The following is a 54,830-nucleotide window of genomic DNA, read 5'->3' on the forward strand; positions in this document are numbered from 1 at the left end:
TGAGGCTGGAGTGCAGTGGTGGGATCTCAGCTCACTGCAACCTCTACCACCCAGGTTCAAGCAATTCTCGTGCCTCAGCCTCCAGAGTAGCTGAGACCACAGGTGCGCACCACCACATCTGGCTAATTTTTGTATTTTTTGTAGAGATGAGGTTTTCACCACGTCGCCCAGGCTGGCCTTCCAGGTGCACAGTGCTCCTGGGTTCAAGCGATCCACTCATCTCAGCCTCCCAAAGCGCTGGAATTACAGGTGTGAGCCACCGCACCCAGCCGCTCAGGGAGCTTCTGAGCTGTATCCTCGTGCCAGTAGGCGAAGCTCCTGGAGAGGGCGTGGGTGCCTGTGTGTCCCACTTCCCTGCCTTATGTGGTAAGTCCACATGGCTAGTCCTGAGTGTACCCCTTACATTAAACTCTAATCATAGCTCACAACCCATGAGTTGTCCTGTGATAGCGAATTATCACACTGGATAATGAGTGGGGAGGTCATGGGAAGGCCCATGTTTGTCCTCAGCCAAGTGAAGGCCCCCAGACCCCATCCTGAAGCTATCTAGTATTCTGGGGACCCCTTCTGTGGCTGGCAGCTACAGTGAGGATAGTGTGGGGGGACCAAGTCCTTAACCTGTGGGTTCCACACTAACTCCAAGTAGTGACTCGTAGGACACCAGTTGGTGTTAGCTGTCATAGTTAATTTTATGTCAACTTGACGGGGCTGAGGGATGGCAGACAGATGGCGTAACAGGTTTTTTTTTTTTTTTTTTTGAGATAGGGTCTTGCTATGTTGCCCAGGTTGGAGTGCAGTGGTGCAATCATAGCTCACTGCGGCCTCGACCTCCTGGGCTCAAGCAATCCTTCTGCTTTGGCCTCTTGAGTAGCTGGGACCACAGGCATGCACCACCATGCCCAGCTAATTTTTTGAATACTTTTTTTTTTATTATTGAGATGGAGTCTCACTATATCACCCAGATTGGAGTGCAGTGGCACAATCGTGGCACACTGCAACCTCTGCCTCCCCGGTTCAAGCGATTCTCCTCTCTCAGCCTCCCGAGTAGCTGGGGTTACAGGTGCACGCCACCACGCCAGGCTAATTTTTGTATTCTTTGTATAGTTGGTTTTACCATGTTGGCCAGGCTGGTCTCGAACTCCTGACTTCAAATGATCTGCCTGCGTCAGCCTCCCAAATGCTGGGATTACAGGCGTGAGCCACCGCGCCCGGCCATTTTTTGATACTTTTTTAGAGATGGGGTCTCATTGTGTTGCCCAGCTTGGTCTTGACTTCCCAGGCTCAAGCTCTCCTTCTGCCTCAGCCTCCCAAAGTGCTGGGATTACAGGCATTAGCCACTGCACCCGGCCTAAAACCTTCTTTCTTGGTGTGTCCATGAGGATGTCTCTGGAAGAGATCAACACTAGATCAGTGGACCCAGTGAAGAGGCGCCCCCCGTCCCCAGTGAGAGCAGGTAACATCCGATCCATGGAGGGTCCAACTGGAACAGAAGGTGGAGGAAGGCTGAATTCTCTCTCTCTCCTTCTCCTGCCCTTGGGCATGAGAGCTGCTGGTTCTCAGGCCTCTGGATCTGAGACTTTCCCCGGTTCCCCCTTGGGCCTTCATCCTCAGACTGGGATTTCCACCATCGCCTCCCCTGACTCCCAGGGCTTTGGGCACAGGTGAGTTTCACCAGCAGTGTTCTGGGATCTCCGGGTTGCGGACGGACTGCGTGAAGCGATTCCTCATCATACATCTCCTCACATCCCTCTCTCTACGTCCTCTTGCGTCTGTTTTTCTGGAGACCTCTGACTAATGCAGTTGGTGTTTTGAAAAAACAAACAATTGCCTTTTACAGACCCAACCTTGGACGTCCCGTGACATCCCCTTCATTGTCCCCTGCTGGCCAAGGCTGTCATAAGTCGGCCCAGGTTCACGGGGTGAGGGCCCCACTCGGCCTCTTGCTGGAAGAGTGGTGAGGTCACTGTAACGAGAACATGAGGACGGGAGAGATTGCTACAGCCCTCTCTGGAAAATGCCACGTGTGACATCATGAAAGGTGACGTGGCTGTTGCCCAGGCTGTGGACCGCAAACGTCCGGGAATGAGGCATGTCTCCCGGGTGGTGGACACCTGGGTGGTTTCTGTCTGGGGCGATTATGAACAAGGCTAGGACAAGCCTGATTTCACCTGCACGCACATCTACAGGCCACAGTCCTGGCTCTCTGGTCCTCCTGGGAGACCACAAAGCTGTTGTATTAGTTCATTCTCATGCTGCTGAAAAAGACATACCCTGGTTGGACACAGTGGCTCATGCCTGTAATCCCAGCACTTTGGGAGGCTGAGGCAGGTGGATCACTTGAGGTCAGGAGTTCGAGACCAGCCTGGCCAACATCATGAAACCCTGTCTCTACTACAAATACAAAAATTAGCCAGGCATGGTGGTGCACACCTGTAATCCCAGCTACTCGGGAGGCTGAGGCAGGAGAATCACTTGAACCCGGGAGGTGAGCTGAGATTGTGCCACTGCAGTCCAGCCTGGGCGACAGAGTGAGACTCCATCTCAAAAAAAAAAAAAAGACATATCTGAGTCTGGATAATTTATAAAGAAAAAGAGGTTTAAGAAACTAACAGTTTCACATGTCTGGGGAGGCCTCACAATCATGGCGGTAGGCAAAAGGCACATCTCACGTGGTGGCAGACAAGAGAGAGAATGAGAGTCAGGCACAAGGGGTTTCCCCTGATAAAACCATCAGATCTCATGAGATTTATTCACTACCACGAGAACAGTATGGGGGAACCACCCCCGTGATTCAATTACCTCCCACGGGGTCTCTCCCACAACATGGGGAAATTATGGGAGCTACAATTCAAGACGAGATTTGGGTGAGGACACAGCCGAACCGTATCGGCTGTCTCGCCAGGCCCTTCGGAAGAGTCTAATGGAGGAATGTCGAATACCTGACCCAGTGACTAGCACCCAAAAGCAACTCAACCTCGGCAGCTCTTAACTTGCTTCTTGCTGTTGTCTGAGCTTGAGGGAAAGGCTGTCACAGAGGGACTTGGGCTTCCCCGGAACAGGTGCCCCAACCCCAGCCCGTAGGTGGAAGATTCTTTGCTGTGGGTCTGTCCTGTGCACGCAGGTGTTGACCAGCCTCCCTGGCTCCCATCTACTCCATGCCAGCAGCAACTCCCTGTTAGAGAAAAAGAAAACATCATTCAATGATGCTTGTGGAAAATGGGAAGGCAGCCAGGCGCCATGGCTGATGCCTGTGATCCCAGGCCTTTGGGAGGCTGAGGTGGGAGGATTGCTTGAGCTCAGGAGGTCGAGGCTGCAGTGAGTGATGATCACGCTGCTGCACTTTAGCCTGGGCAATAGAGTGAGACCCTGTCTTTCTCAACACAAAATAAAAAACAAAAAAATTAGGCCAGGCATGGTGGCTCACGCCTGTAATCCCAGCACTTTGGGAGGCCAAGGTGGATAGATCACCTGAGGTCAGGAGTTTGAGACCAGCCTGGCCAACGTGGTGAAACCCAGTCTCTACCAAAAATACAAAAAAATTAGCTGGGTGTGTTGTTGGGCACCTGTAATCCCAGCTACTCAGGAGGCTGAGGCAGGAGTATCGCTTGAACCTGGGAGGCGGAGTTTGCAGTGAGCTGAGATCACGCCATTGCACTCTAGCCTGGGTGACAGAGCGAGACTCTGTCTCAAAAAAAAAAAAAAAAAAGCAAAGAAAGAGCCAGAGAAGCCTGATTGGGGTTTGCTCCGGGAGGGAAACTTGGTCACCTCCCCCACCACCAGCATGACAACCCAGGATGCACGAAGCTGTCCAGGCCGAGGGGCCCCCAGAGGCCAGGTCACCACTGGGTGAGAACTACTGTGTTTTTGTTTGGTTTGAGTGTTTTTTTTGGAAGCAGGGTCTCGTTCCGGCGCCCAGGCTGGAGTGCAATGGCGCCATTGTAGCTCACTGCAGCCTTGACTTCATGTGCTCCCGTGATCCTCCCACCCCAGTCTCCTGAGTAGCTGGGACTACAGGGGCACGCACCACCACGCCCGGCTAATCTTCGTATTTTTAGTAGAGTCGGAGTTTCGCCATGTTGGCCAGGCTGGTCTCGAACTCCTGACCTCACGTGATCTGCTCACCTCGGCCTCCTAAGCTCCCGGGTGTGAGCCATTGCGCCCAGCCGGTCTTTTCATTTGAGAACGCTTTGCAGTTTACAAAGAACTTCCCCATGTCTGGCCCTCAAGTTGATCCTGTTCCTATTTTAGGGATGAGGAGCAGGCTCAAGGGTAGCAGCCGTGCCCTCAGGGCAAGTGGCGAAGCATTGGGAAGTCAGATCCCACCTCCTCTCTCTCCGGGGCCCTTTGTACCTCTTCCAGATTTGACATGCACAGGGACCCCTTTTCCCTCTGCTCCCCACACAGGCAGAGGTCCCCCGCCATCCCGACAGCCCCGGCCCATCACTGCTTCCCGGGAGCAGCCTGAACACTGGGACCCAGCCGGGGGCCCCCACACTCCTGGGAGGGCCTTTGTTCAGGTGGAGCCTTCCAGGGGCACAGCACTGACCCAGCCGCACCCAAGACAGCCCTGAGTGTGCAGGCGGACCAGGTCAAGGTGCGGCCCTGCCTCTGCCGAGAGAGAGCCACATCCCCTCTCCTCCTCACGGGGGCAGGGAGCGCTGGAGATGGACAGGCGCCGCTGAGCCCTGCCGTCCTGCAAAGAAGCATGCATCACGTGTGTGGCGGTCAGCAAGCACCTTTCTGCAGAGGCTGCCCCTTCCCGAGGCGTGGGGTGCAGACACTGGGCCCCCTTCAGCTCCCGGGGAGCCACGCTGAACTTCCCGAGCTGGGGGTGGGATGTGGCCGGGGGTCCTGAAGTCCAGCCTGTTCCAGGTTCCAGTCTCTACTCTTCTGGGACCTGAGTCCCTGGGGGAGAGTCCGTGGGCATCCTGAGGGTAGAACTGCTGGGGCCACCTCCCACAGTCCATGCTCAGGGCTCCTGCCTGTCTTCTCCCTGCAGTAGAATTGATCCTGGTGGTCTCCGTGTCCCTTCCTTTCCCCAACCTCAGCCGGGGCCACCTGAGTCCCCCCGGTTACCCTCCATACCTCCAACTCTCAGGAAGAAGTGAGGGTAGGAGGGACCCCACCCCTCTCGGGGCGCCCCGGGCCCATGGTGCGATTGGACTCATCTCCCTGCAAGAACCAGCCCTGCACCACTGGGGTCCCGGGGCAGGCCCCGCTCTGTACCCCAGTTTCAGAGCCCTGGCTGTCACACAGCTTTTCCCAGGGCAAACAGGGACAGCCTATCTGGGCGTAACTAAGGCTGCCTCTGCCATAAAGCCGTAATAACAGGGACATTCACCAAGGCACGGGGCAAAGGTCTGCACGGCCCCTTAGAACCTGAACCCATACAACCACCCCACGAGGCAGGCATTCCTTCTTCTATCTCACTTTACATTTAATTGTATAGGTTTGAATATGTGGCCTGACGGCAGCCAAAAGAACATAAAACGGGTTTTCCAGAGAAGTCTGGTTTCTCACTCTGCCCCATCCACCCGCCAAAGGCCCCTGTTTCTACTGGCTTTTTTTTTTTTTTTTTTTTTTTACTTTTTAGAGACAGGGTCTCACTCTCTTGCCCAGACTGGAGTGTAATGGCACAATCTTAGCTCGCTGCAGCCTCATACTCCTGGGTTCAGGTGATCCTCCCACCTCAGCCTCTTGAGTAGCTAGGACTACAGGTGCACACCACAAGGCCCTAATTTTTTTTTTTATGTTTTTGAGACCGAGTCTTACTCTATTGCCCAGGCTGGAGTGCAATTGTGCGATCTCAGCTCATTGCAACCTCCTCCTGGGTTCAAGTGATTCTCCTGCCTCAGCGTCCTGATTAGCTGGGATTAGAGGTGCCTGCCACCACGACTGCCTAGTTTTTCATATTTTTAGTAGAGACAGGTTTCACCATGTTGGCCAGGCTGGTCTTGAACACCTGAGCTCAAGTGATCTGCCTGCCTCAGCCTCCCAAAGTGCTGGGATTACAGGCATGAGCCTAGCTATTTCATATTTTGTAGAGACAGGGTCTTGCTCTGTTGCCCAGGCTGGTCTTGAACTCCTGGGCTCAAGCAATCCTCACACCTCAGCCTCCCAAGCAGCTAGGACTACAAGCACGTGCCACTATGTCTGGCTAATTTTAAAATTTTTTATAGATATGGGGTCTTGCCATGTTGCCTAGTCTGGTGTTGAACTCCCAACCCCAGGCAATCCTCCTGCCTTGGCCTCTCAAAGTGCTGGGATTACAGGCATGAGCCACTGTGCCCGGCCTCTATTAGCTTCTTATTTATTTATTTATTGAGACGGAGTGTCGCTGTGTTGCCTAGGCTGGAGTGCAGTGGCGTGATCTTGGCTCACTGCAAGCTCCACCTCCCAGGTTCACGTTATTCTCCTGCCTCAGCCTCCCGAGCAGCTGGGACTACAGGCGCCCACCACCATGCCCGGCCAATTTTTTTGTATTTTTAGTAGAGACGGGGTTTCACCGTGTTAGCCAGGATGGTCTTGATCTCCTGACCTCGTGATCCACCCGCCTCGGCCTCCCAAAGTGCTGGGATTACAGGCGTGAGCCACCGCGCCCGGCCCGGCCTCTGTTAGCTTCTTGTTTACCCTTGTAGTCTTCCTTGTACCGGTGCAAACACGAATCTATGTTTTTCTCTCCTGCCCTTTCTTAACACTCAAGGTAGCATGTTATACACCAGTTCCGCACCTTGCTTTTTCATTAACAATGTACCGCAGAAGACCTTCCAAATCAGCATGCAGAGGGCTTCTGCTTTCTTTTTCACTGCTGCATAGAACTCCACTGTGTGGCTGTGCTAAGTGACTTAGCTAGTCCCTCAACAATGGCAACTTGGCTGTTTTCAGTCAGTCACAATGACCGTCGATGTCATCGCAGTGATCCTTGCACCTGTCCCTTTCACACATGAACAAACAGATCAATGGCACAAGTTTTAGAAGTGGGATTTCTGAGGCTGAGTGTCGTAGCTCACACCTGTAATCCCAGCACTTTGGGAGGCCGAGGCAGGAAGATTGTTTGAGCCCAGGAGTTCAAGACCAGCCTGGGCAACATAGGGAGACCCTGTCTCTATGAAAAAAATATAAAAATTAGCTGGATGTGGTGGCACACACCAGTGGCCCCAGCTACTCAGGAGGCTGAGGCGAGAGGATCACTTGAGCCTGGAAGTTCAAGACTGCAGTGAGCTAGGATTGCACTACTGTACTCCAGCCTGAGCAGAAAAGAGAGACTTTGTCTCAAAAGAAAAAAGAAGGAGGAGGAGGAGAAGGAGAGGGAGGAGGAGTGAGAGGAGAAGGAGAAGAGCGGAGGGGAGGAGGAGGAGAAGAAGAAGGGGGAGGAGAAAGAAGAAAAAGAGGAGGAAGAGGAAGAAGGAGGAGGGGGAGGCGGAGGAGAAAGAAAAAGGAGGAATAGGAAGCAGAAGAAGAAGATGATGAAGAGGAAGGAGAAGGAGGAGGAGAAGGAGAAAGAAGTAGTGGGATTTCTGGGTTCTAGCACAAATCGGGGCCATGGTCTCACGGACAGTGTGGCCAGACTCCTGCCCTGGGGCTCCACTGCCTGGCGCCTCTACCAGCAATGTGTTCAAGGACGCGCTCCCTGAGCCGTGCCACTGGGGCACCAGGTCTGATTTGGGTATTCCCCTGGATAAGAAGCAGAACTGCAATGTCTTTCTCTGATGTGCGTTTCTCTGATTATGGACACCTTTTCACGTGTTTGTTCTGTGCATTTCTTTTTCTGTGGACAATCTATTCACCTCCTTTGCCTTCTTTTATTGGTTGTGTTCTTTCACGCATGTTTAGGAGCCCTTTGCCTGGTAGATCTGAGTTGCAAGTATTTTTCCTAGTGTGTGCTTTGTGTTGTGACTTTACTTGCGAGGATTTTTGCCTTGAATCTGTTTTATGGTATTTAGATTTTTAATCATGATTAGAGAAACCTTTTCCCACTCTGAAGTTATACAGAAAGTTACGCATGTTTTCTTCAAGGCTGGGCACAGTGGCTCATGCCTGTAATCCCAGCTCTTTGGGAGGCTGAGGCAGATGGATTGCTTGAGCCCAGGAGTTCAAGAACAGCCTGAGCAGCCTAGTGAGACCCTATCTCTATTTAAAAATATAAAAATTAGCTGGGCACGATGGTGCATGCCTGTAGTCCCAGCTGCTTGGGAGGCTGAGGCAGGAGGATCACTTGAGCCTAGGAGGTCTGGGCTGTGGTGAGCCAGGATCGTGCCACTGCCCACCAGCTTGGGTGGCAGAATGAGATCCTGTTTCAAAACACACACAGACACACACACACACACACACACTTTTTCTTTTTTTTGGAGACAGAGTTTCGCTGTTGTTTCCCAGGCTGGAGTACAATTGTGCAATCTCGGCTCACTGCAGCCTCTGCCTCCCGGGTTCAAATGGTTCTCTTGCCTCAGGCTCCCGAGTAGCTGGGACTACAGGCATGCATCACCACACCCAGCTAATTTAGTATTTTTAGTAGACATGGGGTTCTCCATGTCAGTCAGGCTGGTCTCGAACTCCCGACCTCAGGTGATCTGCCCGCCTCAGCCTCCCAAAGTGCTGGGATTACAGGCATGTGCCACCACACCCAGCTAATTTTGTATTTTTAGTAGAGACAGGGTTTCTCCATGTTGGTCAGGCTGGTCTTGAACTCCTGACCTCAGGTGATCTGCCCACCTTAGCTTCCCAAAGTGCTGGGATTACAGGCGTGAGCCACCTTGCCCGGCCAGAACTTAACATTTTTTACAAAAGGAACTACTAAATGATGAAAAATTTCTGGAGATGGATGGTGGCAATGTTTGTACCACAACGTGAATGTACTTAATGCCACCGAACTGTACACTTAAAATGGTTAAATTGGCCTAGTGTGACGGCCACCGTGCCGAACCTAATCGTCTAATCACACCTGTGATCCTAGCACTTTGGGAGGCTGAGGCAGGAGGATTGCTTGAGGCCAGGAGTTCAAGACCAGCCTGATCAACGTAGCAAGACCTTATCTCTGAAAAAATATTTTTTAACTTAAAAAAATGGTTAAAATGGTAAATTCTATGAGATGTTTACTTTACCACAATAAAAAGTAAACTTTGGCTAGACACAGTGACTCATGCGTGTAATCCCAACACTTTGAGAGGAAGAGGCGGGAGGATCACTTGAGCCCAGGAGTTCAAGACCAGCCTAGGCAACAGAGCAAGACCCTGTCTCTACAAAAAAATCAAAGAGAATTAGCTGGGCATGGTAGCACCAGCCCTCGGTCCCAGCTACTCGGGAGGCTGAGGTGGGAGGATCACTTGAACCTGGGAAGTGGAGGCTGCAGGGAACTGTGATTGCACCAATGAACTCCAGTATGGGTGACAGAGTGAGATGCTATCTCATAAAACAAACAAAAACATAAATAAATAATTCAAAATTTTAAAAATTAGGCTGGGTGCAGTGGCTCGCGCCTGTAATCCCAGCACTTTGGGAGGCCGAGGTGGGTGGATCACCGGAGGTCAGGGGTTAGAGACCAGCCTGGCCAACATGGTGAAACCGTCTCTACTAAAAATACAAAAATCAGTCGGTGTGGTGGCTCACACCTGTAATCCCAGCACTTTGGGAGGCTGAGGCAGGTGGATCACTTGAGGCCATGATTTCGAGACCAGCCTGGCCAACATGGTGAAACCCCGTCTCTATTAAAAATACAAAAATTGGCTGCGCGGTGGCTCATGCCTGTAATCCCGGCACTTTGGGAGGCCGAGACAGGCAGATCACAAGGTCAGGAGATCGAGACTATCCTGGCTAACACAGTGAAACCCCAACTCCACTAAAAATACAAAAAAAGAAAAAAAAAAATTAGCCGGGCGTGGTGGCAGGCACCTGTAGTTCCAGCCACTCAGGAGGCTGAGGCAGAAGAATTGTTTAAACCTGGGAGGCAGTGATCCGAGATTGCGCTACTGCACTCCAGCCTGGCAACAGAGTGAGACTCCGTCTCAAAACAACAACGACAGCAACAAAAACAAAATTTAACCAGACGTGGTGGTGGGCACCTGTGATCCCAGCTACTCGGGGGGCTGAGGCAGGAGAATCACTTGAACCCGGGAGGCGGAGGCTGCAGTGAGCCAAGATGGTGCCACTGCACTCCAGCCTGGATGACAGAGTGAGACTCCATCTCAGAAATAAATAAATACAAATTAAAAAATTAAAAAGATAATAAAAGTGTGTGATTAGTAACAAAAGCCTGCTATGGAAAGAATGCATTTGGGTTAGAGGAGTGACACCATGAGTAATGTAAAGAGTCCCGTGGAGACGGCCACAGCTTCTCGGGAGGCTCCCAGTGCATCCCAGGACCCTGAGTGCGGAGTGTGGGCCGGGACAAGGGAAGCACCCTTCCCATCCCCGGGGGATGTCTTTCTGCAAACATCCTGGAGACGTGGGACATTGTCACTACTGCTGCTGCTGAGTGATTTCTCGGCACCTGTTTCTGTGGCTAGGTTGCAGGCATCACTGTGGCTGGCTGCCCCAGACGGCCGTGTGCGCCTCAGCAAAGAGGGGCCTCCCAGGTGGCCAGTGCAGAACCCGCAAGTGGGGGTGAGAGATGGCCCTGGAAGCTGCCCCCGTGCTCCACAGCAAGAGGCCACTGGGCTGCTGCCTAAATCCCCAGCCACGCGGTGATAAGGACGACACCCAGAAGATGCACAGACCTCCCTGCACTGGCTCCTGAGTCCCACCTGAGCCGAGAAAACAGGCTCCCGGGTCCCACCTGAGCTGAGAAAACAGGCTTCCCAGAACCCTGGGCAGATGCCATGGGTGCCCTGGGGGGCCCTCGGTTGCCCAGGCCTGAAACTGCTCTTCCTGCAGCGCTCAGAGAGGGGCGGGACTTGGGGACCCAGAAGAGTGGCAAGGGGCTCCGGACGGATCCCCTCTCCAGCCTGTCCTCCACCTGTGACAGGAAGCAGAGGCAGCTCCCTCAGGCGCCAGCCCCCACCTGAGGATCCCTCACAGGACTCCTTGGGCCAGTGGTGCCCTAACCCCATCCTGGGCCTGCTGTATCCCCTGGCAACCACCAGCTAGGGCTTTAGAAGGGGGCTGGCCCCACCCACAGAGGCTGTGATCATTAGCCTCTTATCTCCATTTTTACAGTGCTGGTTTGCTTGTTTTGTTTTGTTTTTTTGAGACACGGTCTCACCTTGTCACCCAGGCTAGAGTGCAGTGATGAAATCATGGCAGCCTCCACCTTCCAGGTTCAAGCCAGCCTCCTGCCTCAGCCTCCTGAGTAACTGGGGCTACAGGCACATACCACCACGCCCGACTAATTTTTGTAATTTTTTTGTGGAGATGGGGTCTCACTATGTTGTCCAGGCTGGTCTGGAACTCCTGGGCTCAAGCGATCCTCCTGCTTTGGCCTCTCAAAGTGCTGGGATTACAGGCATGAGCCACGTCCCCAGCTGGCCTTAACGTTTTTTATGTTTGTAAAGACGGAGAATGGGGGAAGGGAGGTTTCGCTATGTTGCCCAGGCCGGTCTTGAACTCCCGGCCTCCAGAGATCTTCCCGCAGGGCCTCCCAAAGCCCGGGGATTGCAGGTGCGCGCGGGGCCAGCGGCCCCCAGGGCGGGAGAGGAGGGCGTGGCCGGGGGCGTGGCCGCGGGGGCGGGGAGGGGCGTGGCCCGGGGGGGCAGGGCGGCGTGACGCGCTCGCCGCGGATCCCGGAAGCGGTGTCAGATGCTGGGGAGCCGGGCGGGCGGGCGCGGTGGCGGCGGGGGGGGGGGGGGGACTTGTTGTTCTTCGCGAAGTCGGAGCCCGAGCGCCAGGCGGCGGCGGCGGCGGCGGCCGAGGGAAGCGCGAGAGTGAGCGCCGGCGCGAGGACAGCGCGTGCCCGCGAGGAGCCGCCGCGCGCCCGCGCTCTCCGCGCGACGCCAGGTGAGGGGCGGTGGGGCAGCGGGGCCCGGGCCGCGGCTGGGACGGGGACCGGGGCGCGGGGCCGGGGCTACCTGGCCGCTGAGTCACGGCCGCCCGGGGGCGCGGGCCGAGGGTGGCGGGGTTGGGTGCGCGGGGCCCGAGACCCTCATGCGGCCCGCGGCGCTGCCCGGCCACCTGCCCAGGTAGGCCCCGCCCCGCAGGCCCGGGGGCTTCCCCTGGACGCGAGGCTCTCTCCCCTGCACGTGCCGCCCGGGCCATGCTTGCCGCGCCGGGGGCCCCGGGGCGCGGACCGCAGACCTGGGAGGGCGGGGGTCCACGCGGGTCGGCGGCGCGCATCGGGCCCGCGCCTTCACACCTGCGGGGGGCGGGGCGGGCGCCACGTGCGGGAGGCGCGGGGAGGGCGCGGGCGCGTGGATTCCCCGCGGCTTCTGCCCCAGCGTGGCTTCCGCGTGCGGCCCCGGACTGCCCCCCGCGCTTCCTCCCGGTGACGGGCGGCGCTGTGGCCCAATGGCTGGGCCCACGCGTGCCCGGGGGACGGGGTGGGGGTAACTGGGTCTCCCCACAGGCGGGATCCTGGGACTGGTGTCTCTCTCAGCCGCCCACCTGCCAGGGTTGCTGGAAGGAAGGCCGTGGGGAGGCGGGAGGGGGGCAGGTGACAGTGGCCCCAAGGCGCGTCCCTTTGCTCACGTGTAGGGCAGGGGTTCAGGCCTCTTCCCGCTCCCACTGCGTGGGTTCTTCTGTGCCTCTGTCAAGTTCAGGAAACTGTGTATGTGCCCGTGACTGTGGTGACTGTGTGTGTGTGTGTGTGTGTGTGTGTGTGTGTGTGTGTCTGCATCTGCACAGCCTCTAGATCCTGGGGGGTGGGACGAGGCGCCACCGAGAAACCCAGAAAGCCAGGACCCCTCCTGGCCTTGGCCCTTGACCTGGGTCCGCCTGGGACACAGCAGTGACCCTGCGCTGCATTCTCACGCTCACACCGTGTGCGTCCGTGTTCGCAGGGCCTCCCGTGTCCCTCTCCCGGTGTCCTGCGTCCCTGAGCATGCTGTTTCTTGCTTCTTAAGCAGCTCTTGTAGCTGAGGCAGAAATTAGATCCACTCACCATTCATTCACCAGGTGACCCACAGGCAGTCAGCCACTCTCTGGCCAGGTGCCTGGCCTTGGGAAGATCCTGAGACTCAAAACGCCCCCCACCGCCGGACACCGTGGGCTAGGGGATATCTGTGTGGTTCGGCTCTGGCACCGCCCTTCCCACCGCTCTGATTCTCCAGGGTGGGCTGCCAGGTCTTTTTACTGGCACTGAGGTTTCACTGTCACAGCGTGTTGTTGTAAGGGGATCTCCAACACAGAGTGGGGTGCCCTGTGCAGCTTCTCCAAGCCCAATGTCTTCAGGGACATGGAGCGTTAAAAGCCATGGGCGGGGTCTGGAGAGCATAGGTGGGCTGTGCAGGTGTCTGGGACACACCTACACCCTATTTGGGCGTCCAGTGCCATTTATGAGAACATCTCCCTTTCTTAGGTAACCCAGTAGGAATGTCTGAGTTTGACCTTGGGAGAGGGAGTCTGCTTTTAAAACTAGACCTCTCATTATTCCAAAATAAGACACTTATTAAAGCAGAAAAACAAACCAGGCTTCTCCTGCCTTTTATCCTTGAACCGAGTCAGGGCTTTGAGGGGCTGGTTCCCCGCAGCGTTGACTCCCCAGGTGCTGGTAAACCCGGGAGCCAGCGTTTACTGAGGGTCGGGGCTGTCGGGGCGCCAGCCTTTGTGTGCACCCGGGAGGCTGCTGTTAAGGGAGACCGTCTTGCGGGCCACAAGGCGTGTGCCTTCACCCACGGGGCTCAGCGATGGCTGCATTTGTTTACAGTCTCCGGCAAAGCTGTTTGCCACCCAGACGGAGAAGAAGTTGTGCCTGTTCTTGTCCCAGCTGTTTCTGAGTCTAAAGGTTTCTGGAGTGGACTTTCTGGGTTTCGGGTCCAGTCCACACGGGAAATGGAAATCTGGCCAGCTGGGAGAAGGCTCCGTGTGGCCGCCTTTCAACAGTAAACAGTGACTCACCGCTCTGTCCCCACCCTCCCTACTCTCTGCGAATGGAAGATGCCTTTCCCCGCTATTTATTTTTGCTTTTTATAAGTCACAGACTCGTCATGTTTCCGCTTTCCTACAGTTTCAGGAAACTGGGAGTGTCGTCTTAAAATCATAGAGTTTTAGAGCAGGTACAAGTGAACCTGAGTGGCCACATGCCCCGCCCCCCCGACCGGCTGCTGTAGATGAGGAAGCCCAGGCCCTGAGGTCTGCTGGCCTGTCCCGAGGGCCCTTGGGGTCTGGTGTAGAGCCTGCCTGCTTCTCCGCACTGTGCGTCGGGTGTCCTGGGGAAGGTATTGGGGTGGAGACTGCCCTCTCCCTGCCCTCCATGCGGGGCCGGCTCATCTCGCACAGTGGGGGCTCATGTAGGGTGTAGGGAAGACCTTCTCCCTGCTTGCAAGGAGCTCACCGTGCCGTGGGGAGGCCCCCTGTCCCCAGAAGGATCTAGAACCAGGCCTTGGTAGAGGGTGCTTGCCCACCCGAGGAGGAGAGCAGTGGGGAGTGTTTCTGGAAGAAGCAGGGCAAGGAACCACGTGCTCTCTGCAGATGGTGATCAGAAACCTGAAACAGCATTGGGGTGGGGGAGTCGGGGTTTGGGAGGAACCCCAAGACTTTTGACTGCCTGTGGGGCTGCGTGGGGGGCACCAGGATCAGGGTGAGGGCATCCCATTTGGCAAAGCTGTGGTCCAGACAGGAGACGCTGGAGGCCTGAGCCTGGGCAGGTGCTGTGGGTTCAGGCGGGAGAGGCTTGAGGGCTGGGATCAAGCCTGGTCGGCGTGTGGACGAGGAAAAGAAAGAGGGGCAGGGGCAACTCCAGTGAATGATGCGGTTGGGGGCTGGGGGGCGTCTGGGCCCCCCAGAATGCCCCTGGTTGGACTTGGAGGCTGGGAGTGGATTGAAGCCCCAGGGCGGCCGGGGGAGAACAGGATGCTGACAGGGAGCTGGAGGCCGAGGACAGGAGCATGGTGTGGTGGGAGCCAGGGCGGGGACTGGAGGGGGTGTGGTGTGTTCTGCAGTTGCTCTCTGCTGCTGCAGCTGCCTAAGTCACCTCTGGATGTAGCGGAATGACACAGCTTCCTCAGACTGCAAATGCAAGGTGACCAGACGTCCTCCAAGCCGGGCCGACAGTCGTGGTTTGCTGGAGGGCAGCCAGCCAGGGCCAGCCTGCTGGCTGGTATGGGCCAGGCTGGGGGGTGCCAAGTGGGGTGCCTCCTGCATGCTGAGTGGGACTGTGTGCGGGACAGCCGGACAGTGGAGGTCCTCCCAGTGTAGGACCTCATCCTCAGTAGGAAGGGTGTCTGGCTGGTCTCTGGGACCAGCCGGGCTGCAATTAGTTGGTTGACACATGTTTGACAGGCACCCACTGGGTACCAGTGCCACAGTGGCCCCACCTACCCTTGCGCTCCAGTGTGGAGGGTGCCCGGCTTGGGGTCTCTGGCAGAAAGGCTCCCGGGAGAGGCGGGTACACCCTGGGCGGCCTCTGATTTTTGGATTACACCTGTCGTGGGAGTCACTGGGGGGGGGGGGGGGGGCGGAGGGCGCTTGCTGCTGTGCTGCTGGGTTTCTGAACCCCAGTCTCTCGCACGGAGCTCCCGTCCTCTGCTCCTGGTCTGCCTCCCGCCCCTCCTCCCTCTCCCGCATCCCACATCCCCTGAGACCCATGGAGAATAGAAGTGGAAGAGCCACTCCGTCTTGATCAAACTGGCTGGGCGGCTGAGGGGGTGGGGCATGGAGTCTGTGTCGTCATTCACCCCTTGGGCAAGAACAAGTGACCCATCCAGAGCCCCCATGCCGGCCGCGGAGAGTAAGCGGCGGCCCCGATGCGTCCTCTCATCTGGGAAGAATCAGAGCCCCGAAGCTGAAATCCCCGTTTCTTTGTGGGCATCCACAGCCGGGACCGTTCAGAGGGGTCATCCAGCCGTCAGCTCTCAACTCACTTTTGCACTCTCTCTCTCTCTCTTTTTTTTTTTTTAAGAGACAAGGTCTTGCTCTGTCACTCAGGCTGCTGGAGTGCAGTGGTGTGATCACAGCTCACTGCAATCTCGACTTCACGGCTCAAGCAATCCTCCCACCTCAGCCTCCCAAGTAGCCGGGACCATAGTCGTGTGCCATCACACCTGGCTATTTAAAATTCTTTTTTTTTTTTTTTTTTGTAGAGATGGGGCCTTGCTATGTTGCCCAGGCTGGTCTAAAACTACTGGGCTCAAGCATTCGGCCTCTGAAGGTGTTGATATTACAGACAAGAGCCACCGTGCCCAGTCCCAACTTTATGGAGAAAATGTTCCCTCCTGGGCCCCAAAGCAGGTCTTTTCAGCTTGTGCCAGCACAGCAAGAGATGCCAACCCCCTACTGAGCAGGGTCAGACCCATGGATGACCAGTGAGTATTTGCTGGGACTTAAAAAGTTAAAAATGGCTGGGCATGGTGGCTCATGCCTGTGATCCCAGCACTTTGGGAGACTGAGGCAGGAGGATGACTTGAGGCCAGGAGTTCAAGACCAGCCTGGGCAACATGGTGAGACCCCGTCTCTACAAAAAAGTTTAAAATTCTCCAGGTGTGGTGGTGCCCACCTGTAGTCCCAGCTGCTCGGGAGGCTGAGGCAGGAGGATCGCTTGAGCCCAGGAGGTCTGCAGTGAGCCATGATCGCACCACTGCACTCCAGCCTGGGTGACAGAGTGAGACCTTGTCTCTAAAATGAAAATTAAAAGGGAAAACATCCTCCGTGGCGGAGGTGGCTGCCTGGGGCTCACCTGCTCCTGAAAGCACAGTTGTGCACGGCTGACCCTGGGCTGCCTGCCCTGCCGCCAGGAGCCCAGGCTCTGGATCCTCACCCTCTGCAAGGAGCCTCCCTGGGTGGAGCCGCCCTGCCCTGCGCTTTGTGGAGCCCAGGCCCTCAGTCTGGATCCTGGAAGGGGGCACCCGGCGTCCCAACTCCCTGTCACTTATCCCCAGCTGCAGCCGCAGGAATTGCCTCCATCTGAGGCTGCTGGCAGTTCCTTTTCCTCGAGAGGAAATGATGACCCCCGCTGAGCCTCGTTTAGTTCTGCGTCACGTTGAGGTGTCTGGCCTTGGGTTGAAAACCCTGCCTCTTCCATCAGGAAACCAGTCACCTGAGAGCTGTTCCAAGTTATAGGTGGTGCCGGAGAAGTCTGCTGCCCGGCACTGCTCCCGGGACGTGGAGCGTGAGCGCTGCACCCTTACTTAGGTCGGCTGTCTGTCGGGGCCCCACAGCGGAAACTCAGACCCGCCCACCCAGGCCCCCGCGGTGGCGCTAAACACTGCACTTCTCTGGTGACTCCACTGAAACTCAGAGGAGCTCGGGCCGTCAGGTGCTTGTGCGTGGCGATGCTGGTGTTTTGTTAGCTGCTGAGCGTAAGACAATGCGAGGACGTCGTTCCTTGGGGGCTGCTGGAGGGGAGCTTGGCTGCAGTGCTGACCAGGTGCTGATGCAGTAGCCCCTGCCTTGGGCCCGGGGTAGCGGGAAGCCGGCGTCATGGGCGTCTCTGCGACCCCAGGCACGCTCTCCCCCTGGATGACACCCTGAGGCTGCATCTCTGGCCCTGGGGAGGGAGCCCTTTCTACACGCGCTCCGGCGGCCCTTGAGGCCCTGTGGGGTCGGACAGTTCATAAAACCCTGTTCAGGGCAGTCGTCATTTTTAGATCAGTTGCTTTACAAACTTTTTTTGCCCATACAAAACTCTTCTCTGAATGTCCTTCCCAAAGCAAGCTGTCATGTTTCTTGCCTCTGATGTTTAAAGCGACGTTAGGTTAATGCTGCTTGGATTTATTCTGTGCGTGGTGGGGAGAGATAGGCGCCAGCACCATCCCATCCCGTGCTGGGTTCCTGAGAGAAGCTTTGCTACCTGGCTGGGCCGTCCCTGCTGCGTCGTCTCTTGGGGGGCGCGTGGCTGGTCCAGGCTTCCTCGGCAGAGCCGAGTTGTGAGCTGCCCAAGGAAGTGGGGGGGCATGCTTGTGAGCACGGCGTGGGGGCCGCCTGGGAGCCCTGCGTCCGCCAGGTCTCTGGTTCCTCGGAGGGCCCCAGTGCAGGTGTGCCTCGAAGTACCGGGGGTTTGAGCGGGGCACAGGCATGCTTCAGCAGCCCTGGCGACCTTCACCTCCTGGAAGTAGTCAGCCACCCCTCCTGGGGCGTCCCCGGCTACCGTGTGCCTCCGCAACGTCACAGGGCATCGCAGGAGGCATCTTTTTAGTGGAAAGATCCCCACACTGAACTCTGCCCCAGCATCCGGCCGAGCCCCACACGTCACCGTGGGTCTGGCCAGACGGTCCTGTCCCCCGGACCTTCCTTTTCCGCCCGGCTGTGCTGCCACGGCAGGCAGTGGGCCCGGGGGCCCAGGAGCGGGTCCTTGCTGGGTGGGAGGCCCGGGTGTGTGGGAATGCGCGCGGCTCTGTAAACATCTGGTGACTCACTGCATAGCTATGTCGTGGCCGGCCTCTGCACTGACGTGCTCGCAGTGGAGCTGGAAGCGGTGCCTGCGGCCCCTCCCTCTGACATGGAAAAGTTTCTCATGGTGCTCCCAGCCGCCGGCATTTGCAGGTCCCCACGGTGGCGGAGGCAGCTGGGCCCCGGCCTCTCCACTGTCACCCTCACCCCAGGGCAGGGTGCAGAGGAGCCTGGAGCCCACCTGGCCTTCCCCAGGACCGGCTGGTGCCGTCCTGTGCCATCTATGTCAGCGCCCTGAGAGCAGCTGGCCTTGGCAGGGGCAGCGGACTCGGCAGCCTGGCGCAGGACCCTGTCTCACCTGTGCGGCCCTCTGGTTGTGGGGGTGGGTGGGTTGCGGGGTGGGGCCCCCATCGGAGGCAGGGCTGGAGGGTGGAGGGATTTGGGCCCGAGGGCTCCCTGGCCCAGGGTGGGGAGGGTCCTGGGCCGGCAGGGAGGACGGGATGGGGTCACCCGCCCCATGATGCCCATGTCCAATGGAGGTGCTGACCAAGGACGCCCCCGACTGCTGTATGCTGCTCTGACGTTCCTGCGGGAACCCGTGTCTGGTGTTTGGGGTATGGGAGTGGGTGCTGTGGACCCCTGTCCCGTGAGCTGCCCGGCGCCTTCCACCCGCCCCTCCCGGCCGCCGGGCGCAAATGGGTTTGTTGACTGCCTGCCGGCCTCGTGATGTCTGCGCAACCTGACCTGAAGTCAGGATCGCGTTTGGGCTTCTCGGTTTCCATGACAACCGTGGAGGCTGGCTCCGTCCCAAGGTCGCCATGGCAACTATCGGAGGGCTCATGCCCGGGATGCTTTGGCTGGGTTTTTCATGAATGATTAGAATGTGTGACACAATGCAGACGTGAGGACGGTGGGGGCGGTGGCGGGGGCGGTGGCGGGGACGACTCCCGCCAGACGGTCGAATGCTCGGCAGGGCGGCGGCTCCCCCACCTCCCTGGTCTCTGGCTGCGGCCCCCGGACCTGCCGCCACTCAGGAACCGCACACCCCCTTGGGCCGCAGGGTCCTCACTCGGTGGCAGCTTAGGTGGAGGTGGTGATGTCACAGCTGCAGCGGCCAGGGCCGTGGTAGGTGTCCCGTGGCCTGTGGGGAGGGCGGGGTGGGAGGGCGGCTGGGGCTCCACCCAGGCCCACCGTGGGGGAAGCTGGTGAGGCCAGGGGATCCCCAGAGGCCCCCTCTCGGGGATCCAGGCTGGGTTGGGAGCACCGGAGCCTTTGCCAGGGTAGGGTCGCTGTCCAGCGGGGCCCCACGCTCCACGGGGCCAGCACAGCCGTCTTGGGGGAGGGAGGTTTTGCCACCGGTCACTTTGGTCTTCAGGACGGGGCACCTTGTGCTGTGCAGGTACAGACGTCTTCTCTGACCTCAGGGAGAGTAAGAACAGGAAGCAGCCACTGCCGGCGCCTGCTGGTCACCCCACAGCGCTGGCGGCTGCAGCCCAGGTCTGCAGGGCAGCAGGGGGCTGCACCTGGCTGCCAGGCCCTGGGGTGGGGGTCCCAGCCGCTCTGTGGACTGTGCTAGAGTGTGAGGTGCAGCCATACCTCCCCCTGAACCCTCAGGCAGGGACAGAGGCTGGGCCAGGATGCCCCACCCCCTGGGAAGCCCCCCAGGACGGGCTGGGCCGGGACGGTGCCCCGTCTTGTTTTCAGGGTGCTGTGACTGTCCACCCCGGGCTGAGGAGCGTCCTTGCATGGGAGGTGGCCACCCCGTCGGGCGCTGCCGGCCCTGACCTGCACCGGCTTCTCTGCTTGTCCATGTTTTCCAGCTACGAGTTCCAGGGAGCTCTGTCCTGGTGACCGTGCCCGGGTTATGACGACTAATCCCAAACCGAACAAGGCATTAAAGGTAAGGCTGGTTCCAGGCAGGCCCCGTCTCAAGCACAGGTGTGGGAAAGGCCCCCCGGTCCGATAGCCGCTGCTTTCCCAGGGCCGTCCTGAGCCTGTGATGGAGGCCTCCCTGTTGCCAGGAGGAGGGGGGCTGCTGTGGCCGAGGGATGTTCACAGGAGAGGTGGGGTCAGGATCAGGGACTGTGGTTCCAGGAGATGACTCCCAGGCTGAGGGCGTGGCAGGGTCTGATGCCTGCCTGCCTGGGCTGTGTGTCTGCCGGGTGCTTTTGCATGAGCTCATCCCCTGGCAGCAGGCGTGGGCAGCATGGCCTCTGGTGAACGCGATGCTCCAGCTCCCAAGGCCCAAGCCCACCTGTGCCTGGCGCTTGCCTGCGACGGCGTGTGCCTGTGGGCCGGCTCAGTCCCAGCAGCAGGACCCATGCGCTCCGGGTCCTTGTGGGCTCTGAGGCTGTCGGTAACCAGGAGTGACCGATGTCACCACTGGCTTTTCCTGTTCAGAAAGGGTCCTGTGGGGCCACAGCTGTCATGTGGGCTGCCTGCGTGCACAGTGTCCTGCGGTCCCTGGTGCGGATGGTGAAGGCCAGCTCTGAGAGAGTGCGGGCGTGCAGGGGCACCGCAGGGTCCCTGGCCACCCCCATGCCGGTCCCAGGCAGACACCCCACGTTCTCCCGCTGCTGACCCTGCGCTGTGGCCCCCCAGGTCAAGAAGGAGGCGGGCGAGAACGCCCCGGTGCTCAGCGATGATGAGCTGGTGTCCATGTCGGTGCGGGAGCTGAACCAGCACCTGCGGGGTCTCAGCAAGGAGGAGGTGACCCGCCTGAAGCAGCGTCGGCGCACACTCAAGAACCGCGGCTACGCGGCCAGCTGCCGCATCAAGCGGGTGACGCAGAAGGAGGAGCTGGAGCGGCAGCGCGTGGAGCTGCAGCAGGAGGTGGAGAAGCTGGCGCGCGAGAACAGCAGCATGCGGCTGGAGCTGGACGCCCTGCGCTCCAAGTACGAGGCGCTGCAGACCTTCGCGCGCACTGTGGCCCGGGGACCTGTGGCGCCCTCCAAGGTGGCCACCACCAGCGTCATCACCATTGTCAAGTCCGCCGAGCTCTCCTCCACCTCTGTGCCCTTCTCGGCCGCATCCTAGTGCCGGCCGGGGGCGGGGGGTGGCAGGCAGCGGGCGGGCGGGCGGGGCACACCCCTCGTACCTCTCACTGGGACGCAGACTCTCGACATCCGAGTCCAAGTGCAGGCCCCTCGGGCGCAGGCACCTCACACCAGGATGAGACTGTGGTGCAGGGTGAAGCGTGGGCTCCCGTGGACCCAGAGCTGCACGCCGGTCCACACACACACACACGCCTGCCACCTGCTCCCCGCAGGATGTGTCTGTGTGTGGGAATTGGTATCTTGCGCCCGTGGGAGTCGGGACATATAACGGAAGGGCCCTCGGGAAGTTCCGTGTCCTCTGTGGGGGCTTCAGGCCCCTGTGGTCAGGTCTAGCGTGGGGCTTGTTTTCCACTCCTGCTGTAAGCAGCCTTCGACACTTGTCCTGCCACGGCCTCCCAGCTGGTGCGGGAGCCCCTGGCTGCCCTGACCGACTCCGCAGTCCCCGGGGAGGAGCGTGGATGGTGCGTCGGCAGCTCCGTCCTTCCAGCTGTCCTGTTGCAGTGCCCGTGATCCACGTCTGCCTTAGCGGGGGCCTGCGTGAGTGGGCGCGGTGTGGGAGGCTGCCTGCATGGGGTGGTGTCTGTGTATATGCACACGTGTGTGTGCAGGCACGCCTGCCATCACGGCACCGGGGCTGAGGGGGTGCAGCTTGCTGCTGTTCACTGGGGGAGGGCCTGTGGGCACACGTGGCAGAGAGAGTGGCTCATACGTTTTGAGGTCTCCCCTGTGCTCTGGTGACCCGAGGAAGTTGTGCAGCACAGCGCAGAAGCCCCTGCCTATAGGAGCCGGCCCCCCAGACACCGACCCCACAGGCCGTCCTGGATGTCAGCGGACACAGGCAGGGGTGCCCCGTCATTTGATGGTGAGCGGGACTCGGGCTCTGTGTCCTGGAGCTGCTTCTCACCAGCTGTGGTCAGTGCAGGGGGAACGAGGAGGTCTTTTGGGGGCCTGGCGGGGGGGGAGGGCTGCTGCAGTCTAGGGAGAGGGGGTGCAGCCTGGGGGACGTTGGTGGACGTGGACGTGGACGTGGAGGTGGAAGGAAGAGGACGTTGCGTGGAGTGGTGGGAGGAGGCGGGAGCCGTGTGCGAGAGCAGGTGGAAAGCCTTGAGGGGCAGGACCAGGATGCGGCTGGCTTGTAGAAGAGCTCAGGAGTGGGCCTGGCACTCTAGAGGGCACGGCGGGTGGGGAGGCAGCAGGCACCAGGCCAGGAGAGCCTCGTGGACGTGGCTCCCGCGTGCACACCCCCAGGAGCACAGCCACGGGCTGCAGGTGTGGCCTCGGCACTCAGTCCTCACCTGGAGCCTTTGCCTGCTCCTCCTTCCAAGAGTACTGAGGCACCAGTGGGCTTGGCACTCCACCTTGGGCTTCCTTTTCCTGGAGAGCCGCCTTGAGGGTCCCTCCTGTGACTGGGGTCTCTGCAGTGGGAGCTGCGGGGGTTGCGGAGCCCCTGCCTGGGGGAGCTGGTGGAATGCGAGCCGCCGGCCGGGGGCTGCCACATAGGACATGCAAGGTGGTGCCTGGGGCCCCAGCTCCCTCTCAGCTGCCCCTGCCCACCCAGTAACAGCCCCCACCGGCTACAGAGCCCAGGCCGGTGCCAGCCACGCTGGGAGGGCAGAGGACAGACAGCCCCGAGGCTGTGACTTGGTTCTGTGTCTGCTGTTAGAAGTTGAGTGGGAAGCTGCAGGCCCGCCAGGACCGCTGGGTCCCTACAGAGCAAAGGCCTGCGTGTTCCCAAACAGCCGTTGCCCCCGTGGCCGTGGTAGGTAATCCATATTGGATGTCATAAGGACCAGGGGGATATTTAAAGAGAGAAACAGAAAATATATAGAGATATAAAATTATATTCACAGTTTATCTACAGATTTTTCGTAACAATCTTTCTTTTCCAGTTTGATACTGTAAATCTATCAGAGCAGAGCCGGGGGGCACGGGCACAGGTGGGAGTTGGGAGCAAACCGGAGGCCCGGGCTGCCCGCCGTCCCCCTCTGTCTTCCCATGGACTGCACCAGGCAGCTGGGCCCTGCAGGACAGGCCGCGGCGGGTGGCCAGTTCTGACCCGTCTTGGGGTTCTTGGTGTCCACGTCTTGTGGGCCGTGGGTGTCCACCTGCCCTTGGCCTGTGGTGCTTTGCCGGAGAAGGGACTCCCCGGTCCCCAGGGTGGACGGAGCCGCTGTCACCGCCCAGAGCCCGGCAGGGGAAGCACGGCGCGTTCTGCTTTTCTTTTCAGATCGTTGAAATTTCATTGTCATGATTTAATATATGGATTTTTTTATTTAAGAAAAAGACGAGGGCCTCTTTGTCACATGGGTTTGTTTTCTGTCTCCGTGCCTCTGGCTTCCCAAAGAGATCCAGGTCTTTGCGTTTCCAGGGCGTGGGGACCCCGGCCCCCCCACGTCGCCACGCCGCCACACCGCCTCACCCTGACCTCTGTGCTACTTGGCAGTTCCATTTCATTATTTATTTTTTGTGCTGCTTTTTATCATGTTATAAATTATTGAGAACAGATCACATGTGGGCCCGTGTCTGGCCGCCGCCGCCCTGCCGCGTCCCTGCGGCCACCACCTAATTTATTGCCGTGCGTCCTGCTGCTGTGACCGCTTTTGTACCTTTGCAATAAAGAATTTTCTGGTTTCAGACCCTTTTGTTGCGTAGCTGGTGCTTTCGGCTCCAAGAACCACACCCCCCGCAATCCCAGGGGACCCCGCCTGTCCCTCCCCGGGGTCAGGATCCGGGCACTACGTGTAAGTGGCTTTCCCAGACTGCTGGCCCGTGACCGTGAGGCTGGGACAGCCACGGGGGAGGTGCTGGTTAGGTGGCCACGTCCTGGGCTCAGTCTCCAAGGGTCAGGCTGCAGTCCTGAGTGTCCCCATCTGCCCCACCCGGAGCCCCCTGTCCATGCAGCCTCTCCCAGTGGAAGGAGCAGAGAGCAGCACTGTTGTCAGTGTTCCCCTTCCCCGGGAGACCCCTCGCCCAGCTTTGCCGGGCTCTCAGAGGAGCCTGCAGGAAGCTGTGAGCAAGACAGGGTCTGTCTGGGAGCAAAGAGCAAAGCGCCCCTGCACAGTGGCCGGAAGCCCGTGGGCTCCTCCGAAAAGCCACGGGCCTGCCTACAGGCCATTCCCACCCCGCCTGGCCTTCCAGGGAGAGCAGCCCCTGCCCACCTGTCCCCGTTTTTGGGGCTGAGCTGACTGAGGGGTGAACGCTGTTCCATGCTGGACCATGCAGGGGGAAATCCCAACTCGAGTTTCTTGAGACTGGATCTTGCTCTGTCACCCAGGCTGGAGTGCAGGGGCGTGATCACAGCTCGCTGCAGCCTTGACCTCCCAGGCTCAAGCAATCCTCCCATCTCGGCCTCCTGAGTAGCTGGGACCGCCGGCACGCACCACCACGCCCAGCTAATTTTTGTATTTTTTTTGTAGAGATGGGGTTTTACCATGTTGCCCAGGCTGGGCTCAGACTCCTGGGCTCAAGCAATCCACTCGCCTTGGCCTCCCCAGGTGGTGGAATTACAGGCGTGAGCCACTGCACCCAGTCATAATCCCAGCTCTCAGCATCTGTGTGGCCTGGGGCCAGTTCCCTCCCTCCCAGCCTTGCTTCCTGTGAATTGGGCGTGGAGGTGAGTGTGCAGCAGCCGGCGCATGGCGCACTAAGGGTTGAATCTGTCGGCGCATGGCGCAGTGAGTGTTGAATCTGTGCTGGGGCCACGGCAGCCCGAGCTTGTCACTAGCAATGGCAGGGATGGCATTTCCCGCAGCTAAGTCAGACCTCCCTGCATCCCACCCTGCAGCTCTGGGCCCAGCCTGCTCCTCCTGGGGGAGCCAACGGGTGTGAGTTGGGGGCACAGAGCCCCGGCCCTGTGTGGGGCTCCTGGGGGCCGTGGACAGACAGGGAAGCTGTGAAAGGAGATGCCGCCCCGCCGGGCCGAGCAGCCTGCACCCGGGCCAGGTCAGGGCCCCCAGGGCTTCCATCCTTTCTTGTGGATGCTGGGCATTTTCAGCTGGACCATCTCCCAGATGAGGACACCGAGGCCAGGTGAGGCTAGAGAGCTTGGCGGGTGCGCTGGGTCAAGACACGCGGCTCCTGCCTGCCTCGCAGCCCGCTCCTCTGTCGGGGCCTGTCACCGGGAAGCCCCTTTTTCAGCAGCGATGATGACACCGGAACCACGCCGGTCTCTGTCCCTGCCGCTCACATGCGCCAGCGCTCCCTCTCGAGGCAGGTTGAGCCCTGGCCTGGACCACCCCACGCTGCCTTCCGTCCACGCACAGCGGGCTCGGCCCGCGGGGCTTTCCTTCGAGTCGTGTTGGAAAGAAGCAGCAGCAGCCTCACCCGTGGGGCGGAGGCGTCTGCGGGTCAGGAGGCAGGGAGGAGAGAGGCCCTCTGTGGAGCCGGCTCCCTGGCGTCCAAGTCCCTGCTCTGTGACCTCAGGCAACTTGCTGCATCTCTCGGCTCGGTCGCTGTCCCATCTGGCGTGAGCGCTGAGCGTGTCCGTTTCCGTCCTTGGCTGGTCCGAGGGGGCATTTGGCGGAAACCAACTTCTCCCCTGTCCTAAAGCGCAGGCCTGAGGTGTTGCTGACGTAGGAGCTCAGCCCCTGACACCTCAGCCTCTGCCACCCAGCGCCCATGCGGTGTCTGGGTCTCCAGAAGGGGAGCCCTCAGCCACGCACCCTCCAAACACAGATTTGAGCAACTCGATCCCTAACGGGGCGGCCTTCCCCAGGGTGAGGGCAGAGCAGGCCTAGAGCCCGGCCAATGCCTCCAGCCTCCAGAAACTGCCCCTCGGCAGCAGGTCCCTGGGGAGCACCACGCCCCCCACCTGCTGACAGAGTGAGACCCAGGGCCCCCTGGTGGGTCTATCCCTGTGGGGGTCCAATAAGACAGGGGCGTCTTTGCAGCCATACAGGGAGGAGCTCGGCCTATCTTACCAGGCAGCCTGGCTGGGCCCTGCAGACCCACTGGCCTTGGATCCCCATGTCCTCAGCCCAGGAAGCAAGAGGCTGGGAGCTGGCCCTCTCTAGCCTGGACCCCACTGGTCTGTGCCCACCCTGCTGAGTCCCTCAGAGACCCCAGGTCCTGCTGTTCCTGGTGGCCGTGGCCATGGGCGGGGACAGCATGGGTGGGAGCCGTGGTCCCGGGGTGGTGCCCACTGGGCCTTCCTGTCTGCTCTCCACACCCAGTGCCTGAGCCCCCCAGGCCTTGCCCACTTCTGCTGCCCCTGCCCCAGTCCTCACCCAACCTGTGCTGCGGGCCCCAGACACACAGAACCGACTGCCACCTGCAGGCTGGGTCACCGTACTGTCCCGACGGGCCGTGGGCCTGGGGGGGCGCCCTGCAGTGACACCCCTCGCCCCGGGCCAGCCGTGTGGCCTCCCAGAAGCCCCCTTAGTCCCTGGGCAGCTCCTGTTCTCGCCGCCGGGATTTCCAAGGCCAGTTGGGCGCCTCCAGCTTCCTGAGGGCAGGGCATGCGTCTGAGGCTCGGCTCCTCAAACCCAGGGCCCCACCTGGCACGTGGAGGAAGAAGAGAAGGGGAGGAGGCAAGTGCCCAGGCGGGAGCCCCCTCTGTGCCCCCTGGGAGTGTCCCCCGCCCAGGTACTCAGGACCCTGCCCTCGTGGCCTTGTCTGCTCGCCGCGGGTGGGGCTGGCACAAGGCCCATTTTGGAGGAAGTGGAGGCTCCCAGGAGAAAGGTGGCGGCTGTGATCGCACAGCCCAGGCTCTGCCCTGCACTGCCCTGGACCACGAGGCTGCCCACCCCAGACAGGTGGGACCCCTTTCCCGTATGCAGAATGCAGACTCTGAGCAGCAGCCTCCTGTGAACCCCACTGCGTCCTGCTCCTCAGGCTCAGGCCCTGCGGGAACAGAAGCCAAGACCCAGTAGAAAATCCAAGGTGTTTAAATATAAATAAGAGCGATTTCCACAGCCCCGTGGTGCTGGCAAGCCTCACGGGCACCTGGTGGTTCCGCAACCCATCCCAGGCACACGCTCCCCTGGGTGGGCGCCTGGCCAGGGCTCCCCTATGGCTGGCGTGTGGAGACACGTGGGCCCTTCTCCACGTGCCCACGACGGCTGCAGCAGGCTCCGAGGAGGCCCAGCCCTGTCCAGCCTGTGTGGAGCCCGCTGGCCTGCGGTGCCGGGAGCTGCAGACTGTGTCAGAGCCCAGCTGCCCAGCGCCCCGGCGCCCCTCCCTCCAGCTGCCCAGCCTGGGGTCCGTCTGCTGTCTGTCTCCTGGGCCAGGGAGTCTGACCCACTCACAGCTCCCGTGGGGCCGTGCAGCCAAGGTCCCACAGCCACACTCACTCTCCGCCCCACAGTGGCCCCTGGGGCTGATGGCTAGGTGATCCCAGAGGGTCCCCAGGCTCTTCCGATGGACTCAGGTGCCCTCTCCTGGGGTGGCGGGCCCACCTGGGTGCCTGGCAGGGCCATCAGGTGCTCTGACCCCCGGGCTGGAGGGAGGATGGGAAGTGGGCTCCAAGGGCCTCACAGGAGGGCTCTCAGGAGAGGCCCCACCTTTGGCAGGAGTTGGTGGGTGGGGGGCCCTGTTCTTCCCCAGAGGCCTGGGCAGCCTGGGTCCCTACAGCACCGGCGGCCCAGGCCGCACTACAGGTCCTCCGAGGGGATCAGCATCCGCTTCTCCAGGCTCCGGCTCTTCCTGCTCCCGCCGGGGCCACTGCCGGGGTGGGTGCCGGGCCTGGGCGCCTCGTGGGTGGCCTGCTGCGTGTAGTGCTGGTAGGCGGGGGAGAAGTTGTGGATGGCGTCCTGCACGATGTCCTGGGGGCTCACTGTCTGCCTGATGCCGCTGGAGATGCTCTGCATGGGTGCCGGCGGGGCTGGGGGAGGGCAGCGTATGAGCCCCACCATCCCCCCTGCACTCCAGCCCCCTGGACAAGCCCCCTCAGCCGTGCCTCCCAGGATGCCCAGGGCTGTAGCTTCTGCATGTCCAGGTTTGGCCTCGGCCAGCGGAGGGTGGCCCCAGACCCCTGGACCCCAGCCCAGCTTGCTCCACCCAGCACCGGGCCTGTCCCTGGCCAGACCCCTGCCAAGCACCATGTCCCCTAGAGCTTCTGAGGGGCTCCAGGCAGCGGAGTACGCCTTTGGCTGGCCTTGGGTGGGCACCCTGGTCTCTCCACAACGACTGATGAGAAGCCAGGCAGGTCACAGTCTGTCCCCACCCTAATGGGGGGTGTGCCTGGCAGGGGACAGCCATTCCCCATCACCGTCGGTGTCCGGGACCACCTGGACCCCACACAGCCCAGGTGCATGTCCAGAGCCGGATGTCCTTTGCCCGTCTCCCTGCCCAGTGAGCTGGCATTCCTGGACCTCGAGAGTGGCACAGACAGAGACCCGGTGCCCGGGGCAGGGCTGTGCACTCCGGGTGCCCCGGCTGGAAGGCAGCGTGTACCTGGTGAGTTCTCCTTCTCTGCGTACACCTGGCAGGGGAAGGCATAGCGCAGGGCCACGGAGGCGAACAGCATCTCCACGCAGATGATGAAGTTCTGGTAGCCAGCGGCCAGCGTGCCAGCCCCCAGCCTGTTCCCGCCGCTGGTCTCCACCTCTGGGATGACCCCGCACCGCTCCAGGACGGCCAGCAGCAGCCCTGCGGACGCCACGGCCACTCAGCCCCAGCCCCAGATGGGGTCTGCAGGGGAGGAAGAGGCCCAGGACCCGACGGCAGCTCCTCTGGTGGGCGCTGTGACCCCGTCCGTGTGGTCTCGCCCCACCCCGGGAGACTGAGGTTCAGGGGGGCAGGGCGCCTCCAAAGTTGGGGGTCTCGGCACAGCAGGTGCTCAGGAGCTCCCGGGCCCGCGCTGCTGCTCCAGCCCCAGATCTTGGGCCCACGCCCTGTCTGGTGGCCATCCTCCTCTGCCAAGGTGGGCTGTGAGTGCCCTGGCCTGGCCCAGGGCCCAGTGGGGACTGGGACTCAGGAAATGCCAGTGTGGCCTCTGTGCAACCCCTCTCCACCGACCGTGGGGCCATTCCTGCTTGCGGGACCTCCCCACTCCCCCGTGCCCGCAGGTTCTACCCTGGCTTCCAGCTGACCTGTGCTGTGGCTGGAGAAACTGAAGCACGTGCGGGCTGGGGAAGGGAGCGTGAGGTGACCCCAGGCTCTCTGGACTGCAGCCTCTGCCTCAGTAGCACCCCGCCCCACCTGCCCCACACACCTTGCCAGAACGACAGGAAGATGACGGCTTTGATGGTGAGGAACTTGAGGACGGGCTGGAAGGGCCGCAGGAGCTCCCTGGTGGTGAAGTAGAAGAGGAACAGGGCATAGAGGGCGAGGCTGACAGAGGCGTTGTAGATGAGGGTCACATAGAGGTAGCCGCTGCGGACACTGGGACAGACGGGGGCTGTGGTCAGGGCGGTCCCCCGACCCCGCCACTGTCCCCACCCTAGAGCCGTCACCGCCACACCCTTGGCCTGGCCCCCACCTTGAGCTTGGGAGCATGGGCCCTGCAGGGATACTGCCCTGATTTGATCCTCACTCCAGGGCCTGCAGGAGAGCTGGGGGCAGCTGGCGGACCTATGCAGCAGTAGGGCAGGGACATGTGGCCGTTCTCCATACCGGCCCTGCTCCTCCTCATCCCAGGATCCTGTCCTCTGATCAGGCAGCATCTAGGCTGCCTCTGTCGGAACACCACCTCCCAACCCCGTCCACCTGGCCACTGCCTGAAGATCCTCTGTGTGGTGGACACACAGGTGTTGTTCCCGTGTCAGTGTGTGCACATAGATGTGTGTGCATGTATGTCATGTGCACACGGGTGGGGTGCACTGTGTGTGTGCACACATTGCGTGCATGTGTGTGTATATACGTGTGTGGTTGTGGTATGTGCATGATTTGCGCACGTGCTGTGTGCATGTGTGAGATGTGTGTGCACAGGTGACAGCACATGTGTCCATGTGTGTGAGCATGTGTGTGGTGTTGGTGAGCATGTGTGTGGACCTTGGCAGGGGTCCTTCCTGTGCCGGGTGGCTGCCTGTCTGCTCAGCCAACAGGTCAGGGTGGACCTTGGTCCCCTTGGCCCAGGTGCCCTTAATACCAAGAGTGCTGAAGGCTGGGCGGGGGCTGGGGCCATCACTGCCTGGCCAGAGGCCCTGGGGTCCTCGGCACAGACGCTGGCACAGATGCTAGACTCACCCCGGCCGTGTCCTGTGAGGGGAGGTCCAGGACCCCGGCCTTGGCAGGCACTGAGGTCCTTGTGGAGAGGCAGTGGGTACCTGTCTTGGGCGGGGTCCTTAGCCCAGCTGAATGCCAAGCCCCCCTCGTTAGGCCCCACTCCCGGGCCCCAGGGGACCCAGTGCCCACCTCATGCCAGGCGCCCCTGCAGCTCCCGCCTTACTTGAAGTCCCCGTCGTGGTATTTGCCGAATGCCTGGAGGATGATGGTGGTGACGGCCATGACAGGCTTCACCAGGCAGAACTGCAGAGTGGCCTGGGGGCGACGGCACCCGGTGGGCCTGGGGCCAGGTCCCCCAGGGGCCCAGGAATGGGGGTTGGGGCAGCCAGCAGTGAGCAGCCCCCTGACACTGGGTGGGTTGGTGCTGGGCCGGCCAGGGCCCCTGACGGGCTTGGGTGGGAGGAGGGCAGGCAGGGCTGGGTGGGCCCCCTCACCTGCTTGCAGAAGCGCAGGAACCCGATGGAGTAGGTCATGCCCCGGAGGCAGCAGGTGCCGTAGAAGCAGCTGGACCTGCGGGGGACGTCCCTGAGCCAGTGCGGGAGAATGCAGCCCCAGCCGCCAGGCTCCCTGTCCCAGGTATGAGGGGTGTGGGGGCTCTGGGGTGACGGGCTTACTTGATGGGTTTGCCACGAATCTCAGCCATGATGGCGCCCTCGCCTCCCAGGTACTGGAAACACAGGCTCAGGAAGCTGTAAATGACAAAGGCTGCAGGGAGCACAGAGGGGGACCGGCCGTGAGCCCTGAGCTGCACTGGGACCCCATGGCACCCATCTCACCAGGACAGGAGGAGGCTCGGGAGGGGCCAAGCCCGGCAGGCCACACAGCAAGAGGCTCCTGACGGGCCCCATCCCCAGCAGGGCGGCCTGAGAGGGTCAGGGTGCTCCATCAGGGCCCCGCTTTCACCCCAGGCCAGGGCAGGTCCACCGAGCCCCTCTCACGGAGGCTGTGGGGTCGGTCATGTGTTCCAGGCCTGCCAGCGCCACTAACCCTGACTATCCTGGCAGCCCCTCTGACAGGGGCTGGGAGAGTGGGGTGCCCTGCGGGCTGGCCACGGAAGTGCGTCCGTGCATGCAGGGCCCAGGGAGTCTCTCCCACGCCTCCCCCGACTGACGCAGCCCGGCACCCACCTTCGTAGCAGTCCCGCACAGAGTCAAAGTAGACGTAGTACTGGTGGTCTCCCAGGAGGAGGAGGCTGAGCCAGGAGTCAAAGGCATAGATGGGCACGATGAGGAGCAGGCGGATGATGTAACGCTGCTCCTGTGGCACGGTGTAGGAGCGCAGGTGCAGGTAGATCTGGGTGCAGGAGGGTCGGGTGAGAGCCAGGCCCGCCCGGCACCCCTGCACCAGCCCAGGTGAGCCGGGAAGGAGGTGGGGATGGGTGCAGGGGGGTCGGGTGAGAGCCGGGCCTGTCCGGTACCCCTGCACCAGCCCAGGTGGGCCGGGAAGGAGGTGGGGATGGGTGCAGGCCACCAGGCACCTTCTATGTTTGCATTTTCTAGTTTTCTACAATGGGCATCCTTATTACAATTAGAGAAAATAAATTGTTTGCCTACCATAATTAGATACATACTTTTATACGTATTTACTATAGAAGTACATATAAGTATGAATGTATATGTTAAGTACATATAAGTATGAATGTATATGTTAAATACATATTTCTGATTACAACTAAAAATAACATACATTTTAAGAATTTACTTTTGATGGCCGGGCGCAGTGGCTCACACCTGTAATCCCAGCACTTTGGGAGGCCAAGGTGGGTGGATCATTTGAGGTCGGGAGTTCAAGACCAGCCTGGCCAACACGGTGAAACACAGTCTCTACTAAATATACAAAAATTAGCCAGGCGTGGTGGCACACATCTGTAATCCCAGCTACTTGAGAGGCTGAGGCAGGGGAATCGCTTGAGCCTGGGAGGTGGAGGTTGCAGTGAACAAAGATTGTGCCACTGCACTCCAGCCTGGGTGAATTTTTTTGAGACAGGGTCTCACTCTGTCGCCCAGGCTGGAGTGCAGTGGTACAATCATGGCTCACTGCAGTCTTGAACTCCCGGGCTCAGGTGATCCTCCTACCTCAGCCTGCTGAGTATCTGGGACTACAGGTGTGCACCACCTTGCCTGGCTAATTTTTGTATTTTTTGTACAGACAGGGTCTCACTGTGTTGCCCAGGCTGGTCTCAAAGTCCTAGGCTCAAGGGATCCTCCTGCCTCCGTCTCCCAAAGTGCTGGGACTACAGGCGTGAGCCACTGCACCTGGCCTAAAATTTATTTTTTAAATTGGCAAATCAAAATTGTATGCATTTACAGTGTGCAGTGCGATGTCTGATACGTGTGTTCGTGGGGAATGGCTGAGTCAAACCCATTGACATCTCCATTATCTCCCATACTTAGCATTTCTTTGCAGGGAGGACATATAAAATGTACTCTCTTAGCAATTTTCAAGCATAGAATACATTGTTATTTATAATAGTCACAGGTTGTACAAGAGATTTTTTTTTTTTCTGAATAAGTTCCTTGGGCATGAGTGAGGGTCCTGTTTGTTCTTAGCCTGGGAATGGGAATGCTCACTCATTCCTTCATTCAGCAGGCGCTTCTGGAGCCCAGCTAAGTGTCCGGCCTGGGGGACGGAGAGGGGACATGTCCTGGTCCTGGGCTGGGCAGACTCTCAGAAGGCACGTTGGCTTTTGCTGTGGGGGCATCCAAAGGATGTGCACCCTTTGATTCCTAAGAATTTGTCCCTCCCTAGGGGCCGGGCGTGGTGGCCCATGCCTGTAATCTTAGCACTTTGGGAGGCCAAGGCGGGCGGACTGCCTGAGCTCAGGAGTTCGAGACCAGCCTGGCCAACAGGGCGAACTCCATCTCTACTAAAAAATACAAAAATCAGCCAGGCGTGGTGGCGGGCACCTGTAGTCCCAGCTACTCGGGAGGCTGAGGTGAGAGGACGGCTGAAATCCGGGAGGCGGAGGCTGCAGTGAGCACTGATTGTGCCACTGGACTCCAGCTTGGGCCACAGGGTGAGATCTTGCCTAAAAAAAAAAGAAAGCCTGGGAAAAAATACGGGTGATTATAGTGTTTGCCTTTAGACCTTTCTAGATTTTCCATGTTTTTATTTTTTTTAATTTGTAATTATTATTATTATTTTTTACTGAGATGGAGTCTTGCTCTCTTGCCCAGGCTGGAGTGCAGTGGTGCAATCTCAGCTCACTGCAACCTCCGCCTCCTGGGTTCAAGTGATTCTCCTGCCTCAGCCTCCCAAGTAGCTGGGATTACAGGCACACACTACCATGCCTAGCTAAGTTTTGTATTTTTAGTAGAGACAGAGTTTCCCCACGTTGGCCAGGCTGGTCTCAAACTCCTGACCTCGGGTGATCCACCCGCCTTGGCCTCCCACAATGCTGGGATTACAGGTGTGAGACACCACGCCCGACCGATTTTCCATGTTTTCTGTGAGGACACAACACAACTACAGAGTCTTTGAGACAGGGTCAGCCGAGCCTGGGAGCTGGGGGCACGGGGGCTCCTGGGGAAGGCCTTCTGGAGGAGGTGAATGCGCGGCGGTGGGCGAGCAGAGGCTACGTGCACCTGGCCGCTTGGGGTGCAGTTCAGGGAGTTGGGGGAGGTTGGAGGCAGGAACACTCTTATCAGTCACACGCTCCCCGCCGGTGCCTGGGAGGGACGGCATGACCAGCCATCAGGAGACCTCTCCGGGGGCTGGCGCTGTCTGGCTGGGTGACCTTGACAAGCCACTGTCCTCTCCGGCCTCGGTCCTCCCATGTATAAAGTGAGGGGGATCCGGCCACTCTGTGTCCTGCCTGGGACTCCTCACTCAAGGGTGACTCTGGCGGTGGGCTCAGGGTTGGGACAGGGCCTGAACTCCAGCCCAACAGGTCTCCATGAGCCCTGTCTTGACTGCGAGGCCCGATGAAGCTGAAGCCACACTACAGCCGCGCACACACGGCCGGTTCCCAGGATTACAGCACAAAGATGGCCTCCTCCAGGAAGCCCTCTCTGATGGCCTTACAGGAAGGGCCTGCCTCGGCACTGCCTCCGCGGCTCTGCTCACTCCAGGCCACACTCATACACGTCTACCTTGGGTTCTGGTTATCTGTTCACAGCTCACTGCAGCCTTGAACTGGGCTCAAGCGATCCTCCCACCTCAGCCTCCCGAGTAGCTGGGACTAACGGTGCAGGCCCCCATGCCTGGCTAATAAGCAGTTAATAAACTGTCACTGAGATGCTGCCTTGGAGGCTTGTGGCGACCCGTGTCCCTGCCTGCCAGTCTCCTGATGGCCCCCTGCCCCGGCTCACCTACAGATCCATTCCCTACACCAGTGCCCCATGCACCCGGGAAGCAGCTCTGCTCTCAGCCCAGCCCTCCACAGCCGTCCTGGGCTCCCAGCACCTCCTGAAAGCCACCTCACCACACTGGGGTCAAGGGCTGTGGACAAGCCCCTGCAGCCGTGTGGCCCTCGCGGGCCTGCACACGCACTCCCACCCCACTCCTGCACACACTGCCCTGGCCTCTCCGTGTATCCGAGGCTCTGAGGAGGGTCCCGCCCCTGACCCCCTGCCCTCTCTGCCCAGCCCCTGCCCTCGGGCACCACTTCCTCCTTGCCCCTGCCTGGCCCTTCCTTGCCACGGCGCCTGGCCGCTTCTTTACCTGGGGGCTGTTCTATTCCCACCTGGGGACTGCTCCGGGTTGGGGGCTGTGTGTGGCTTAGGGCTTGGGGAAGTTGCTTCTCGCCCGTCTCCTGCACAGGAGTCCCAGTCCCTCTAGCCGAGCTGTGACCTTTGCTCCCCAGCTCCCTACAGAGCAAAGTCCAACCCCCTGCCAACCTCCCACCAGCCTTCTCCAGGGTGCCACGCCTCTGGAAGGAGAAGGCCCCTTCCCCTTTCCAGCTATGTGAGCCTGGGAAAGACCTCTGGTCTCTCTGAGACTCAGTCTTCTTGTCTGTGAAATGGGACCACACTGCGAACCTCAGTGAGCCGAGTGACAAGCCTGTGCAATAGCCCGGGGTGCCCGGTGGGTGCTCTGCCCTCAGCCTGGCAGAGAACTCCCCATTTTCAGGCCCAGCTCCCACACGCCACGTCCTGGGGAAGCTCATCCCCTCCTCCGTGCCCTGGCCGATCCCACCTCTGACAGCGTCTGTAGCAGCAGCACCCAGAGGGGCCGGGCTGAGCCACGGCCACGTCCTGTGGAGACCAGGGTCCTGAAGGAGGCTCGGGGGCGGAAGGGCTTACCTGGTGGCAGGTGAGCACCAGGGCAGTCCACACAAAGATCCCCGAGACGCCTCGGGCCAGCGCGGAGGTGAGGAAGAGCCAGGGGGCCCCCTGGGAGCCGTTCCCCATGTGGTCCATCTGCGGCCCAGCTGGCACGGCCGGTGGGGGGCTGGGCTGCGGCCAGGTCGCTGACACCAGGGGGGCGCCGGCTGTCTCCAGGATCCCTGAGACATTACTCATCTGCAGAGGGAGGGAGGACACACCGGGAGGAGTGAGGGCAAAGGTGCCGGCTCCTGGCGGCAGGAAGCAGCTGGGGAGGGAGGAGACAGTGAGACGGGCGCTGAGGCTGAGCCACCCACCAGGCCGCACCCCCCACACGGACACCAGTGCCAGGCCCGGCTCCCTCCCTGCTCGGAGCTCAGCCATCCAAGCTCACCCATTGGCCACCTGCGACCTGAGGGTCCCACCTCAATTCCCCCTTGTAAAACCAGCTTCCACCTCCGAGTCTCAGGCTTGCAGGGAGCCTGCTTCTTAGGGGACAAAGACCATCTTCCAGTGGGGCAGAAGAGGGGGAACCCCTGCCGCCCTGCCTGCCCGGGAGGTCTGGGGAGCGGGCGCAGACCAGCACTGCCTGCCCCGGCAGGAGGGGGTGTGCAGCCACCCCCACGGGAGGAGCCGGCCCTCACTGGCTCTGGGACCTGCCCACCCACCTGAGAGCCCGGCTTTGCTGGGGTTCTTGGCAGCGCTGGGTGCCTGTTCTTCCGTCTCCCACTAACCTGCTGGGGCCCTGAGTCCACCCTCTCCCACACTCGCAGCCCAGTCCAGCCTCCTCCTTTCCCTCTGGTCTGCGGTCACAGGGCCCGGCTGTACCTTTGCTGGCAGGAAGCACCTGGCCCAGTCCAGGGAGGCCCGGCCTCCAGGGAAGCCTAGCTGGTCATTCTCATGGCCACGTGGCCCCAACTAGAGGCCCCGCTGTGGGTGGGGCAAGGCCAGGATCTGAAGGGCTGTGCCAGGCTGGGGCGGGGCAGCCAGCGCCTCACGTCCCCAGTGGCCCACCTGGGCCCCAGGCTGCAGGCCTGTCCCCTCCTGTCCCCTCCCACGGCTGACACCCTATCCTCCCGGCTGTTTGCTGGGTGGCAGCTGGCTCCCAGGAACCTGCTGGCCGCCTGGCGCCCTCACCTGCCTGTGCCAGACGGCCAGACAGCTGCCACCCGGTGGGGACAGGTGGGAGAGGTCTGCGGCAGGCCAAGGAGGGCCGGGCTGCAGGAGGAGGGGTGGAGAGCTAATGGTACACGGTTTCTCTGGGAGGTGACAGGGGTCCTGAAATGAGGTAGAGGCGACAGGCACACAGCACTGTGGATATACTTACTGCCACGAATTGTTCACTTAAACCTGGGTAAATTGATGTTATGTGAATTTCATCTGAATTAAAAAATCCACGCCCCAAGAGATGTGTTGAAAACATTTATGTTTTCTGGGCCGGGCGTGGTGGCTCACGCCTGTCATCCCAACATTTTGGGAAGCCAAGGTGGGTGGATCTCTTGAGGTCAGGAGTTCGAGACCAGCCTGGCCAACATGGTATAACCCCGTTTCTACTAAATATACAAAAATTAGCCAGGTGTGGCAGCGTGCACCTGTAATTCCAGCTACTCAAGAGGCTGAGACAGGAGAACCACTTGAACTCAGAAGGCGGAGGTTGCAGTGAGCTGAGATCACACCGCTGCACTCCAGCCTGGGGACAGAGGGAGACTCTGTCTCAAAAAAAAAAAAGGAAATATTTCTGGGTTTTGTGGATCAAGGCAGGATGGGCGGGAGTGACAGCCCAGTGCCTGGACCCTTCGGGGTCTGGCAAGGGGTTGGGGGGTCCTGAGGGGCCCTGTCACCCCCATGCAGAGGCCCCTGTGGAAAAAAACTCACCCACTCCAGCTCCTGGGAGAGGGACATGGGCCCTCAGCCCAGCTCTTGTCCTGTTCTGGTTACGCCTGGGCTCATGCCGCTGGGGCCACCATTACCAAGTCCCGCTCCGTGCCTGCAACGGATCCACACGCTCCTTGTCCTTCATGTCTCCTACCCTCCCACGGCCCTGGGCAACGGGGCTCAAGGGGTCGAGGCTGGAATGACTGAAGCCACTGTTCCCCTTTTATTTTTAATTAATTTATTTTTTGAGACAGAGTCTCGCTCTGTCACTAGGCTGGAGTACAATGGCGCGATCTCGGCTCACTGCAACCTCCGCCTCCCGGGTTCAAGCGATTCTCCGGCCTCAGCCTCCCGAGTAGCTGGGATTACAGGCGCCCACCACCACACCCAGCTAATTTTTGTATTTTTAGTAGAGACGGGGTTTCACCACGTTGGCCAGGCTGGGCTTGAACTCCTGACCTCAGGTGATCTGCCCATCTCAGCCTCCCAAAGTGCTGGGATAACAGGTGTGAGCCACCACGTCTGGCCTGTTCCCCTTTTAGAGATGGGAACGAGGGGCACATCCACGCATCCAGCACCCTCGAGGGGTCCGTGAGGGGCCCGGGCTGAGGCCCATCCTTCCCTGGGACACCCTGCCTGCTCTCCCCAACCCCTCCACCGACACTGTCCCTCCCGGGAGGCTCCCAGGTGGGGAACAAGCTCAGGAAGTCGTGCCCAGCTCTCAGGCCCGCCTTGCCTAACCTCCCCGTCAACGCCCACCCGAGCCCGGGCCCAGAGCCACAGCGTGCACACCCTGGCTGGGCCCTCCTGGAGCCTGCCTGCTCCCCAGGCCGGGACCTTCTGGACCAACCGACCCTGCTCCCGGGTGACTCTGTCCTGCAGCCTCAGGCGTCACCTCTGGAGAGACCATCCCCGCTGTCCCATCACCCTCCTCACTGTGTGTGCGACTCCCCGTCCACCTGTCTGTGTTTGCTGCTGGTCCTCCCTCTGCAGGAGCTGCCAGAGCCTACAGCTGTGCCCTGTCCATGCCCGGGGCACGGGGGTTGCGGGGTGGGGGCTGTCCTGCTGAGGCGGTGGCCCTGTGGGCTAAGGTCTCCCCTTGGCCAGGCAGGGGTGCTGGAAGGCGGTCCCCAGCTTCCGTCCAGCTGCGTTCCCGCCGCAGCCGCAGGTACTCCCCGCCGGCCTCCCGCCCACAGAGCCCCAGGCAGTCAGCTCAGCGCGTGCGATGTCGCCCTCTGGCTGTAAGTGTCGGGATCACCGTCATGGACAACTATGAAGTGACGATGGCTGGGGGCCCCTTTGAAGGGTGAAGACTTTGGTGCCTGGGCATGCGCAGAGCTGGAAGGGACCAGGAATCCCCTCATCCAACTCGCTCATGCTACAGGTAGGGAAACTGAGGCCCCAGCCACTGCTTGATTTGCATCCAGCCCCCAGCACAGGATGAAGCCTCAGGCCCCTCCCGGGCTGATGGTGGGAATGGCTGTGCAGACAGCAGGAAGCACTGTGGCTAGATGTCAGCAGGACCTTTCTGGCCGGAGCCATCAGAGCCAGGCTTCTGGGAGGGCTCTGGCTTTGGGGAGGCTCCGGGCTTGGGCCTTGGACACAGATCGAGGGACCTCCAAGCTCTGCCTTCCACCAGAGGCAGATCGTCTGTGGGAAAAGGTGGGGTTTTCTCACAAGGCCAGCTGGGCACTGGACAGGGAGGCCTGCTGATCTCCTCGGCCCCAGCTGTCCCGGCGGGGAGTGTGGGTGCAGGGTATTTGGTGTCAGCCTGAGCTGGTTCGTGGCTCCTGAGAGTCCCTGATCCTTAGACGCCCCTTCAGTCGGGGCTGCCCCTTGCCCTGATGGTGGGGGCAGGTCCAACATGGCTTCCGGGTCGTTCTCGCAGCCGCCCTACCCCGGCATGTTCTTGTTTAGCCGCGGCCTCTAGGAAGGCGTCCCGAGAGCCCGGGCTCTGGCCCCTAAGCCCAGAGCGCCAACTGCTCTTGCGCACTCGAGGAAATGACTTTGCCTTATCAGGCAGCCTTGGCTGTATCCCTTCTCCCCAGCACTGGGCCTTGCAGGCCTTTTATCAACCTGAGGCTCTGAAAAGAGAGGAGGCCTCTGCCGTCTCCACCCACCCTTCCTTCTCCAGCTTTCTGACCACATCGCTCTCAGAGGTGGCCTCGGCCAACTTGGCAGGTGCCATTGCCTCTCTGGGCCTCTGTTTTCTCATCTGTAAAGTGGGTTTGCTCCAAGGCCTGGCCAAAGCAGGATTTGATCTCTGCTGGCCTGCCTGCCATCTTCTGGGCCACAGTCCCTATCTGGCCTGCCTGTCCCCGCCCCTACTGTCCCTACCCTGGTCCCAGCCCCGGCCCCACCTTTGCTGTACCCACCCCAGCTCTGTCTCCATCACCTGCCCGCTGTCTTCTGGGCCACACTCCCCACCTGGCCTGCCTCTGTCCCTACCCCAGCTCTCTCTCCATCACCTGCTCCCCGTCTTCTGGGCCACACTCCCCACCTGGCCTGCCTCTGTCCCCGTCTCTGCTGTCCCCACCCCGGCTCTGTCTCCATCACATCTGCCTCTTTTGTCCCCACATCCAGGCAGGCCCAGGGACTACCAGGGTTTCTTCCAAATCCCTGCCCGAGGTGCCCAATCATTCAGCAAAGCGAACACTCAGGGTTCTTGGGTGTGAACTCCAGCCCTGCCATTCCCATGTGTGCACCCCTCAGCCTGCAGGTCCCCACCTGGAAAATGGGAGCAGTAATGCCTGCCCTGCGAGGCTGCTGAGTGGACACAGTGAGGCTCACAGCGCGTGCACAACATGCTGAACGGCCACTGGCTTCCGTCTCTCCCCTACCCAGTGACTACCTGCCCAGACACGTGAGTCCTCCCATTCCTGAACCCCTGGGATGGGTCCAGCCCTCACCCGCCCTCACCCGCCCTCACCCGCCTGGCTCTCAGCTGCTTCTGGCCCTGCCAGTGTCTGTGGGTGGCTCCAGGGTCTCCCCAGCGGGCTCCAGGGTCTCTCCAGCGGGTTCCAAGGCTCTCTGAGCCCTGCACTGCAGCCCCCGTCTCCCTCCCCTGCCCCTGCCCAGGCCTGGCCCATTCTGGGCACACTGAGGGATACCCTGGGTGAGAAAGGGTCCCACAGAGCGGCCAGTCCCCTTCTTCCTCCCCAGGGAGGACGCCGGCCCCGAGTCCCACAGGAGCAGGGCCTGGTGCCCAGGGAGGGGCAGTCGGGAGGTTGACCGCTCTGCCACCTGCTCACAGGGCTCGCCGGCTGATCAAGGCCTCACCCGGTGCTGGTGTCACAGCCTCTGTGCCCAGTCACAGGAGGTGGCAGGGCCAGCTGGGCCTGATTTTTCTGGCGGGGGCAGGACACTGACCAAGCCCATTGCAGGACAGACCTGTCTGCCCAGATCCGGGTGACGGGGCCCTCTGACCATTGTTCACTGCGTCCAGGTGCCCGGAGCTGTGGGGAGGCCGAGAAGCCGCCCAGCCAGTCCCACACCCTGGCCCTGGCACAGCCACCTCCTGCCCTCATGAGAAACCCGGCTGAGGGCCCATGAGTTGCTGCTTGGTTCCAGGCGGGCCACCCTGCTAGTGCCCACTCCGACCCCCTGCCTGCTCGTCTCTCTGCAGACACAGACAGGCATGGCCTATCCCCTGCCTGCCTCCTTCACTGCTGGGTGGAACTCGGGGCTCCCAGGAGCCGCCTCCTCAGGGCTGGCTCATTCGGTGTCCCAGGCTGAGCTGCACACCAGGGGAATGAGACGACCATTGGGCACGCATCTCTGACACCCAGCTTCCCAGGCCTGCCCCACCCGGTCCCACGGCCCTCTCCTGGGGGCCCTGGCCAGCAGTTCACCAAGGCAGCAGCCCTGGGTGTGAGCAGGGGTTGACAGGGATGGGGCTCCATGTCCTCCCAACTCTGCATCTGGGATTCCCGCGGCTCCTGTCCACGGGCACGGCCTCCCGGGAGCCGAGTGGGGCGGGCAGGCAGCATGGCCTCCTGGTGATCCACACGCCCCTCCTCACTGGGGCCGGGGAGCAGCCCCTACAGCCGGGAGGAGCAGGCCCTGGGCCAGACGCCACAAGCTGGGGCCTGGCTCTGGCTGTGTACGGTGTCTGTGACCTCAGGCAGAGCCTGTGCCAGCCTGTGCCTGTCTCCACCGGCACAAGCTGTGCGGCAGGTCAGGGAGGCCGGGCCAGGGCCTCAGGTTGGCCTCCCTGTCATCTGCCCTTCTAGGGACGCAGGCTGCTGCATGGGAGAGCCAGCCTGGCCGGGCCCTGGGACTCAGCTCCACTGTCTCAGCTGGCCTGGCGACCTGACAGGCAGGTGCAGCATGGGGGGCCCTTGCCTCAGCTTCTGACTCTCGAGCAATTCTGTTCTGCCTGAGCCCATCAGCCCCAGATCCCGGGGCGGGGCCGTCCAAGGGTCTGCTCTCTTCCTCGCATAGGTCTCCCGTCCTGTCCTCCGGGGCCCAGCCCCCACCTCCCTGCTTCTGTCCCTGGTCCCTCTGTTGCCGCCATCCCCAGAAAGTCACCCGGGGCCTGCCTGCACTTGCCTTCACCTGAGGGAGCTGCCAGCCCTGGGCGTGTATGGGTCGGGGGCACCCTTTCATCTGGAGCCAGAGTGGGGGGTGCTGGTCTGGCCTGGACTTGCCAGGGTGGCTGGAGACCCTGTTTGGTGTCCAGGTGCTGTCCTGGAACCCAGCCTCTGAGGTGGAGGTGGGGCTTAGGGGTTGGGGGACTGTGATTCTCAGAATTTCAAGGTTTGTTTTTTTTTCCAGGAGCCCCCCACCCCATTGAAGTGCAGGGGCTCAGCCTGGACACCACACCCCTCTGGTATGCACCCCTCCCCCCACACACACACTCTCGCACTCCCACACCCACTCAGCTCACCTCCCTGGGGGCACTCAGCCTGTCAGGCAGGTTGGCTGCAGGTCTCTGGGCCTGAGAGGGGCGGCCAAGGTGGGGCGGGCCTGAAGCTCGGCCCCCGGCCTCCTGGCGTCTGCTGCCCCCTTCTCACAGCGGCGGGCGGCCTGGGTCCCTGAGAGATGATTGCTTCCGAGCACTGGCCTCTCCCCAGACCCAGGAACTCCTCCCAGCCCCACCCCCACCGCACCCAGCCGGCCCTACCTGCCCGGGTACAGGTAGCACGGACCACACCCTCCACCTTCCCCGCTGCCTGGATTCTGGGACCCACGTCTGTCCACGTGCCACCCCTGCCTCCTGCCGTCCCAGCGGGTGTGAGCCTGGACCAATCTCCCTGTCCGGTGGATTTCAGACATGGGACCACGTGTGGGCTGGGGTCCCGATGCCCCTTCACGAGTGACGCAGCCCCTGCCTCCCCGTCTTTGGCTCCCTCACCCCTGAAAAGTCCCATTTGGGAGCCTGAGGGTGTTGGGACGTGGATCGCCACCAAGCTCTGCCCCTGCCCACGCACGCCTGCTACCCGGGTGACTGGAACGTGAGATGCACACACAAGCTCCCGTGGGCCTGGAAGGTTGGGTCTCCCACCTGGGTGGGGCAGGACGAGTCCCCGTTTGATGGGGGAAGCTGAGTCAGGAGCTGCAGGCCCCTGGCTAGTGGGTGGGGGGCAGGGCTGGAGCTGCGGTTTGTTCTGCCTTCCTGGGCTGAACCTTGGGTGGGGGGCATCACGCATGGCCCTGGACCTCGATCTTCCCTCCTGCGAAGTGGCCTCCACGATGCTTCCCCTCCTGGGTGGTCGGGGTGAGGTCGGATGGGCAGAGCAGGTGCGTGTCCCGAGTCCTGTCTGCGAGTTCCACGGAATCCTGCTTAGTAACAGCACTGCTGGCTTCCCTTTCCTTGGAGACCCCTCCCTCCCTCCCCCGCCTTTCCTTCCAGACCCAGTGCCCCCTCCCGTCCTGTGTCCTAAATTGTGCCCAGCCAGGGGCAGCTGACCTCTGCCCTCCTCAGCCTGGCACCCATCTTGCCAGTGAGCAACTCCCCGCCCAGCTTCGCGTCTTCAGGTGCCAGGGCTCGCGGCTTCGTGCAGCCTACTTCAGGGTGTCCTGGGGCCCACGAGAGCAGAGTCTTCATCAAAACATCCCCAGGTGTGTGCTTCTTTCTTGCTTTTTTAAAATTTTTTGGAGACAGGGTCTCGCTGTGTCACCCAGGCTGGAGTGCAGTGGCGTGATCTGGGTTCACTGCAACCTCTGCCTCCCTGGCTCAGACCATCCTCCCGCCTCGGCCTCCCGAAGTGTTGGGACTACAGGCTCACGCCTCGCGCCCGGCCTTATTTCTGAAAGCGACTCTGAGTCCCCAGAGCTCCGGCGCCTTTGGTTTTCTCACAGTTGTGTTGGAATTCACACATCCTCACTCTGCCCGAGCCGCCCCTCACCACACACAAGACGGGGTTTGTTGTTTTTCTCGCTGCGATGCCAAACTATAAAACCAGCGTGGCAGGGTACCTCTCTGTCATCTGCACATCATTCCTGTGTCTCTGGTTCATTCCCATCGGTCAGGCCCTCATTGCAGTCACTCACTGGGGCTCCTGTTCCAATTCCATTCCCAGGCACTCAACAAGATAGCCGAGGCCAGCTTACTCCGCCTGTCCCCACGTGCCACCGTCTCCCTCCGCAGGTCATTTGTCATCATCCGTCCACGTGGGCCCAGGGCTTTGTCAACCCCCTGGAGAAGCGGCTTGAAACGACAGCCAAGAACAGGGCCCCCACTGGCTCTTCTTGACCTCCAAGGCCCCCACGTTCACTTAGGAAAAGGGGGTGGTGGGGAGGCTTGGGGAGATTCCCTCGCAGCTGAGCAGAAAACAGTGCTGGACGTCGCACTGTGTGGGCGCAAGAGCATTGCCTTAAAGAGTGAACACTGTCCACTGTCTCGGCCGCAGCAGCTGCCACGGGCCCTGTGTTCATCACTCACAGTGAGCTGTGAGTTTCTGGGAGCTGCGATTCCAGCTGGATCTCTGGGTAAATGCCACAGGCAGCTCGTCCTCCTAAAGGAGCAGCAATCCCCAAAGCAGATGGCCCTGCCTGCAACCACGGCCAGCTCCACATCGCTCCTCGTTGGAGCAGGGGCTGCTCCTGAGTTATGAGGCTGGGAGCAGGCCCAGAAAGCAGAGGACCAGGGCCCTTCCACAGCTGCCGCCATCTGATTTACAGCAGAGGAGCTAGCTGGATGGCGGAGGTGCTTAGCCTCGGTCTGCACTGTTACCGGCTGCCAGGCGGCTGTGAAGGAGAACCTCGGGAGGGCACTGGGGGGCCAGTCTCAATTATAAGCCCGTTTCAGCACCGCCTTCAAGGCGGGTGGCCGCGGGACCCTGCACATGACATGGGGAGAGCTGCGTGGACATCCCAGGAGCCTCCAGGCAACCTGCCTGCCCCTCCTGAGCCTTAGCTTCTCCACAATCTACCTTTATTTTTTTTTTATGAAATCAATTTTTTCCTTTACACACTTTTTTAGATATAGAGATGGGGTTTCCCCATGCTGCCGAGGCTGGTCTCGAACTCCTGGGCTCTAGAAATCTGCCTGCCTCAGACTTCCAAAGTGCTGAGATTACAGGCACATGCCTCCACGCCTGGCTAACATTTTGTACTTTTAGTAGAGATGGGGTTTCGCCATGTTGGCCAGGCTGGTCTCGAACTCCTGACCTCAGGTGATCTGCCCGCCTCGGCCTCCCAAAGCGCTGGGATTATAGGCGTGAGACACTGCATCTGGCCTCCATGGTTTACCTTTGAAGGGCAGTTGTGAGGGCCCAATTAGACAGGACAGGCCTCCCAGGCCTGGCTCTCAGGAGCCAATGCTCTCCCGAAAACAGTCCCGCACCGAAACAGTCCCGCACCAGAACAGTGCCGCACCAGACCAGCAGCCATGGAGGCAAAGCCGACCTTGGCCTTGGCAAGAACCATTTCCCTGGCGCAGTTGCAGCGTGAAAGAAAAGGAAGCCATGGCCGGGCACAGTGGCTCACGTCTGTAATCCCAGCACTTTGGGAGGCTGAGGCAGGCGGATCACCTGAGGTCAGGAGTTTGAGACAACCCTAACAACATGGTGAAACCCCGTCTCTACTAAAAATACGAAAATTAGCCAGGCATGGTGGCACGCGCCTGTAATCCCAGCTACTCAGGAGGCTGAGGCAGAAGAATCACTTGAACCTGCGAGGCAGAGGTTGTAGTGAGCTCAGATCATGTCACGGCACTCCAGCGTGGGCGACAGAGTGAGACTCTGTCTCAAAAAAAAAAAAAGGAAGCCATGAAGGAGAACCACGGGGGCTCCTGACTGGGGGATGGGGGCTCCAGGGCACCCTGCAGGGCGATTCCAGCTTCCCCACTCTCTGGGGTGTGGCCTGCTTCTGTGTATGGAAAACGCGGGGGGCCACTCACAGGGTGAGGATTGAAAGGGCGGCCCCGGTGGGAAAGGCGATCCCACGGCCAGTGAGCAGGTCTACCATCACCAATAAGGGACAGGTCAGGAGGCACAAGCCGCACAGCCGCATCCAGACTCGCACTGGAGCCCCGTCCACACCGTGTCCCCACTGGTTAAATGAGCGAAGCTGTGACTCTTCAACAAAACTGTCCGGTTTTTATTGGTAGAGACAGGCATGTATGTATTTAGATGGGGTCTTGCTCTGTTGCCCAGGCTGGGCTCCAACTCCCAGGCTCAAGCCATCCTCTCCGTCTCAGCCTCCCGAGTAGCTGGGATTCCCAGCACGAGCCACCACACCCAGCAAAAACATCTGACTTTTAGACAAGTGTGAGTAATTATGGGCTAATACCGAATGGTGAGGCTTCTGCCGGGCACCTGCTCTAAGATACTAACCTGTTGATGTCACACCCTGGTCCCTGGTTCAAGGCTGAGCCCTCCGTGAGCCGTCCCCCGACAGGTCCCCTTCCTGTGGCAGTGGCCCTGAGTCCCCGCAGCCGTGCTACCCACTGGGGCCTCGCTCCTGTGCAGACAGCCCTTCCCTTTTCCTCCCATTGACTCCTTCGTGGCCCTTAAAATTGTGGGCTCAGGTCCCCCAAGAGGCAGACACCAAATGGGACTCAACGTAGGATTTCATGAGGGGCTGGCAGACCCCGATGCCAGCCTGTCCGAGGGAGGCTGCGTGGAAGCCTCACAATATGGTGAAACCCCATCTCTATTAAAAATACAAAAAATTAGCCGGGCGTGGCAGCGGACGCCTGTAGTCCCAGCTACTCAGGAGGCTGAGGCAGGAGAATGGCGTGAACCAGGGAGGCGGAGCTTGCAGTGAGCTGAGATGGCGCCACTGCACTCCAGCCTGGGCAACAGAGTGAGACTCCGTCTCAAAAAAAAAAAAAAAAAAAAAATTAGCCAAACGTGGTGGTGCACGCCTGCAGTCCCAGCCACTCGGGAGGCTGAGACTCATTTGAACCCGGGAGGCCAGAGGTTGCAGTGAGCTGAGATTGCACCATTGCGCTCCAGCCTGGGCGACAGAACGAGACTGTCTTAAAAAAAAAAAAAGAAACAAGCAGGGGTTCAGAATGGGGTAATAGGTGTGACAATTTAAAAAAAAAGAAGAAGAAAAAGGAAAGAAATAAGCAGGATGCATGCCTGTGATCCTAGCACTTTGGGAGGCTGAGGTGGCAGGATCACTTAAGGCCAGGAGTTGAGACCAGCCTGGGCAACACAGTGAGACCCGTCTCCATTTAAAAAGAAAAGGGGGGGAATATTCCTTTCTAATTCCACACACACCCTATGCCCATTTGTTTACAGGTACCTAAGGCAGTAAACCCCCAACTCCCTGGAAGGGCCCGCTGGGCGCTCACTTCGCTCCAGAGCCTCGCCTGGTTCCTGCTTCGGGATCCCGTCACCCAACCCAACTCTCCAGCTGCCGCTGTTTCTCACGAGACTGTCAGAGTGAAGGGTCCAAAGCTCCGACTTCCAGCTTCAGAAATTCCAACTGAGGCATGATCAGCGAAGCTTCCCTCGCAGCGGCTGGAGGGAGAGCCAGGCGGGGCCCAGGCCGCCACTTGTCAGAAGTGTAAATGCCACCCCGAGGCCAATGCCTGCCAACACTGCTCACCGCAAGACTGAGTCCTGCGGCCTCAGCACAGAAGGACCCCCGCCTACCCCACACGGAGGTCATGTTCAGCCACACCCCAGCTGCCTACCAGTGAACGCTGGCGACCCACCCCACAGTGCCCTGCCCTCCCGTGCTCCTCCCTCCTGACCTCTGCACACGCTGCTCCCTTGACAGAAGCATTCCCTGTCCCTTGCTATTCAGGATTCAGAGGCCAGCGTCTGTCCCCAGCTGCAGCACAGTAACGGGCACACACAGTAAGATAGTAAGAAATGTCTGCTGACGGCCACCAGCTTCACAGCAGGCTCAGAGAAGTCATGGGAGGAGGAGCTGGGTGACAGCGTGCACAGGCCCAAGCCTGGGATCCACCCAGTCCCTGGGAACTACGTCCCTCTGCGTTTCTGCCCAACAAGCTTCCCTTCCACATGAAGCCCATGAAATTGAATTCATGCTGTGCTGCTGCAATGTCTCACTACTGTTAAGGAGGACGGTGAAGTATTTTGGGATACACATTGGCTTTTAATAAAAAAGAAATTTCCTCCTACAATTGATCCTGCACACGGGGGGGCCATGAGCCACGCCTGCTGACTCATTCCTCCAATTCTCAAACACAAGCAACACTTCAGATCCTGGTGAGAGCCATTCACGACTCCTCCGGGACCCGTTCCATCCTCCCTGTCATGCACAGATGATCTTAGTAACCAGAGTAAGAGTCTGCCTGAGACGCGAATATTTTTTCCTGGCTCCAAGGGCTAGTGCCAAAGTTCCTCTCTCCACCGGGGAGGGAGGCGAGACTTGAGTCCCTGAGTAGGTGTCTGGGTCCTCACATATCCTGCTGAGCAGCGCCGGGTGGCTGCCTCCAGGTCACCACACCTGGCACACCCGGATCACCTCCCTCAGCGCCTTCAGCCCCTCCATGCTTTTGTCCTTCACGGCCACGGCGAGGAGCACTGCTCTGTTTCCAGCTTCTTGAGACACAAACGCTACCAGGTTCTTTGCAAAGACATGGATGAGAGGCTGGTGAAAGGAAGGAGAAGAAACCATCTTAACTGCAAGAAACCTGGTTTTTTCCTCAACACTTTCATGAAGTATCCCTTAGGAACCCAGGCAGGCTTCCCACACCACCATTAACCACCACGTAAGTCCATTTCAACTGTGACTCAGAGTGCAGGCAGCACTCAGAACACTCCAGTCACGGGCACACTGCTAAAGACGCATCACTCCATTCATTTTCCCAGCGCCTTCCGCTGCCCCGCCTCTTCTGGCTGTCTCTCATCTAAAAGAACCCAGGAAAGAGAAGCCTGCAGAGGCGAGTGCTGTCGAATTCCACGTGTGATCTCCATAGAGCAGAGCACAGCCAGCCGCCTGCTCACGTAATGTACCATGGCAGGGGAGGCGGCTCGAATGACAAAATTGCTACTTCTGCTTGTCTGCTGGATAAAATGCCTGCGGGCTGGACAAAGCATCCACTGAGGGCAAGCGGGGCGCCTTGAGACCCACAAATGCCCGGAAAATGCTATCGCTGTAGGGGGATTTGTCCGCCAGCTGCCCCATGTCCTTACTGACAAATCACAGCCACTGATACTGACAAATCACAGCCACTGAAGAGGTTTATGCTCCTCCCTGGGAGTCCCTTCTTGACCACTTTATTATTATTATCATTATAATATAATAATAATATATATAACTCTCACCCAGGCTGGAGTGCAGTGGCACGGTCATGGCTCACTGCAGTCTCAACCTCCAGGGCTCAAGTGATCCTCCCACCTCAGCCTCCCAAATAGCTGGGACCACAGGCACACACCACTAGGCCCAGCTAATTTTTTCTTTTCTTTTCTTTTCTTTTTTTTTTAGACCAAGTCTCTATCTGTTACCCAGGCTGGAGTGCTGTGGCGCAATCTTGGCTCACTGCAACCTCCGCCTCTTGGGTTCAAGCGATTCTTGTGCCTCAGCCTCCTGAGTAGCTGAGATTACAGGTATGCGCCACCACACCCAGCTAGTTTTTATATTTTTAGTAGAAATGGGGTTTCGCCATGTTGGCCAGGCTGGTCTGGAACTCCTGACCTTAAGTGATCTGCCCATCTCAGACTCCCAAAGTGCTGGGATTACAGGTGTGAGCCACTGCACCCAGCCTCTCTCCCTATATATATTTTTTGTAGGCACTTGTTTTTTTGTAGTGACTTGTGTGTGTGTTGTTGTGTTGCCCAGGCTGGTTTCAAACTCCTGGCCTCAAGCGATCTGCCCACCTAGGCCTCTGAAAGTGCTAGGGTTACAGGCGTGAGCCACGGTTCTTGGCCGATCCACTTTACCTCATCCTGCCCCAGAAGGACTTTTGTGGTGAGCACAGGCTTGCTGACGTCACTGGCCACGCTGCTGGGCTCCAGGGAGACCAGGGTGCCCATCTTCCCGAACTGGGTCACCACCACCAGGATGTGACTGCTGAAGGCCGTGCACACCACCTGGGTGGGGACCCCGCACACCACCTCCGTCTTCTGTTTCGATATCACCAACGGCGTGTCCTCCATGGCGGGGCTCTTCAGTGGCAGCTTTAATTTAGGTTAAAAAGAAAGGGGGAAAAAAAGGAGTCAATCAACAGTACAGCCTCGGGGTTCCCAAAAATGTGGCACCGGGCATTGAAACAGAAACGCAAGGAGGCCCATTCAAAAGAAGGGGCCAGGCGCGGTGGCTCATGCCTGTCATCCCAGCACTTTGGGAGGCCGAGACAGGACGATCGCTTGAGGCCAGGAGTTCGAGAGCAGCCTGGCCAACATGGCGAGACCCCCGTCTCTACCAAAAAAAAATTTAAAAATCAGCCGGGCGCGCCTGTGGCCCCAGTTACTCAGGAGGCTGAGGCGGGAAGATCGCTTCAGCCCGGGAGGTCGAGGCTGCGGTGAGCCGTGATCACACCACTGCACTCCAGCCCGGGCGGCAGAGCGAGACCCCATCCCTAAAAAAATAAAACAGAAGCAGGCGCGGGGCCGCCCGTAGAGACCGCGCCTGGGGCTTTCTGGGTTAGGTGATCGACTTGCACGTTCACACTGCCAGATCGGGCAGTGGCTTCCCGCCCCTCGGCCTCGCCGCCGCCCCGGCCCTGCAGCCGCGGGCCCGGGACCCCCACGACACGCGGTGACGAGGCCGGCCGGGCTACGGGGGATGCAACCGCCCGGGGAAGCCCGCGGGTACCCGCGCTCACCAAGCCGGCGCCGCGCCCGGAAGTGGCTCTGCGTGCGCCACGCGGGCGCGCCCCGTCCGCAGGTTCCGTCCACCTTCCGGAAGTCAGGGCCGCGGCGCTTCTGATCCCCGAGACATGGGGCTCCCGGGCTTCTGAGCGGCTCGGGTTCCGCGCTGCCGGCAGGGCTTGGGGGCGTCTTAGAGCCGGACCCCGTTTTTTCAGGAACGGGCGCTGCGACCACCCCCGTCCCGGGCCTCAGCCCCTCTGCTGCAGACCCTCGGGATCCTCGCTGGTGGGAGCTTTGTCCCCCGTGTCAGCGTCCAGGACCCCCGAAACGCCGCGCCTAGGAACCTCTAGCGCTGGGATCCCGGCCCTGCTTGATCACGGAGGCATCACCGTCGCCACAGCGAACGCTTATTTGGCACCGAGTGTGCGCCAGGCATCGTTGTAAGCGCTTTATACCCGTAACTCATTTGATCTCAGCCACCCAGTTCAGTAGAAGCGTTTCATCCGCATTTTACGGACGTGTGCAGGGGCAGAGAGCTCGGCCAGGCTTAGGCGGCTGGCGGGCTGGGGTGGGCTTCGAACCCCGTCCCTTGGGCACTCCGTGACACGAAGCCCCGGCCAAGGCCAGGAAGGGGGCCAGACCCACCCTGAAGCAGGATGAGTTCTGGTTCCTCCCAGGGACCCCCTCACTCCCTACTGCTCAGCCTCAGTTTCTCCAAGCTGGAAGGCTTTTTGTTTTGTTTTGTTTGAGACGGAGTCTTGCTGTGTCACCCGGGCTGGAGTGCAGTGGCGCGATCTTGGCTCACTGCAACCTCCGCCTCCTGGGTTCAAGCAGTTCTCCTGCCTCAGCCTCCTGTGTAGCTGGGATTACAGGCGTGTACCACCAGGCCCGGGTAATTTTTTTGTTTTTATTTTTAGTACAGATGGGGTTTCACCATGTTGGTCAGGCTGGTCTTGAACTCCTGACCTCAGGTGATCCGCCTTCCTCGGCCTCCCAAAGTGCTGGGATTACAGGCGTGAGCCACCGCGCCCTGCTGCTGGAAGTTTTATTGGCAGGGTCGGGCATCTTTAGCAGAGGCTGAGAGTGATTGGAGCCTCCAGAGCCTTCCTCGGGGTCGGGGGGTTAACACCCCTTCAGAACCCCACCCTCAGTAGCCTTACTGTTGTTTCCTGACAACCATGTCAAGGCCGTATTTTCTGTCTATATTACCCAAAAGGGGTCCCGATCCAGACCCCAAGAGAGAATTGAGGGCGGGTCCACAAAGTGAAAGCAAATTTATTAGAAAAGTAAAGGAATTGAGGCAGGAAAATAGGGTCTGGAGGCAGGGAACACTTCAGCTATGACGGGAAATACCCTCTCCATAGGGTGTACACTGAGTAAATGATTTTGTAGCTTTACTTCATCCTCTTTATTTACATAGGGCGTACACCAAGTAACCAGTAGAAACCCCTAGAGGGTATTTAACCCCCCACAAGTTCTGTAATGGGGCCCTGAGCCCCTGTGCTTCGGCCGCCCCCATGCCATGGAGTGTACTTTCATTTTCAAAAAATCTCTGCTTTTGTTGCCTCATTCTTTTCTTGCTTTGTGCATTTTTTTTGTTGTTGTTGAGACGGAGTCTCACTCTGTTGTCCAGGCTGGAGTGCAGTGGTGTGATCATGGCTCACTGCAACCTCTGCCTCCCGGGTTCAAGCAATTCTCCTGCCTCAGCCTCCTGAGTAGCTGAGATTACAGACATGCGTCACCATGCCCGACTAACTTTGGTATTTTTAGTAGAGACAGGATTTCGCCATGTTGGCCAGGCTGGTCTTGAACTCCTGACCTCGGGTGATCTGCCCGCCTTGGCCTCCCAAAGTGCTGGGATTACAGACGTGAGCCACCACGCCCGGTCGCTTTGTGCGTTTTGTCCAATTCTTTGTTCTAGGTGCCAAGAACCTGGACACCCTCCACTGGGAACAGAATGAAGAATGGCTACTCCATAGGCAGAGCAGCATGGGCTGCTGGTTGCCTATTTTTGTGGTTATTTCTTGATGATATGCTAAACAAGGGGTGGATTATTCGTGCCTCACCTTTTTAAACCCTTTAGGGTAATGTCGTGGGGTTGCTATGGCATTTGTAAACTGTGACAGTGCTGGTGGGAGTGTAGCAGCCAGGACAACCAGAGGTCACGCTCATCACCATGTTGGTTTTGGCCAGCCTTTTTTTAAAATTTTTTTGAGACGGAGTCTCTCTTTGTCACTCACGCTGGAGTGCAGTGGCACGATCTCGGCTCACTGCAAGCTCCGCCTCCTGGGTTCATGCCATTTTCCTGCCTCAGCCTCCCGAGTAGCTGGGATTACAGGCGCCTGCTACCACGCCGGGCTAATTTTTTGTATTTATAGTAGAGACGGGGTTTCACTGTGTTAGCTAGGATGGTCTCGATCTCCTGACCTTCTGATCCGCCCGCCTCGGCCTGGCCAGCTCCTTTGACCTGTAGCTTCTGCCGACCTCCGATCTCCTCCTGTGACATAGAATGCCTTAACTGTCTGGGAATGCAGCCCAGCAGATCTCAGCCTCATTTCACCCAGCCCCATTCAAGATGGAGTTGCTCTGGTTCAAACACCTCTGACATTTATACCACTGAAGCCCCAAGGAAGATCTTGACTCCCTCCTCTCACCATTTGATGACTTCGTATCCAATCCAAGTCAAGTCGAATGAAGCATGCTCCCTCCAATGTTGATTTCTGGAGGCCTAAAATAAAAGGCATGCATACAGAAAATGATCAAAATAGACATAAATCAAGGGGAAATTCATTTTTGAGCATTCTTGCAGCCAGTACACAAAAGGAGAGATGATGAGTTTCATGGTTCTAATACTCAAAAAACAGGAAGCATATCAACTTCCCAGGAAAGTCTAAGTTTCTGTCGGCTCTAAATTTAAACACACATCCACCCACACATACCCCACAAGCAAATTGCCAGTGGATTGCTTTGCCATCTGAAATCTTCAAAAGGTTCACTCGCTTTTATTCACCTGTTTGTGTATTCTCCCTCTCTGTAGGCAAATAGATACAAGAAATCTGATCCTGTCCTCTCAAAGAAAACCCTCTGAAATAAACTTACCACCTTTAAAAAAGGGATGTTGAAGAACAAGATGGATTTTTTTTGTTGTTGTTGTTGTCGTCGTTTTTTGAGACAGAGTCTCGCTCTTGTCATCCAGGCTGGAATGCAGTGGTGCGATCTTGGCTCGCTGCAACCTCCGCCTCCCAGGTTTAAGCGATTCCCCTGCCTCAGCCTCACGAGTAGCTAGGATTATAGGCACCTGCCACCACGCCCGGCTAATTTTTGTATTTTTAGTAGAGACTGGGTTTCGCCATGTTGGCCAGGCTGGTCTCGATCTCCTGACCTCAGGTGATCTGCCCGCCTCGGCCTCCCAAAGTGCTGGGATTACAGACGTGAGCCACCGCACCCAGCCTGGATGTTGTTTTTGATGACACTGTTAAGCACATATGTAAGGGATTGTTTGGTTGGTTTGGGTCTAGATCTAAGATAAAGACAGTAGGAAAGAATTGAGAGGTGGAAGGTTGTCCTAGGCTGAGGTGGTGGTCCAGGGACTTTCTGGCAGTCTGAATGGATGCCTGGGCAGAATTTGTATATCTAGAAGAATGGAAGAGGACCTCATTGCATGCCATTGACTGTTCTCCAGTACCCAAGGGTAAAGGAACTGGAAAGAAAGACTCACTCAAGTGCATTCACATAAAATGGGAATCTAATAGAAATGGTGCCAATCGTGGGGCAAAGAGTTCGAGGAGTTATTTTGAAAAATGAAAAAAAAAGCAAAGTATCTCAAATTTGTCTTATATTCAGTAACTTGTCGGTGATAAATGCCGTGGTGTGTTCAT

At 59.4% G+C, this 54,830-nt stretch overlaps 3 protein-coding genes and 2 pseudogenes across 8 annotated transcripts; 2 read left to right on the forward strand and 3 right to left on the reverse strand.

The window, feature by feature from the left end:
* Positions 1-11,725: 11,725 nt before the first annotated feature.
* On the forward strand, positions 11,726-21,451 carry MAFK (MAF bZIP transcription factor K). 2 transcript variants are annotated; one of them, XM_032145600.2, is made up of 3 exons: positions 11,726-11,928; positions 20,232-20,311; positions 21,013-21,451. In XM_032145600.2, exons 2-3 carry the CDS (start codon positions 20,276-20,278, stop codon positions 21,445-21,447), a joined length of 471 nt encoding a protein of 156 aa, XP_032001491.1. In that variant the 5' UTR covers positions 11,726-11,928; positions 20,232-20,275; the 3' UTR covers positions 21,448-21,451. The 2 variants fall into 2 exon arrangements, with proteins under 2 accessions (XP_032001491.1, XP_032001492.1); XM_032145601.2 differs by lacking the exon at positions 11,726-11,928 and adding an exon at positions 16,180-19,536.
* Positions 14,904-15,800, reverse strand: LOC116462863 (uncharacterized; annotated as a pseudogene).
* Positions 21,452-21,925: 474 nt separating the features above from the next.
* On the forward strand, positions 21,926-22,967 carry LOC116462862 (uncharacterized; annotated as a pseudogene).
* Positions 22,968-23,993: 1,026 nt separating this feature from the next.
* On the reverse strand, positions 23,994-38,814 carry TMEM184A (transmembrane protein 184A). Of its 4 annotated transcripts, XM_058434382.1 has the most exons (12): positions 38,731-38,785; positions 37,772-37,883; positions 35,876-36,094; positions 31,760-31,925; positions 31,247-31,337; positions 31,067-31,142; positions 30,796-30,887; positions 29,620-29,789; positions 28,860-29,054; positions 26,737-28,287; positions 24,626-26,009; positions 23,994-24,073 (listed from the first exon to the last, which is right to left on the reverse strand). In XM_058434382.1, the coding sequence occupies exons 2-10, from the start codon at positions 37,796-37,798 to the stop codon at positions 28,058-28,060; spliced, it is 1,266 nt and encodes a 421-aa protein (XP_058290365.1). In that variant the 5' UTR covers positions 37,799-37,883; positions 38,731-38,785; the 3' UTR covers positions 23,994-24,073; positions 24,626-26,009; positions 26,737-28,057. The 4 variants fall into 4 exon arrangements, with proteins under 4 accessions (XP_058290365.1, XP_032001494.1, XP_058290366.1 ...); XM_032145603.2 differs by lacking the exon at positions 23,994-24,073 and having other exon boundaries at positions 24,147-26,009; XM_058434383.1 differs by lacking the exons at positions 23,994-24,073; positions 30,796-30,887 and having other exon boundaries at positions 24,147-26,009; positions 38,731-38,814.
* Positions 38,815-47,925: 9,111 nt separating this feature from the next.
* On the reverse strand, positions 47,926-51,010 carry PSMG3 (proteasome assembly chaperone 3). Of its 2 annotated transcripts, XM_032145608.2 has the most exons (3): positions 50,967-51,010; positions 50,083-50,319; positions 47,926-48,790 (listed from the first exon to the last, which is right to left on the reverse strand). In XM_032145608.2, exons 2-3 carry the CDS (start codon positions 50,296-50,298, stop codon positions 48,638-48,640), a joined length of 369 nt encoding a protein of 122 aa, XP_032001499.1. In that variant the 5' UTR covers positions 50,299-50,319; positions 50,967-51,010; the 3' UTR covers positions 47,926-48,637. The 2 variants fall into 2 exon arrangements, with proteins under 2 accessions (XP_032001499.1, XP_032001498.1); XM_032145607.2 differs by having other exon boundaries at positions 50,083-50,990.
* Positions 51,011-54,830: the final 3,820 nt, after the last annotated feature.

Source organism: Hylobates moloch, unplaced genomic scaffold, assembly GCF_009828535.3.
Source record: "Hylobates moloch isolate HMO894 unplaced genomic scaffold, HMol_V3 SCAFFOLD_24, whole genome shotgun sequence".
Classification (NCBI taxonomy): domain Eukaryota; kingdom Metazoa; phylum Chordata; class Mammalia; order Primates; family Hylobatidae; genus Hylobates; species Hylobates moloch.

Excerpts from the sequence above, each read along its gene's own strand:
- MAFK (XM_032145600.2), top strand. The coding sequence starts at position 20,276 with ATGACGACTAATCCCAAACCGAACAAGGCATTAAAG. Across the intron at positions 20,312-21,012 it reads AACCGAACAAGGCATTAAAG|GTCAAGAAGGAGGCGGGCGA; the intron begins GTAAGGCTGGTT and ends GTGGCCCCCCAG.
- PSMG3 (XM_032145608.2), bottom strand. The coding sequence starts at position 50,298 with ATGGAGGACACGCCGTTGGTGATATCGAAACAGAAGACGGAGGTGGTG. Across the intron at positions 48,791-50,082 it reads TCCTTCTGGGGCAGGATGAG|CCTCTCATCCATGTCTTTGC; the intron begins GTAAAGTGGATC and ends TCCTTTCACCAG.
- TMEM184A (XM_058434382.1), bottom strand. The coding sequence starts at position 37,798 with ATGTCCCTCTCCCAGGAGCTGGAGTGG. Across the intron at positions 36,095-37,771 it reads TCTCCCAGGAGCTGGAGTGG|ATGAGTAATGTCTCAGGGAT; the intron begins GTGAGTTTTTTT and ends CTCCCTCTGCAG. Across the intron at positions 30,888-31,066 it reads TCCTGCGCTTCTGCAAGCAG|GCCACTCTGCAGTTCTGCCT; the intron begins GTGAGGGGGCCC and ends CGTCGCCCCCAG.